Source organism: Aedes albopictus, chromosome 3 (assembly GCF_035046485.1).
Source record: "Aedes albopictus strain Foshan chromosome 3, AalbF5, whole genome shotgun sequence".
Lineage (NCBI taxonomy): Eukaryota > Metazoa > Arthropoda > Insecta > Diptera > Culicidae > Aedes > Aedes albopictus.
This window is the reverse complement of record NC_085138.1, coordinates 341,676,425-341,748,513: the sequence shown is the minus strand read 5'-3', so window position 1 is coordinate 341,748,513 and position 72,089 is coordinate 341,676,425. Positions and strand designations below refer to the sequence as shown.

The window sequence follows — 72,089 nt, the reverse complement described above, 5'->3', positions numbered from 1 at the left end:
CAGTGACAGAAAGTGTCATAACAGATCGTTTTGAGCCTATTGCCAAGGGGGAATGACGTCATTCTAAGTCGCTTTGGGAATGGATTTAATGCTAAGAATTCGGGAATATATTCTGTTCATTGTTTCCTCAACTGTTCAGCTCCATTTTATGTCATTCTGTGCTGTTATCTGTCATTTTATTCTATTCCTTTTTATTCTATGTCGCTTTATGTCGCTTCGTGCAATTATTTCCTGGAGTTTCTGTTCTATGTCATTCTAAGGATTTCTTTGTTGTTAGTTTTTTTTTTCTTTCACCGAGCAAATGGGAAGCCTTTTTGCATTTCAATTATAATTCATGCTATTTTGTTTATGGGAGTGAAGAATAACGACTCTTCGTGGCACACTTACACTGCAGCCCTCCAACAAACAAACATGCAAAATTACAATATGTACAAATACTCCATGTACATCCAAACATAAACACAACGCTCCTTATAGATACAACCTGTCGGTACAACCAATTGGGCCCAATTTGCATTTGCAACCTATATTACAACGAGCGACGACGCATGTTCGTCGACCCAGTTCTCCAGTTGTAGAACCGCCACTTACACACCTCGCTTTCCATCCATTAAGCCAGCGAAGTATCGTTGTTTCGTTTTAATTATGTTAATTTATCGATGAATTTTATCGCAGTTTGGGCAGCTGGCCAATCTGCCCTGCTCCTCGGTAACGATGACTCCGCAACGCCCTACATTCTGAACGGATAAAGCATAAATTTCATACAAACTTCTGCTGGTGGGCTGCATAGGTACCAACTTGCGCAAATTGTATACCACCGACTGTATATTTGCGTACCTCCATTGGCCGATTGCGACACACGAAACAGTCAGTAGTAAAACACAACATTACTAACATTACACGTTTCCAGTCCAGTACAGTGGGTCAGATGGTGCTAGCGGTGTGGCGGTGGTAACATCTGGTTACACGATGTTCGATGACGATGGGTTACAACAACAGCAGTTTTGCTAAGTTCGAGAGAATGTGACCGTCTGTATAAAGAACAGTAGTCCGGTAGATTTTTAGAGGGAAGATTAATTTAGTTTAGTGTTGTTCTTCACATTCTCTCTGTTTTTTTTTCTGTATTCAGAAATCTTCATGTCGTATTTTTTGTCGAGGTTGTCTATGCTGTTCGTTTTCTTCTTGTTTTGAATGTTTTATCTTTTTGTTCTGTTCTACTTATTCTCCATGTTACCCATCTTGTCCTTGCTTTTTACATTATTTTTGTCCCTACTGGTCTCATTGTTTTATTTTATTTTTATGCCCTCATTTTTTTCACTTTGTCTGATCTATATGATTTCTTTGTTCTTTTTGTTTTGCATGCTCTTCTGCTTCCTTCATTTGTTATTTTCTTTTCGTTATCGTGGCTCTTTGTTCTTTATACTTTCTGTTCTTCCTATTCTGATGTTTATGTTCTTATTATCATCCCTGCTCTTGCACTTCTTTCTCTTCTACATGCTATGTTTATTCGTATTATTCTACTGACTTGTGAACTGCAGAATTCTCACTGTTGTCCATATGCCCGTGTTGTTCTTATTCACTTTGTTCTGGTATTTCATTTATTTTTCTCAATTATTTCTATTCACCATGTTGGTTTCCACGTTCTTCATGTTGTTCCTGTTTTTTTCTGTTCCTTTTGTTGTGTCTGTTCTCTCTGTTTAACATGTTTTCCGTGTCCTCATTGCCAAGCTATTCTACCTGTTCTCCTTGTTTCCAATGCTTCCAGCTTTACCTGACCGCTTTTCCTTGTAATATCCGCCACTTTTTTCTCCTTGTTATTCATGTTCTCTCTGTTCTTAATGTTACACTGCTCTACCAATTCCTTCGCTTTATTTTATTTTCTTTTTATGTTTTTGTTTTTTACTTATGTATTCTCCCGACTCTCTGTTCTTCCTGTTCTCCGTGTTCTCATTGTTTTCATGTTTTCTTTGTTCATCATATTCTTCAGTTCCGTCTGTTCCTTATATTGTTTGCGTTATCTTTTTTCTACCTATTATCCATGTTTTATCTGCTCTTCCGTTCTCTCAGCTCTCTATGTATTTCATGTTCTAATGGTTCTTTTCTCTTTGTTCTCTCAGTTCATTCTGTTCGCCGCGTTTTTCGTGTACTCTACATTCTCCTTGTTCTTATGTTCTCCATACCTTGATTAATCTTTTTTGCTAATAGGATTCTTTATGAAGCTTTTTGACGGGAATTCAAGAGAATGTTTGAAGGAAATGCTGACAGAGTTTTTAGAGAAGCCTCTACTACAATCATTGATAGAATATATTATAAGATGACTCGAGATTAAATGAGGTTGGCGTTTAAGGCGAAAGCCCCACAGAAGGTTGTCACGGATATCGTTTTAAAAAACAATTCTGATACATTTACTGAGTATATCTTTGCTAGAGTTTAGAGTTCAAATCTCAAAATCCGGGAACAATTTTTTGGAAGAAACAAATTAAACAAACTTACTCTAGGTTACTCTGTAAATGTTTGCTCTGGAAATCCCTGGAAGAGTGTCTTGCTGAATTTTTGGAATTCCGAAGGTAGTTAAAAAACCTGTAAATGAATACAAGCTAAACTATCTTAGAGAATATCTGGCAGAGCATGTGTAGAGCACCCTGATGGAAAAAGTATTGAATATGGATTAAATATTTATAGAACAGTATTTGGTAAAAATATGCCCAATATTAATTAGGATACTGTACACGACTTCTTGGAGAACAAATTCCAAAGGAATTGCTAGATTAATTCCAGGTTTGTCAGAACAAACTTAATTTCTCCATGAATTTTCTACCACATATTTCCAACGGGTTCCTTCCAAACATTTCACAAAGAAGTCTGTAGAAGTCCTCATGAATTCTTAAAAATTTCTTGTGTAAGAACTGAGAAAAATCTGATGGCATTCTAAATTGTTCTAGAAATTCATTCATATTTTTCCTAAGTATTCAGTTCAGTAAGTATTCGGTTCAGATTCCTTTGGAAGTTTATTTTTGTGCAAGATCAACCAGATTTTTTTCAACACGAATGTTGTTGTTTTTTGGATAACCAACCGAAATGGTATATTAGACATACGTAATGCCTGAAGTTCATAGGCACAATATGTGTTGAAAAATGGACAAATTGAGTGGAAAAATTGCGAAAGAATCCAAAAACATTTTTTTTTATTTTTTTGATTAATTTATGTTTAAACCTGGAAAAGTCAAGGAATTTCATTTTTTTTAACGAGTAGACAGTAGTTCTTATACTCCCTCTATTCGCCATGTGTTCCTCGTCTGAATCGCACACTTTGCTCCTTATTTTCTCAGTTGTAGGGTAGCGAACCACTTGGGCAGCGGCCGGTATTTTGGGAGCTATAACTGAGTCAATTCCAAACCAACTTACTTGAAATTTTGTACGCGGCTAGATACTATACGTATCTCATCGCGTTCCAAAAATTGTGTCAATTGTTTCAGAATTGGCTGAGTTATAGCAGAAAAGTGCCCAAAAAAGGACCCCTGCCGAGATGGTTCCACTTCCCTATCTGTTTGCCATGTACTCTGTGTCATTCACAGTCTCTCGCTGTACCTTTGTTCTCCGTGTTATTCAAGTAATTCTATTCTCTCTGATATCCGCTTTCTTCATGTTCTTTTCTGTTCTCTCTGTTCTCTTTGCTAAGTATGTCCTCCTTGTCCTTATTGTCCTTATTCTCCTTCTGTTTGCTGTTTTCTTTATATTCTCTGTTATACCTGCTCTTCATATTACACTAGTTTACAGCATTTTTGAACTCGGTAAGCTGATGATCATTTTTCGTCGAGTTCGAAAACGCGAAGGAAAAAAATTACAGTAGAGCGGAATTTTTTTCGACTTTCCATACAAGGTTGATGATTTGAAATCGATTTTTGTTCTATTTTTAAGCAACGTCGCTCACTTCATACATCTCATTGTCCGTAATCAATGCTACGATTGAACTGAATTTTTTACTGTAACTCGCCTACATATGATATGTCAAATAAACGCTGAGAAAGAATTTTTAGATTGTTTTTTTCTTATTGAAAAAAATGCATTTCTTCATATATTTTTGGAAATTTGGCTAAAATTTAAGGAGATCGTCCCTAAAACTCGCCAATATCTTGAATTTCATCAATCTGACGCAAAACCTGCATTCAGATGATCGAATGGTATTGCATTCAGCTTTTAATTTATGGAAAAAGATTTGAAATTGGTTGAACAAAACGCAAGATATTTGAATTTTAGTAAATTCCATATTTTTAAAAGTTGTAAAGCTCGGTATTGAGCTAAAACTAAAAAAGTGCTCTACTTCAAAATTTTTGAAGCACGGTTTCGAAATCAGTACTAATTTATGCTTCAAAAATTTTGGTCGTTGACAGAAGTTTACGACTTTCGTTTTATTTTGTAAACTAGTGTTATCAGTGCTTTCCTTGTTCTACCTGCTCTTTCTGTTCTGTTCTGTTCTGTTCTCCATATTCTTCCTACCTTTTTCTGCTTGCAGTGTTCTCCAGGCTCTCTCAGACCTTATATTATCCCTGTAATTCATGGTTTTGCTGCCCTTAATGATATTCTGCATATTCTGCCCTTTTCTTTTATGTTTTTTTGTCTCCTTTCATGTTGCTCTTGAGCTTTCTGTTCTATCTGCGCTTATGTTCTCATAATTCTCCACGTTATTTCTTTTCTACCTACTTGTTCTCTCTGTTACTCTACACTATCTATCCTTCAGTTCTCTCCGCTCTTCATGTTCTTTACGTTCATTTTACTTCTCTTATTCGCCTTATGTTTTCTGTTCTCTCTGTCTTTTATATGTTCCATGTTTAAATTTTTGTTTTTTTTTTCTTCTGTCGGTTCTCTCTATTCCTTCTGTTTTTTTTTCTGTTCTACATGCGTTTATGTTCTCTTTATTCTCTATATTATCTCTGTTTCACATATTGATCAATTCTCTGTTCTGTATGTTCTTTACGTTCATTTTATTCTTCTTTTTCACCTTATGTTCTCTGTTCTCTCTGTCTTCCATATGCTCCGGGTTTCAATTGTTATTTTTATGCCTGTTCTTTCAATTTCTCCTGTTTTGTCCGTTTTCCGTAATTCTTCACATTCTCGTTTTGTCTCATTTTCAGTCATTTTTCACATTCTTATTTTCCTGCTGTTCTAACTGTCTTGCCTAACCATCCTGTTTTTATTTTTAATTTTTCTATGGTTATTGTGTTCGCATTATTCTCTCTGGCTCTGCATGTGATCCCTGCTCTCAATGTAATTTCAGTTTTCTCTTTCTTCTCTGCCTATTCTGCTGAAACATAAAAGAAGTTTCTCTTGGCTGTCAAGCAACGAAAACATTATTCTTTGTTCAATGTGTTGTCTTTCTCTGTTCTATCTGCGCATCTGTTATCTGCATTTACCCTGTTCCCACCTTAGTTCCCACCAACTCCCGGTTGTACCTGTTCTTGATATTCTCCATGTTTTCTCTTCCTTTTCTTTCTCTCTGTTCAGTGATTCTCTTTGTTCTCATTGTCATCTCTGTTCTATTCTTTCTCTCTGTTGTCTAGCATTCAACATGTTCTGTATGTTTTCCTCGTATTGCTGTTCTCCCTGTTCCTAGTGTTTTCTCTGCTCTTCATATTCTCATTATTCATATTCATATCTCTCTACTTTTTTTCTGTTATTATTATACTTCACATGTTCCACGTTCTTATCAAGTACCAACATTTTGAAGGGCATTTGAAACTTCATTTCATTCGAAAGCTACTGATCCCTTCCTAAAAATCTACCGACGCTATGAATAAGTGGATAAGCTGTTCTGTCCGGTAGTGTTTGTAGATTGCGTGGGGAGGTTTAAATACGGTTCAGCGCTGTTGTTTTCAAACGTTTTTGAAATGGTAATGCTCAATCGTTCTTTTTATCTGTTCTTTTTGTTTGCCACGATCTCCACATCGTCATTGTATATCCGTTTTTCTTATCATCTTTGCCGCCATGTTCTTCCAGTTTTCCATGTTTATGTTCTTTGTCTTTTTTTTGTATTTTTCGTGTTGTTTTTGCTCTTTTTGTTCTTCATGTTCACCATATAAATCACTATTTTTTCTCAGTTTTTCCTATTGTTCATGTTCACTCTACTCATTATGTTGCTTCTGTTCTCTCTGGTATTGTTTTTCTTCGATTTTTTTTCCATCCCCTTCTTGTTGTTTTCTCTGTTCATCATTTTGTCCTTTGATCTCTCTATTCTATATGCTTCGGTCTCTTCGCACTCTTCATGTTCTCCATGTTTCCTAATTTCTCATATTTCTTCTGATTCTCTCTAAGTTTCTGTTCTTTCCACGCTTCATGTTCACTTTGTTTTCAGTACCTTCTCTGTTCTTCTTGTTAGTCCTAGTTCTCCATTTTCTCTGTATTCTCATTGTTCTCCCTGTTCTCCATACACGATCTAATCATTTTTTTCTCTGGTTTCTGTTTACTCAGTTTCTCATGTTCACATTGTTATTCTTATTCTCCAAGTTCTCCCTCTTCTTCTTGTTCTCTATGTGATGTTTTTTTTCGTTATTTCTGGTGTTAATCTTTTTTGTTTACCTGTTCTCCAGGATTTTCATGTCTTACTTATTCTCCCTTTTTAGCTTGTACCTCATGCTCTTCCAGTTCTCTGTGTTCTATCTGTTTGCTATGCTTGTCTCCTGAGCACCATGCTCTTCCCGTATTTCATGTTGTCTATGTTCTGCATGTTTTTAAGGCCAAACTGGAGATAATGAGATGCAGAAACATAACAACAGGAACATTGATTGATAGTTTTTTGTTTATTATAGAGACTTTCATGTTTGGCTGGAACAGAAAAATAGCGTCAAATGATAGAGCAGAAAGTAAACAGATTAGCAAAGAGAACTGGAGAGAAAAAAAGAAACAGAAGAACAAAGAAGGCAAACAGAACGCAGAGAACATGAAACACATAGAAAACCGGGAGAGCAAAAAAAAACAAATAAAACGTGGAATATAGAGAATTTCGTAAAGGTGAGACTGCATGCATTTCTTATTTTTTTTGCTTTTTGATATTTTTCAATTAATTGCGGTGCAATATTTTAAAAATCGGTTTCCATACGCAGTTGATGAAGGGTCATTTTTTTCTAAATTTCATTAAAAATTCAAAAACCAAAACATGTGGAACTGCATCTAGTTTCGCCTTATTGTTATTTTCTGTTCTTTATATTTCTGTGTCTGTACTTCACTTTTTTAGCTCTTTTTGTTATTCCTGTTTTCTATGTTTTTCGTATATTCTGTGTTTTCTCTACGCTCTTCGTTCTTTTGTTTTTTTTTCTTCCACTTCTTTTTGTTCGGGCTTTCTTGTTAATCTATCTGTTTTTAAGTTCTTTCTTTTGTCACTGTTCTTCTGTTTTTTTTTTAAATCTTGCAACATTTTTTTTTAATTTTCATCTTTTGCTGATACCACTGTGTGCAACTTCAGTCCATCGCTCGCCCTGGCCCTAGATTCCCTTTGATGTTGATCCGGCCGCATTAGCACGGCGCGGTGCACATGTGTTTGCTTTGCTACTTGGCCACATTGATGATCGATCCATCTTCCTAGGCGGGCGGCTGTTTTTCTTTTTTTCCAGTTTGACCTAGTGGTACAATTTCGGGCCAGCCAAGCCATCTAGGCCACACAAGTCCCTTCCTCCCTTTGGTAGTGCTGAATTATTCCGTGTAATACAGGGGGGAAAGCGAGATGCAACTGTGTTTTGATTTTTCCGATTTTTTTATTCAAACATTCCCGGATTGTTTCCTGTTTACGCGGGAAATGCTTTGAAATTTGATTGCGTTTTTTTTTCTATGCGGTCATTGCGACATTTTGGATAACGGAAAATCGATGACTTCATCGTTTGAGCTGAACATAAATTGCTGTACTAAATTTCCTAAGAATGAAACTACTATTAAACCGGAGTGATTATGAGATTCACTATGCAGTATCGAACGAACGTGACTCGTGACGACGACAACGTCGACTTCCATCGCATCATCATCCTCCTCATCATCGGGGGTAATAAATAATGTAAATCAAAGCAAATATGAGCGGAGCGGTGGACCCGGCACCGAAGTTTGTTTATGAATTTTTCATTCGAAATTTTGGGTTTGGTAAATTTTGAACTCGAAGCTGCGATGAAACAGAGCAGATCCGGGGGACGTTTTTGACGTTGGAACTACTGCAATGTGACTCCTCCAGTACAACAGTGTATTCATACGAAAACTCAGAAGGGTCACATGTGCCTTCTCATGAATGACTTTTGAGAATTATTTGATTTCATGTTCCAGCAAGCTGTGATCCGGTGGCAAGAGCTTTAAGCCGGAACGTTATTTATTTACTGGAAAAGTGGTCGGTGAACTCAAGCGGAGAGGCTCACGAATAGAAAATGTTTCTGCTTGAAACGATTAATTCAAAATAAAACATTTCAATTCTCATAATGACAAAATTGTTTATTTTTTTGTAAAATTCGTTTCAATTGAAGCCAATGTTAGAGGGCGTATGAATTGGTGATACCATATTAGTATTTTTGAAATTTATGGCATATTTTCTTCTTCTTTGTGTAACGCTTCTACTGGAAGCTTGAAAAGGCTTCCCCTGGGAGCTTGGAAAGGCTGACCCCGGGAAGCTTGAAACGTTTTCTGCCAAAAAAAATGGAAAACTTTTACCAGAAGCTGCTTATTCTCTGTAGCATGGAAAGCTTTCACTAAGTTTGTGTGGCTTCTCCTAGAAGATTGGAACGGTTGTTGGAAATGGAATGACTTGGAGGCTTGAAAAGCTTATCTTTAAAGCAAGAGAATGATTTTTCCAGGAATCAGGTTATCTTCAAAATTGTAAAGCATCCTCTTGGAAGTCTAAAAGCGTGAAAGGACTTGACAGTTTGAAAAAGCTGCTCCTAGAAGCTTACAATTCACAGTTTTCAAGAATCCACAAATTAAAAACATTCCCTTCGTTATGTTTATTTTTGTGCTGTCTCAAACTAATTCAGAATATTAGCTGTATAGCACCTTTTTGAATATTTAGCCCTGTCCAATACCCAAATTTTAAATTTTCACCTTAATATCATTTTTCGTCATCTGAAACCAATTAAAACATGTTATAGATTCTCTTTAAATCGTGATTTTGTGAATTTTGGTTTTTGATTTTTCTAATTTTAATTTTCAACATACCTACACTTTTATGTTTTTCCTGAAAGCCTTTGAAACGATTGAGGTAACATTTTAAATATGTTAATTGTTGCGATTCAATACAAAAAAAAATCAAATCTGAAAAGTGACCAAACCATCAATTTTTTAATGATTTAATGAAATGTAAACACGCTTCAACCCTCCTAAGATGTAAGGCTAAGCGCACCACGATGGCTTAATATACGTTCAGCGAGATTGTTTGGGTCATATTGACCCTAACATCGAAGACGACTAATAACAAGACAGACATCTACCCTCTTGCTCCATATACTTTGGGAGATACAAGCACACTAGCGCCGCGAACGACTTCAGGGAACAACATCATGAATAAGTGTGCGTGCGATGCTACCAGTTCCGTGTACGTATTAGCATGTACACGCACACAATCATGTTCTAATGTTCCTGTGAATCGTTGAGGGCGTTTCAACCATGTCGCCAGGGTGGGAGCTGTCTGTCTTGTTATTAGCCGTCTTCGCTATCATCCTACTAGTGTTAAAAGACATCAAATAGCTATCATTTTTTATCTTTATTTAAGAGGTTTTCAGCTTGAGAGCCGAATAGCTATCATTTTAAGATTTGGAAACCGGGGTCATATTGATCTCCTGGTTGAAATTGATAAGTCGTTTTCCAAGTAAATAAAGCATTTTTTGATAGTTATGACCAATTTTGTTGAAAAATGTTCAAATGTGCCATATAAGCCTTTTTTCGAAAAATCATAACTCAAGAACGAAGCATCGTAGAAATAAAGTTTTTTAATGAAAATGAAAGCAAATTTTCTGAGAAATCCAAAAAAAAAAATAGGAAGTGAAAAAAGTTTTCCACAAATTTTTCCATCGTTGAGAGAATTCATAGAAAAAATCAGGAAAAAAAACTATGTCTGAACTCGCGGAAAATTATCGAAAAAATATTTTTGAAAAGATACTTTCATAAGCTATGATTTCTGAAATTTTTGGAATGCACTTTTTTTCGTTCCTGAGTTATGGCCAATTTTGTGAAAAGTTACACTATAATATAGGCTTACATGGTCATTTTTTACAAAATTGATCATAACTCAGGAAAGAAAAAAAGCGCAATCCAAAAGTGTCAGCGATCAAATTAATTTTAAACGAATTCGGGTATAGTCTTTCCGGCTTTTCTTTATGGAATTTCTCAACGGTGGAAAATTTTGTTGAGAACTTATTTCACTTCTTATTTTTTTTGGATTCCTGAGAAAATTTGCTTTCATTTTCATTAAAAAACTTTGTTTCTACGGTGCTTCGTTCTTGAGTAATGATTTTTCAAAAAAAGGCTTTTATGGCACATTTGGACATTTTTCAACAAAATTGGCCATAACTCAAAAACGAAAAAAAGTGCGTTCCAAAAATGTCAGCAATCAAAGCTTATGAAATAACCTTCTAAAAAATATATTTTTTTAAATCTTCCACGAGTTTGAGCATAGTTTTTCCGGCTTTCTTCTGAGTTTTCCGGGAACATCGGCGATCCTGAATTCTTCTAATTTTTTTTTGTTCATATATCTATGAGCCCTGCCCGTGCAAAAAGTTCCATGAAAATCTGAGACCCTTCGGGCAAAGTTTTTCCGGCTTTTCTTTACGAAGTTTCTCAACTGTAGAAAATTTTGTGGAAAATTTTGTCCGTTTCATTTTTTTTTATTTCTGTGAAAATTTGCTTTTATTTTCTAAAAAAACTTTGTTTCTAGGATGCTTCGTTCTTGCTAGAAAAACTTGTAATTAGAAGGCACGAAATGTTGCTAATTGACAAATTGAGAGATGAAATTTGTGAAAAAATCGCGTTCTGGTGGGATACGAACCCACGACTCCGTATTCGCTAGACATAGGCTTCGTTCTTGAGTTATGATTTTTCAAAGTAAGTAGTGTCAGGGGAAAACAAGAAATTTCCACCTGAGTTTTCCGGGAAAAAAAAGTTTTGTTGTTAAGAGTATTTTTTAGTTTTTTGTGTAAAGGCTTAGAATTAGGATTTCTATATGCAGGCTTGTTGGTATTTTTTTGTTTGCAAAATATCTAAATTTTTTGAAAATCGTCAACTTTTTTTTATATTTTGTTTGTAGTGAATATTTGAGCCCAAATAAGGTTGCACATTAAAACTTCAAATAAGCCTCCGTATAAATGGAAATATGTATTTCAAAAAAATAGAATTTTTTGATAAACTGTTTTGAAAATTTGTTCAAATAACTGCTAATTTATACAATTTTGATAAAAGCATCAACTTTTGTAATCTCGCTCATCATTTCACTAGTGTACATCTAGTATATAGTTTAAAACTAATTAAAAGTTTTGCGCATTTGATATTAAAAAAAATATATTGCAAAGAAGGTTCGAAGGCCAAAAGGTGGAAACGTAAAATTGTTAGAGGCCAAAGGATGGAAATACTTATATTCAAAGAAGCGTGAATTTCCCTCTATCTTTCGTCGTTTTGTCTCTAAACCAGTTGAATCAGTGCATATTTCGAGTTATCCACATGGTTTAACTGTAAAGTTTCTAGAAATTGTGTGAAGAACTAGCTATTATGGCAAAACCATAAAAAATTCTGTTTTTTCTTATTTTATTCTTTTTTTTTATTTTTATTTTTTCATTAAATAACTGAGCAATGCATTTAAAATCAGTTTCAATTCACATTTAGGGGAAGAATCGAGGTGTGTGGTGAATGTTTTCTTCCAAATGTGTATGGAAACCGATTTTGTAAATATGGTTTCGATATTTAACAAAAAAATTAAAAACCACAAAATGAGGAAATTCAGTATTGCCTAAAGTTTAAATCCACATTAAAAAAAATAAAAAAAATCCTCGAAGTTAAAAAAGTAACTTCTATATCTTTTTTTATTTTTTCCATATTATTAAAATATTGTTATTTGCAAATTATTATGGATAGCCGAAAGTACATATGTTCGGTTTTACACTGTTTCATCTTTCATTTTCTTTTAACTAATACATTAAGTAAATTTCTATTGTATGTTTTAGTTGTTTTATTAAATTTTCATTTTATTTCTGTTTTATATCACCATTGTTAAATAAAAAAAAGTGATCACTAGTTTTTTTTGTATTTTTGTAATTTATGATCGAGTTTAGTCTTACACCTTTCAGCGTTCAGTTTGTTTTGATTGATATTTTAGTAATATTTTATTAATTTTTTTCATATATATTTTTATATTTTTGATAATTATTTTATTTATATATTTTTTTTAATATTTTGGATTTACTTATGAAAAATGCTCACTTTCTCTATATGTTATTTGTATGGCTGCATGTAACACTACTTTAACTAAAGTTAAAGTTTACAACGATCGATTCTTTTTATGCAATTTTTTGAAAATTTACAAATAAACATAATTTGATCTTTCGAAAAAAAGGAAAAAAATGCACTTTTGGAAAAAATGTGTTATTTGTTATTCACTATTCTAGATAGTACTGAAGCAAGAACAATTTTCAAATCTTTCAACAAAGAATAGCTTTCAACAATATTTTGTCAAGTGATATTAGATAGGAAGTTGAGGAAATTAGCTCTACTTATCAGTAAAATTTAAAAGTTTACAACCATTACATCATAATTAAATTAATTAATTATCGATTTTTGCGGCTTAACCAGCCGAATGGAAGTTTTACTTTATTCCAAAAGCTAGACTTTACATATACTGGCGTGAGTGAGAAATGGACAAATTGAGGTGAAATTTGCGAAAAAGTTACTCGTCCTCTCGGTGAGACTCGAACTCACGACTCCTACTAACTAGACAGGCGCGTTGCCGCTACGCCACGAGAAGACTCGAAGACGTAGCTGCTAACCTGAATTCAAGTTCAACACAAAATTCCGAGGTTATCTTTTCCACAGATTGCACCCCTTTCGGATGGAATGAGATGTACATCCACACTACGCATATATTGTATATGTAAAGCCTAGGCGAGAGCGCATTGTTTTTGTGTGTTGGAAGTCCACACACCTCTCATCGACGACTGTGTCGAAGAGATCGCGCGGTGAGCGGAAAGCTTCCAATGGGTCGCGACGTTCTCAAACGACCGGTTACGGAACATGAGTCCGTTGCTCGATGACATAATTAAAAGTAGGAGTCGTGAGTTCGAGTCTCACCGAGAGGACGAGTAACTTTTTCGCAAATTTCACCTCAATTTGTCCATTTCTCACTCACGCCAGCATATGTAAAGTCTAGCTTTTGGCATTACATCATGTTCAACAACCCATCTGGATTCAGTGTTTACCAATGCAGCTGTCATTAGATAAATATTGCCATTATACGATTTTGAGGTTATGTAAATGATGGAAGATATGTTTTCAAAATCGACACACAAAGAAGACGTTCGATTTTTGAACGATTCAATAAACATACTGTCCTCCACCGTCATGGGGAACGAGCCAGAATGTACCAGTCGTCAGTGTACCGTTGAATGGTGTGAAGTTGAAAATCAGTTTTTTAGTTAACTGTGAACTTTTTGCCTGACATTTTGGGCAGTCGACTGGGAAGAAATGCTATATATTATATAAGGATCAAAAGTATATAAATCTAAAAAAGTGAAAAATTTAAAAATTAAAAAAAATAGTCAACTTTTTTAATTTATATATTTACTGCAATTATTTGAATGTTTATAATATTTGATTCTTCCACAAGAATGCCTACTAGATGTATTAAGAAGAAACTAGAAAGTCGAGAAACAGTCTGACATTTTTAGATTTAGTTTAGTGAGTTTTCATGATTCTTTGCCACATGTTTTTTTTTTCTTTTTTTTAATTTTGGTATTTTTTATATAAGAATTTATCCTTTGATCTTAAGAAGTAAAGGAGTTAACTTTTGTTGCTCTTTTGATGTTGTTTCAACTTACTGTTTAGTCATAAAATTTGGTTTGCTTTATTTTAATTGGTTCAGTTGAATCTCGATCAATTTACCTTTTTTTATTTTTTTACCATTTCTTTAAAAAAACAATAAGCTAACTTGTTTTAGTAATTTTTCCTCAGTTCACTCTCACCCAATCGCACGGTTATGTATATTTGCAGATTGACAGTATGACTTCATCCGTCGTCATCTTTTTGCAAAGTCAACAGTGCAGCTGTGCTCTGTGAACTAGCTGGGTGTGTGTGTGGCTAATGTTACTCTAGAGGAAATTTCCCGATTTCGACAGTTCAAGAAATGATGCAATCCGTCAGCAAGCAGCCGAGAACTTTTTTTTTTGTTTTTATTTATGTGTATTTTAACTAGTTGCTAATTCTACACTCAGCCGAGAACTGTGCTTATCCAGCAATTCACACGTCCAAATGATACTAGTCGAGTGTTTGACTGACGACGGAATGAATCACACACCGGCACTCGACTCGACTCCGAGCCTCGTCGAAAAGGCACATTTCACTTATGCAAATTTGCCGGTTCAGCAAACTCATTGGTTTGGTGCTACCAGCTACCACTGCCACTGCACCACGTCCGACACGCTGCTGGCTGTTGACAATTAACGCCCGCGTCTGTTTCGGGGTTTTGTTTATTTTTACATTCTACCGTCTGATCGTCGACCCAAAAAACGTGACGGTTGGAGGCAGGGGCGTAGCCACGGATCGAATTCGCTGAAATGGATGTGTGAGTGTGATTTTAATTGATATTTAATGATAATCATCGTGATTGTCATGGAAATCATTATCGTGATAATCATTGTAATTGTGATTGCGATCGTGATTACGATTGTGATTATCAATGCGATTATCATTGTGATTGAGATTTCATGTGATATTGTAGTGACGATCGTGAATGAGATTACGATTGTCATCATGATTGTGATTGTGACTATAATTGAGATTATAATTTTGATTGCGATCGTGATTACGATTGTGATTATCAATGCGATTATCATTGCGACTGAAATTTCTTGTGATATTGTAGTGACGATCGTGAAGGAAGTTACGATTGTCATCATGATTGTGATTGTGACTGTAATTGAGATTGTAATTTTGATTGCGATTGTGATTATCAAATTATCAAATTATCAAATTTCATGTGATATTGTAGTGACGATCGTGAATGAGATTACGATTGTCATCATGATTGTGATTGTGACTATAATTGAGATTGTAATTTTGATTGCGATCGTGATTGTGATTATCATTGCGACTGAAATTTCATAAATAAAAAGAAAATCGGGTTAAGTACGGTTCCTTTGAATTCCACTAAGAATTTGCATCCTTTGACAGATACGTATTTCGACCTCAACTGTAAGGTCGTCTTCAGTGTCTTGTACTTGACTCGACTGTGATTATCAAAGCGATTATCATTGTGATTGAGATTTCATGTGATATTGTAGTGACGATCGTGAATGAGATTACGATTGTCATCATGATTGTGATTGTAACTATAATTGAGATTATAATTTTGATTGCGATCGTGATTACGATTGTGATTATCAATGCGATTATCATTGCGACTGAAATTTCATGTGATATTGTAGTGACGATCGTGAATGAAATTACGATTGTCACCATGATTGTGATTATGACTATAATTGAGATTGTAATTTTGATTGTGATCGTGATTGTGATTATCAATGCGATTATCATTGCGACTGAAATTTCATGTGATATTGTAGTGACGATCGTGAATGAGATTACGATTGTCAGCATGATTGTGATTATGACTATAATTGAGATTATTATTTTGATCACAATTGTGATTGTCAATGTAGTGACAATTGCGATTGTCTTTGTGATTATCATTGTGACAAGAATTGTGATTATCATTGCAATTGCGGTTTTGATAGTGATAGCAACCGTGTTTGTCGTTAACCAAAGTGATTCGGTCGTAGTGATCTGACTACGCCACCGTTTCCGAAGCGTGACACTTCAGACCCGGAGTGTGTCATTTAGCGGTCAACTGATGTCACGCACGCAAAACGACGACCAACGAAACTGTTTTAGAGAGACCAAGAGAGATTCGTGCGACGTCAATGCCCATACTTACGTGTGGGATGTCAATCACCCTCTCGAGTCCCAAACGAAAATTGACAAGTGGTGCTAAAGAAGAGAGCAGTGCATGACGAATTATGTGTGCGAGATAAATGTTCGATTGGTTTGCAGTTTGTTACTTTGTTGGTTGATTTCCGTCATGGAGCAATGAATTTAGATAGGCAAGATTGGAGTGATACCATTGAGGAAAGACTTGGTTGGGCGCCAGAAATCCGACAACGTGCTAATCGCATTCTGATTGATCTATCCGATCCGGTGGCAGAATTACAGCTGCTGGTCTGCAGAATCCATCATCATTACAAAGTAAAACATAATGAAACCGCCATCAGCGCCAGTCTGTCAGCTATGCTTCGGCTAGTTGCCTTCCTGCCTAGTCCGGTACCGAGTGACGTTGACGGTTTTAACCTAGAATAGAGATCCCATTGTACTCGAGTTCGGTTTTTACAGCAGTCGTCATAAATAGAATTACTCAGTGTGTTTCGCTCTGCAATCACTATCTTTTAAGGTAAAGTTTCCTATTATGGACACAATTATTTCATGATAAAAAATCTGTACTCTTATAACTAATATCATAGAAATATATCACTAATATTACGAATATCATTAATATCACTAATATCACTTGTAAAGCTTACATCACTTATATCACGAATATCACGAGTATCACTAATATCATGAATATCACTAATTTTAGTGACATAAGTGATATTCGTGATATTAGTGATAATAGTGGTATTAGTGATATTATTGATATAAGTGATATTAGTGGAGTTAGTGATATCAGTGATAGTATTGTTATTAGTGATATGCATGAGATTCGTCATACTCGTGATATTCGAGATGTTCATGATACATTTCACAGATATCAATAACAAGAAAAATAAACTCAAATTATGTTCGAAAGCAAAACAAGGTCCAAAACTGCTACGACTACTCTAATTGCAATTGCAACCGTTTCAGAAGCTCATCTCCACATCAGCAATCACACATATGGTTTTCACCGGGATTACACCAGCAAGCGCAAGTCTGTTGTTAATTAACTCATTTCACCGAGCCATAGCGCCGACAAATCAGCGCCAGGCGCCTTTGAAGAAATCCCGTTCCGATCCCTGATGACTGGTGACTGGTGATGGTCCGATGACCAGATAAGAGTCTCTAAGCTAAGAGAGTTGGCGCCCCACAGTGGGATCCTTCTGAAAAAAGACGATCAAAACCTCTAAGAGCCGTTAGATGACATTTTAGCATATAGGGGTCTTTGGAAGATGTGTTCAGAAACATCATCTCTATTTTTATGCATATTCACTGTATGGTAAAACTGTAGGGTGAACCCGAGCAAAAAAATATTTTTTCAAAATATTTTTTTAGAGGGTAGATGTCTTCAGCAAAGTTGCAGAACAAGTAATTTCAAGTATCTTTGCTGAAGACACCATATAGTTTGGACTTCGTTTTTTGGGAGAAAATATGAAAGTTTAAAAAACAACCTCAAAATCAGTTTTTTGAACTTTTCTATGATTATATCGTAAAATTTCAACGTGATATATTCTACAAAGTTGTATATACTACTGGAATACACTATCTTGCTGAAGACACCAACTCTGTAAAATTGAAAATTGCTCCAGTAAACCAATTTTTTTGAAATTTTTTCACTATTTTCACTATTGAATATTTTTTGAATAGGCACTTTTTGGCAGCCGTGCTATCAAAATTTCAATGCTTTATCATGTCCAGAATAGACCAAAAGTGACTTAACAATCGGGTCTGATAAGGCACTTTGATTTCTGATGCTATTTTAATAGTCATTTTTCAAAGAAAATATTCACAAATTTCATACAAATCAATTAATACAAACTGAAAACTCACGAAAACTTTTCGACATTAATATTTGTTAATCCAAATAGTATTCTTGTTGAAATAGTCTACATTTCTAACACCGTGGTTGACTTTACATTGAATATACGATAAAAATTATCGCTTTTTAAATTTTTAGATGAGTTTTTAATACCAATTGAAAACTGTGTTTTTTATCTTATTTTTTATTGTAATTCCCAATGCATTTGTTTATGTTAAAATACATACTTTAATCAATCAACTAAAACAATGATAACATTTTTTTTCATTTGCTATGTTAACATTATAACTTCGGTTAAAAAACTAAAAAGGCGAAAATATAATGAATGCCTCTACAAGTTTTGTGTTGAAAATAAAAAAATAAAATAAAACGAGTGAAACATTGTTACATCACATTAAAATAGCCAGTATCTGTTAGAGATATTCTAGGTCAAAGTCCAAATTAAGTCGTCCAACTCCCATACATTGATGTGAAATTTCGGGATTCATGAAGTACTAGATCAACGAACTATCATACCTTCGTATAATGTTACTTTGCACTCTAATGAATGTTGCTATGAGTAACAAACTACTGTTTATAAAAATATAAACAAGAAAATTCAGACTGCGCTGGGTTACAAAGAGATGATCATTTTGGGCATGCGGAGTTTCCTGATCCTTCCATTCTGCTTGCGCTTGCGAGTAAGTTTATTAATTTATTCCTGAAGCTAGAAGTTTTCACCAGATATTTTTACCTTACTTTTTACAAGGTACTTACGGTTGAACAGATTATTGGTACATCTGTGTGAATGGAATTCCTAAACCGGAACGTGGGTGCGTGGTCAGCAGAAAACGATAAGACAATAACGGCAGCGACTGGCAAGGTTGGCGTCACTAGCCACCGAGGAAAGGCCGAAGTTTCCGACCCACGGTGTGATCAAAATAATCCTTGTAACCAACCGAAAGATGCCTTGTCGGGGCACGTGGAGCCAGTCCGGGGTTGGACAGATACCAAAGACCTGTAAATGCGGGTGTTTCCGACCCAAGAGGACCCTCGACTCAGAAAACCGGCTCTTGTTGGTCGGACGCTTGACTACTCGGCCGCTCGAATTGTACAGGGCCAGAACGATCTCTGTGGATAGTGACCGGCAGGCCTTAGATTGACGGATCACGCGGAGACATCAGAGACTGAAATTAAAATAAGGCAGCATCCATTTATTACGTAACGCTAAAATTGACATTTTTCGACCCCCCCTCCCCCCTCCGTAACGCTTTTTTGTATGGAAACTCGAAATTTTTTGTATGGGCCGTAACGCTCGGCCATACTCCCCCCCTCCCCCTAGAGCGTTACGTAATTTGTGGACGGCGCCTAACTCCTTGTGGTCGAACGACAACCATTGGTCAGAATACACCGTTGAAGGTTTACATTTTCTAAATAAATATTTATTTATTTTCTCGCACTCCCATATTGGATTTTAATGACAAATGTTACCCTCCGGAAACGATTTATTCTAATAGATAGAAAGCTATCATCTTTTCCACTAACAAACTGCCATAAGAAAGACACATTTGAAGCATCAGCGATATTAGCAGATACCATGTCGTTGCCTTTAAAAATGAGACACACTACTGCATTCTTCAAAGTACATCATTGGATAAATGAAAATTACTGGTTCTATTTTTAACCAAATTAATAAAAATAATGAATATTTTGCTCGAGTTCGTCGACTTTTCACAATTTCATGCTGGAGCTAGGCTTGTTGTCATAATGTCATAAACTCCTAGATCACAAAGTAAGTTGAAAACAAGGTAGTCAGCCAAACGTCAAACTTGGGTACCGGGGACCAAATGTAGTACTAGAAGTGGTACCTGGTTCGAGCACGAGTGCTACGACTTTATTTGGACTTTGTTCTAGGTTGTAAATCTTACGTCATGATGAAAATTCTTCACAAATATTTTATTGAAATTGGTTATGCTGTTTGATGCTCTTTAAAATTTATTTTTTGCAGTTTTCAAGAACTGCGTCCGTTAGGTCGATTCCTGTCCATGATTTTCAAAATTCCTTCGTCGTAGACATATTACCTTGGTTCATCCCTTGACAAATCCACATCAAGATCACGGCTCGATTATGGATACTTTTTCGGAGGAGCCTTTAGTTTTAAGTTTATATTATAACGATTTTTTGAAAAGATAAAAAGGTTTTGTGCCTTTTTGAGAAAGATTTCGTAGATGAGGAAATCACCCTTTCAAAATTTGTAGTTCAAAATAAATGACACTAACAGTTGAAATAGTCTACAATTATTTAACTTGTTTTTTTTTTTTTATTCAGAATTACTACTTGGCTGAGCTAAAAATAATATCGAAAGGTTGTATGAGACTTGTGAATATTTTCTTTGAAAATTACTATTAAAAAAGCTTCAGATATCAAAGTGCCTTATCAGACCCGATTTGTCAGTCAATTTTGGTCTATTCTGGACATAATGAACCATATAAATTTTGACAGCACGGCTGCCAAAAAGTGCCTACTTAAAAAATATTCAATAGTGAGTTTTCAACTCATCTAAAAATTTAAAAAGCGATATTTTTTGCCGGGTATTCAATGTAAAGTCAACCACGGTGTTAGAAATGTAGACTATTTCAACAAGAATACTATTTTGATTAACAAATATTAATGTCGAAAAGTTTTCGTGAGTTTTCAGTTTGTATTAAATGGTTTGTATGAAATTTGTGAATATTTTCTTTGAAAAATGACTATTAAAATAGCATCAGAAATCAAAGTGCCTTATCAGACCCGATTGTTAAGTCACTTTTGGTCTATTCTGGACATGATAAAGCATTGAAATTTTGATAGCACGGCTGCCAAAAAGTGCCTATTCATAAAATATTCAATAGTGAAAATAGTGAAAAAATTTCAAAAAAATTGGTTTACTGGAGCAATTTTCAATTTTACAGAGTTGGTGTCTTCGGCAAGATAGTGTATTCCAGTAGCACCTACAAACTTGTAGAACATATCACGTTGAAATTTTACGATATAATCATGGAAAAGTTCAAAAAACTGATTTTGAGGTTGTTTTTTAAACTTTCATATTTTCTCCCTAAAACTGAAGTCCAAGCTATATGGTGTCTTCAGCAAAGTTACTTGAAATTACTTGTTCTACAACTTTGCTGAAGACATCTACCCTCTAAAAAAATATTTTGAAAAAATATTTTTTTGCTCGGGTTCACCCTACAGTTTTACCATACAGTGAATATGCATAAAAATAGAGAAGATTTTTCTGAACATATCTTCCAAAGACACCTATATGCTAAAATGTCATCTAACGGCTCTTAGAGGTTTTGATCGTCTTTTTTCAGAATGATCCCACTGTGCGCCCGCGCCAGAACTGTGTACCGTATTGTGTGGATGAGTGGAAGGGAGATGCCTCGAAGGAGATTTCGTTACATCGTCGTCGCCCCTAATGGCGGCAACAACAACGGTCCGTCGACGACTTACTGATCCGGTGAACTACTTTCCAGTTCGGCGGCAGTGAAAGATGGGGCGCGAGTGGTTCGTAAGGTTAATGTACCGGAACTTGGGGAGCCGAAAGACTCAAAAGACTGACGTGATGTGGATCATAGTAAAAAAAATGAAAATCATCAAAATTGCAAACGTGTTTGCAATTATCATAATCATCTCAGTGATAATCATTTGAATTTCAAATTACAATCATGATTGCGATAACAGTTCCGATCACAAACACAATGACAAACACTATCACAATCATATTAATGAGAGCAATCGCCATCGCTATCACAATCATAATGACAATCATGATAATTATCTCAACCACAATCAATGGTCCAATCGAAATCGGATTGAACGAGTATCACTAATATCATGAATATCACTAATTTTAGTAACAATAGTGATATTGGTGATATTAATGATATTAGTGGTATTATCGAAATCGAATCGAAATCGAATCGAAATCGAATCGAAATCGAATCGAAATCGAATCGAAATCGAATCGAAATCGAATCGAAATCGAATCGAAATCGAATCGAAATCGAATCGAAATCGAATCGAAATCGAATCGAAATCGAATCGAAATCGAATCGAAGTCGAATCGAAATCGAATCGAAATCGAATCGAAATCGAATCGAAATCGAATCGAAATCGAATCGAAATCGAATCGAAATCGAATCGAAATCGAATCGAAATCGCATCGAAATCGAATCGAAATCGAATCGAAATCGAAATCGAATCGAAATCGAATCTAAATCGAATCGAAATCGAATCGAAATCGAATCGAAATCGAATCGAAATCGAATCGAAATCGAATCGAAATCGAATCGAAATCGAATCGAAATCGAATCGAAATCGAATCGAAATCGAATCGAAATCGAATCGAAATCGAATCGAAATCGAATCGAAATCGAATCGAAATCGAATCGAAATCGAATCGAAATCGAATCGAAATCGAATCGAAATCGAATCGAAATCGAATCGAAATCGAATCGAAATCGAATCGAAATCGAATCGAAATCGAATCGAAATCGAATCGAAATCGAATCGAAATCGAAATCGAATCGAAATCGAATCGAAATCGAATCGAAATCGAAATCGAATCGAAATCGAATCGAAATCGAATCGAAATCGAATCGAAATCGAATCGAAATCGAATCGAAATCGAATCGAAATCGAATCGAAATCGAATCGAAATCGAATCGAAATCGAATCGAAATCGAATCGAAATCGAATCGCAATCGAATCGCAATCGGATCGAAATCGAATCGAAATCGAATCGAAATCGAATCGAAATCGAATCGAAATCGAATCGAAATCGAATCGAAATTGAATCGAAATCGAATCGAAATCGAATCGAAATCGAATCGAAATCGAATCGAAATCGGATCGAAATCGAATCGAAATCGAATCGAAATAGAATAGAAATCGAATCGAAATCGAATCGAAATCGAATCGAAATCAAAATCGAATCGAAATCGAATCGAAATCGAATCGAAATCGAATCGAAATCGAATCGAAATCGAATCGAAATCGAATCGAAATCGAATCGAAATCGAATCGAAATCGAATCGAAATCGAATCGAAATCGAATCGAAATCGAATCGAAATCGAATCGAAATCGAATCGAAATCGAATCGAAATCGAATCGAAATCGAATCGAAATCGAATCGAAATCGAATCGAAATCGAATCGAAATCGAATCGAAATCGAATCGAAATCGAATCGAAATCGAATCGAAATCGAATCGAAATCGAATCGAAATCGAATCGAAATCGAATCGAAATCGAATCGAAATCGAATCGAAATCGAATCGAAATCGAATCGAAATCGAATCGAAATCGAATCGAAATCGAATCGAAATCGAATCGAAATCGAATCGAAATCGAATCGAAATCGAATCGAAATCGAATCGAAATTGAATCGAAATCGAATCGAAATCGAATCGAAATCGAATCGAAATCGAATCGAAATCGAATCGAAATCGAATCGAAATCGAATCGAAATCGAATCGAAATCGAATCGAAATCGAATCGAAATCGAATCGAAATCGAATCGAAATCGAATCGAAATCGAATCGAAATCGAATCGAAATCGAATCGAAATCGAATCGAAATCGAATCGAAATCGAATCGAAATCGAATCGAAATCGAATCGAAATCGAATCGAAATCGAATCGAAATCGAATCGAAATCGAATCGAAATCGAATCGAAATCGAATCGAAATCGAATCGAAATCGAATCGAAATCGAATCGAAATCGAATCGAAATCGAATCGAAATCGAATCGAAATCGAATCGAAATCGAATCGAAATCGAATCGAAATCGAATCGAAATCGAATCGAAATCGAATCGAAATCGAATCGAAATCGAATCGAAATCAAATCGAAATCGAATCGAAATCGAATCGAAATCGAATCGAAATCGAATCGAAATCGAATCGAAATCGAATCGAAATCGAATCGAAATCGAATCGAAATCGAATCGAAATCGAATCGAAATCGAATCGAAATCGAATCGAAATCGAATCGAAATCGAATCGAAATCGAATCGAAATCGAATCGAAATCGAATCGAAATCGAAATCGAAATCGAATCGAAATCGAATCGAAATCGAATCGAAATCGAATCGAAATCGAATCGAAATCGAATCGAAATCGAATCGAAATCGAAATCGAAATCAAATCGAAATCGAATCGAAATCGAATCGAAATCGAATCGAAATCGAATCGAAATCGAATCGAAATCGAATCGAAATCGAATCGAAATCGAATCGAAATCGAATCGAAATCGAATCGAAATCGAATCGAAATCGAATCGAAATCGAATCGAAATCGAATCGAAATCGAATCGAAATCGAATCGAAATCGAATCGAAATCGAATCGAAATCGAATCGAAATCGAATCGAAATCGAATCGAAATCGAATCGAAATCGAATCGAAATCGAATCGAAATCGAATCGAAATCGAATCGAAATCGAATCGAAATCGAATCGAAATCGAATCGAAATCGAATCGAAATAGAACAGAAATCGAATCGAAATCGAATCGAAATCGAATCTAAATCGAATCGAAATCGAATCGAAATCGAATCGAAATCGAATCGAAATCGAATCGAAATCGAATCGAAATCGAATCGAAATCGAATCGAAATCGAATCGAAATCGAATCGAAATCGAATCGAAATCGAATCGAAATCGAATCGAAATCGAATCGAAATCGAATCGAAATCGAATCGAAATCGAATCGAAATCGAATCGAAATCGAATCGAAATCGAATCGAAATCGAATCGAAATCGAATCGAAATCGAATCGAAATCGAATCGAAATCGAATCGAAATCGAATCGAAATCGAATCGAAATCGAATCGAAATCGAATCGAAATCGAATCGAAATCGAATCGAAATCGAATCGAAATCGAATCGAAATCGAAATCGAATCGAAATCGAATCGAAATCGAATCGAAATCGAATCGAAATCGAATCGAAATCGAATCGAAATCGAATCGAAATCGAATCGAAATCGAATCGAAATCGAATCGAAATCGAATCGAAATCGAATCGAAATCGAATCGAAATCGAATCGAAATCGAATCGAAATCGAATCGAAATCGAATCGAAATCGAATCGAAATCGAATCGAAATCGAATCGAAATCGAATCGAAATCGAATCGAAATCGAATCGAAATCGAATCGAAATCGAATCGAAAACGAATCGAAATTGAATCGAAATCGAATCGAAATCGAGTAGAAACTAAGCTGTCGTGTGGCAATTATTCGTGAATGGATGCCAAATCCGGAATTGAATCAAAATCAACAGACGGATCTGAAATCATTTTCATTAACGTCTGCTGTTGATAAGATTTTGCTAATTAATCATCGAACGCCAGTCGTGTGACACATCAATTAGCAGGAGATTCTGATAATTTGGTTCAATGGTGATTTTGATTATCGAAACGAATCAACACACGTTGGAATGTAGTTATAAAACATAATATTTATCCTGAGCTGCTTCCTTGTTTGAATTACTGTGGGATGTTTTGGACAAATTTGAAAGTCAGCTTAAGTTTTTTGGCGTATTTGGACATTGCGGGACACATCATTGTGGATGTCACCTAAAATGGACTAGCAAGTTGTGAAATCAAAAACAAATGTGATCGTGTGACACGTCAATTCTCATCAATTTGCGACCGTCTCGAGGCCGGAGATGTAATTAATCCGTCGTCTGTCGTGTGACACACCTATTAGCATTGAATTTTTGATTGTTTGGGAAGTTAGAACTTTGACAACAGCAAACAATGGCCATTTTAGCCACATATGAAAACATTGCGAACACGTTCCTGATTAGTTTTGAAACTACACGAGATGTGATCTGTTGTACCGTTTAGCCACTGCCGACTGCTTGAAGTCTATGCCAAGAAAAACCGAAATTTAATTTTCTTTTTATAAATTTTGACCCATTGTTATATATTTCGCCATGGTTGATACACTTTTTGTTTTGATTCGAACTCAATTACCCGTAAGGGCAATTTCTTGGGTATTGAGCCTTCAAGTACCGACAAGTTTGGGTATAAATACTGATCTTACTGTATTTTGGACACATTTGGCCACATTGTGGCTTAGGTGCGACCCATCAAATTACAAAGTTTTAACTAACTGTTAAGACATGTTTGTGTTCCTCCAATTGGCATTCTCACATTTTGACATGGTTTTCTAAACGTTTCGGGCATATGGCTGATATGGCCGATCAAGTGGCAATCGGATATGTGTCTGACATTAGTTTTCAGTTTTTGGTTTTCATTTGACAAACCTGAAATAGTATCGACAGTATTAAATACTAACTGAGCACATTTTAAAAGCACTTTGTTCAAATGTTGGCTTATTTTTGTAAGACTTTGCGTGAGTGGCCATTTGTGGCAATTGAGTGCCATCCTTGATTGACCACGTTTGAACTTTAAGACACATCGAACCGCGAAAGTTGTCCTGAACTTGAAGAACTCTCTATTTTACTGACCACAATATAATAGAAAATGAAAAAATCAGTTGAATTACATAACATGTCAACTCATTGGAAGTTGCTTTGCCCATCCATTGAAAATCGATCTTTGCTCGTTGAAATTCACTTTGGCCATCTTTGGACAAAACAGTTCGAAGTGCTTGGTCATGATCAGAGATCGGACCTTTCGAGTGGTCAAATGTGGCAAAGTCGAAACCAATTAGCTGTCATTTTAAAAAATCATTGTTTCACAGTTATTACAACGAAAAAATTAAAATAGCCCAATGCATGCATGTGGATAAATATGTTATATATAGACACATGTTATACATTGATAGTTGCTTTGGTTACCTTTGGACAAACTGAAATCATGTGCTTCTCTAGTCAAAGTCACTTAATTTATCGACATTTGGACATTATCTGCACTCGAAGCAAATGACCTAAGGAAGGTGGCTAAATGTAGCAATTACCATTGATGGGCTGCAAAAAGTTCAATTATTTGAATAACTTTGGCCAACTTTCACTCAAGAGCTTGTAAATAGGTCCAAAATTAATCCGCAACCATTCCAGCATCTTTGCTCACTTTTGTTCATTATGTGGACTCGAAGCGAACGATCTTGTTTGAGTGGCCAAATGTGGCCAAACCGAAGCCAACCTAGTGAAAATCCAGCAGACATAACTTTCCTGGCTATAGTTTTAAAATTTTTTTGCAAGTCGTTGCAAAGATGCTCTGGGCATTTCATCTGGATGAAGTGGCCAAATATGACCACATTTCAAAATATATCACTTCACCGTCGATACATTCGATACATTGCCACATTTGGGCACGAATTTATATTTAGAATTCAGTCTAGTAAAAGTGGCCATATGTGGCCAAACTGCAACCAATTTAGTGATATTGCATTCCATTGTCAACACTCCATTGGTACATTTTTGACGAAGTGGCCAAATGTGGCAGTCGCAATTGCCACACACAAATACATCGAACCGATTCTTTCAGAACATATTTTGCATAGTGTGAAACGTATTTGTATCTTCTCGCCAACCTGGGGCGATTGATCCAATGGAAGTGGCCAAATGTAGCCATAGTAAAATCAATCGAGTGACAGTTTAGAAACATCAGTTTAGTATCATTCGCCATTCACTGAGAATGGTGTGATCCGTTTTGTGTTTTTGATTCTCAATGTTACACTATTTTTGTATCAATTTTGAATGTCTCTTAAACAGTGGCCAATTTCGGCCAAAAGTGGCAATCATCTGCTTGTTATCTTTTGCCAATACGTAATCACTCCCCGAAAACAATTTTTGAACTGTTTATTGTTGACTCAGACAAGCTTCTCGTGACATTTGGACATTATCTGCACTCGAAGCAAATAACCTAAGAAAGGTGGCTAGATGTGGCAATTACCATTGATGAACTGCTAAAAGTTCAATTATTTGAATAACTTTGGACAACTTTTGCTCAAGAGCTTGTTGATAGGTCCAAAATTAATCCGCACCCATTTCAGCATCTTTGCTTACTTTTGTTCATTATGTGGACTCGAAGCGAACGATCTTGTTTGAGTGGCCAAATGTGGCCAAACCGAAGCCAACCTAGTGAAAATCCAGCAGACATAACTTCCCTGGTGATAGTTTTAGAATTCTTTGCAAGTAGTTGCAAAGATACTCTGGGCATTTCATCTGGTTGAAGTGGCAAAATATGACCACATTTCAAAATATATTACTTCACCGTCGATACATTGGATACATTGCCACATTTGGGCACGAATTTATTTTTAGAATTCAATCTAGTAAAAGTGGCCATATGTGACCAAACTACAACCAATTTAGTGATATTGCATTCCATTGTCAACACTCTATTGGTACATTTTTGACGAAGTGGCCAAATGTGACAGTTACAATTGCCACACACAAATACATCGAACCGATTCTTTCAGAACATATTCTGCATAGTGTGAAAGGTTTTTGTATCTTCTTGCCAACCTGGGGCGATCGATTCAATGGAATTGGCCAAATGTGGCCATAGTAAAATCAATCGAGTGACAGTTTAGAAACATCAGTTTAGTATCATTCGCCATTCACTGAGAATGGTGTGATCCGTTTTATGTTTTTGGTTCTCAATGTTAAACTATTTTTGTATCAATTTTGAATGTGTCTCAAACAGTGGCCAAGTTTCGGCCAAAGTGGCAATGATCTGCTTGTTACCTTTTGCCAATACGTAATCACTCCCCAAAAAACAATTTTTGGACTGTTCATTGTTGACTCAGACAAGCTTCTCGAACTGCAAAAAGTTCAATTATTTGAATAACTTTGACCAACTTTCGCTCAAGGCATTCTGGGCGCTCTGGGCGTTTCATTTGGTTGAAGTGGCCAAATATGGCCGCATTTCAAGATATATCACTTCACCGTCGATACATTGGATACATTGCCACATTTAGGCACGAATTTCTTTTCAGAATTCGATCTAGTAAAAGTGGCCATATGTGGCCAAACTACAACCAATTTAGTGATATTCCATTCCATTGTCAACACTCTATTGTTACATTTTTGACGAAGTGGCCAAATGTGGTAGTCGCAATTGCCACACACAAATACATCGAACCGATTCTTTCAGAACATATTCTGCATAGTGTGTGCATAGGTATTTGTATCTTCTTGCCAACCTGGGGCGATTGATCCAACGGAAGTGGCCAAATGTGGCCATAGTAAAATTAATCGAGTGACAATTACAGAAACATCAGTTTAGTATCATTCACCATCTACTGAGAATGGTGTAATCCGTTTTGTGTTTTTTGATTCTTAATTTTAAACTATTTTTGTATCAATTTTGAATGTGTCTTAAACAGTGGCCAAGTTTGGCCAAAGCGGCAATGATCTGCTTGTTACCTTTGGCCAATACGTAATCACTCCCCAAAAACAATTTTTGGACTGTTCATTGTTGACCCAATCAAGCTTCTCGTGACCCACATGCATCGAAATCTGCGTCCAACAATGTCCAGATAACATTATTTTTCATCACAGGAGAATAAATGATTCATCGATATTTATGACTTTCCCTATTATTGCAAGTCATCCATCCATCATGTCACAAGCATCATTGCAGTCCAGCCGCAACCACAGTCGCCGAGATAAACTCGAGATGATAAGCTGGACATCTCCTGCTCCTTTCAGATGTGCCATTTCGGAATTTACGAAGTCCGGTTGCGTAGGCGAGTACCAAACCAAAAACAATGCCTTCTGCAGCTCTATCGGAGCAACTAGATCTGGGTCCCCTTCGCCTCAGACACCTTTCATCATAATTTAATTAAAAACAAAAAGAGAAACGATGATTGTTCGTACGGAGGCTCGGACGGCACCACTACCGCAGTGACAAAAATAAACGATTACCTACGATGCGGCGTGGCGGCGTCGTGACGTGATGCATGCTGATTGGGAATTGTTTGTTGTTCGGTGATTTTTCTGGGTGCTGGGCTGATACAGCAAAATATGTATATGTTAAAAATGATTGGCAATCGATTGTAACAGTTTGCGTAAAAAAGGCAATCATAATTAATCTTGTTGAAATAGTCTAGTTGGATCGGTCGCGGGAGTAACAGCCTGGGGACCTGCGTTCGAATCCTGATCATTTTTTTTTTATTTCTTTTAGACAGCTTTTTTACACCTTTGACGTTAATGATTGGTTCCTGAAGTAAAAGTTGTTTAAATTTTTCACTGTGCACTCTCTTCTGTATGGAATCGACAGTACTAAGCCGGACACAAAGAGCCGGCGCCGTCACCGTCCGCAAGTGGACGGACAAGTGCTTAAGCTTGCTTAATGCTTATGTACGACGCGTATAATGTGACTCATTATCATCCGATGTTATCGCAAGTGCAAAAGTAACAAAAAAAAAGTTAAAATGGATTTGCCAATAGGGTCACCACAGCGCGACTGTGGTGTGAACAAGTGCGGGAAAATAGAACACCCCAGAGAAGCGTGCCCCAGAAAGTATCCCATCATTTGCATAATGTTGGACTTGTTCGTTTGTTCGTACGCGGCACGTACCTTCGAAGTTAGTTTCTCGGGCAATAAGGTAGAGCACCACGTGAAAAAAGGTGTATAAATTGTAAAATAACACTGAAAAACTGAAAGTATTAAAAATTCCACCTGAGTTGAATTTGTGTAAAATCGCATGACGCATTATGTTAAATTACATTTAAATCATAACATGGTATTCTACATATTGAATATAGTTGAAGAATTCGTCGTAATAATATAAGTCATATTCAACATAATTACTGTTAAAAGTTTTGTAAAATTACATGTTTATTTAATGTAATAGAAAATTACATGTTTACCTATTTGTACCTATGTATTTTTTGTGTCTGTATTTGAGAGGCTTTCAGCCTGGTCGCTGGTTATGTTTATTTTTGTTTTCCTAGATTGTTCAAACATACATAAGTATAAATTTACATGTTGCTCGAGTAACTTTACAAGATTCTTAAATCAGCGGTTTAAGCGCTTTCGAAATCTTTAATTCTCACGTTGACATGTAGTTCTGCAATGAGTTGCAGCATAAATGTTCTATTAACGTAATATTACATGAAAGTGTTTGTTTTTTACTCTTCTTTTTGATTTTCATTTGAATTTAATTGGACTTTTTCTCTGTGTGCACTTCCAACATGGCAAACAATGTGTGCACCAAGTCCATTGAATCGCTGCTGGGTTAATTCGTGGACGTCAAATGTGTGGCCACGTTAAATTAAAAATGCAAATTTCACTGTTTTTTTCTTTTTCTTTTTCCTCTTCAACACATCGTTGGTAGTTAGAAGAGATTGCGCTTTGCAGCTCAGTAGTGCCACACGTGATTATCGCGCTGAAGCGCTCTAGTGCTCCCTCTACACTAGTCTGATTGTTGTGGAAAGAGGTGATCCATCTCGATGTGATTGGAGCACACGGTGGAAAAGTTTGTTTACACGCGGTTGCATTTGTATCCCCCCAATTGGGTGGTCGGCGATCAATCTTCATTGCGTTGTTGCACGATTAAATAGGTGACGGCCTAATGGGATGTGCCTACCGAATTAGTGTAGCGGAATTATGCGTAGCGTTTTTGAAATGATTTAACTTGATTGATTGTACGCGTTTGGTGCAACATTGTTAAGCCCTGCATGGTGACTTTTTCCATCCTACTTTGCAGGCTTAGAGCACGTCAGTGCGATGCACATGAAACTTGAAGCACAGAATCTGTAAGATATTCGAAACCTGAACAGGCTTCTCTCCGAATCACTAGTAGGATTATCTCCGAATCATGAGCAGGCTTCCTTCCAAATTCTGAGCAGAATTCTATCCGAATTCTAGGCAGGATTCTCTTCCAAACATTGGCAGGATTCTCGTCGAATCCTGGGCAACATTTTCTTCGAATCCTGGGCAGGATTGTCTTCGAATCCTTAGCAGGATTCTCTTCGTATCTTGAGCAGAATTCTTTCCGAATCATGAGCAGGATTCCTTCCGAATGCTGAGCAGGATTCTCTCCGAATTCTGGACAGGATTCTCTCCGAATTCTGGACAGGATTCTCTTCGAATCATGGGCAACATTCTCTTCAAATCATGGGCAACATTCTCTTTGAATCCTGGGCAACATTCTCTTCGAATCCTGGGTAGGATTCTGTTCGATTCCTGGGTAGGATTCTGTTCGATTCCTGGGTAGGATTCTGTTAGAATCCTGGGCAAGATTCTTGGCAAGAATCTTGAGCAGGATTCTGTTCGAATTCTGGCAGGATTCTGTTCGAATCCTGGGCAGGATTCTGTTCGAATCCTGAGCAGGATTCTGTTCGAATCCTGAGCAGGATTCTGTTCGAATCCTGAGCAGGATTGTGTTCAAATCCTGAGCAAGATTATGTTCGAATCCTGAGCAGGATTGTGTTCGAATCCTGAGCAGGATTGTGTTCGAATCCTGAGCAGGATTGTGTTCGAATCCTGAGCAGGATTGTGTTCGAATCCTGAGCAGGATTGTGTTCGAATCCTGAGCAGGATTGTGTTCGAATCCTGAGCAGCATTGTGTTCAAATCCTGACCAGGATTATGTTCGAATCCTGACCAGGATTGTGTTCGAATCCTGACCAGGATTGTGTTCGAATCCTGACCAGGATTGTGTTCGAATCCTGAGCAGGATTGTGTTCGAATCCTGAGCAGGATTGTGTTCGAATCCTGAGCAGGATTGTGTTCGAATCCTGAGCAGAATTGTGTTCGAGTCCTGAGCAGGATTCTGTTCGAATCCTGAGCAGGATTCTGTTCGAATCCTGAGCAGGATTCTGTTCGAATCCTGAGCAGGATTCTGTTCGAATCCTGAGCAGGATTCTGTTCGAATCCTGAGCAGGATTCTGTTCGAATCCTGAGCAGGATTCTGTTCGAATCCTGAGCAGGATTCTGTTCGAATCCTGAGCAGGATTCTGTTCGAATCCTGAGCAGGATTCTGCTCGAATCCTGAGCAGGATTCTGTTCGAATCCTGAGCAGGAAGCAGGATTCTGTGCGAATCCTGAGCAGGATTCTGTGCGAATCGTGAGCAGGATTCTGTGCGAATCGTGAGCAGGATTCTGCCCGAATCCTGAGCAGGATTCTGTCGGAATCCTAAGCAGCATTCTGTCCGAATCCTAAGCAGGATTCTGTCCAAATCCTCAGCAGGAATCTGTCCGAATCCTGAGCAGGATTCTATGCGAATCCTGAGCAGGATTCTGTTCGAATCCTGTGCACGATTCTGTTCGAATCCTGTGCACGATTCTGTTCGAATCCTGGGCAAGACTCTGTTCGAATCCTGAGCAGGATTCTGTTCGAATCCTGGGAAAGATTCTGTTCGAATCCTGGGCAGGATTCTGTTCGAGTCCTGGGCAGGATTCTGTTCGAATCCTGGGCAGGATTCTGTTCGAATCCTGGGCAGGATTCTGTTCGAATCCTGGGCAGGATTCTGTTCGAATCCTGGGCAGGATTCTGTTCGAATCCTGGGCAGGATTCTGTTCGAATCCTGGGCAGGATTCTGTTCGAATCCTGGGCAGGATTCTGTTCGAATCCTGGGCAGGATTCTGTTCGAATCCTGGGCAGGATTCTGTTCGAATCCTGGGCAGGATTCTGTTCGAATCCTGGACAGGATTCTGTTCGAATCCTGGACAGGATTCTGTTCGAATCCTGGACAGGATTCTGTTCGAATCCTGGACAGGATTCTGTTCGAATCCTGGACAGGATTCTGTTCGAATCCTGGACAGGATTCTGTTCGAATCCTGGACAGGATTCTGTTCGAATCCTGGACAGGATTCTGTTCGAATCCTGGACAGGATTCTGTTCGAATCCTGGACAGGATTCTGTTCGAATCCTGGACAGGATTCTGTTCGAATCCTGGACAGGATTCTGTTCGAATCCTGGACAGGATTCTGTTCGAATCCTGGACAGGATTCTGTTCGAATCCTGGACAGGATTCTGTTCGAATCCTGGACAGGATTCTGTTCGAATCCTGGACAGGATTCTGTTCGAATCCTGGACAGGATTCTGTTCGAATCCTGGACAGGATTCTGTTCGAATCCTGGACAGGATTCTGTTCGAATCCTGGACAGGATTCTGTTCGAATCCTGGACAGGATTCTGTTCGAATCCTGGACAGGATTCTGTTCGAATCCTGGACAGGATTCTGTTCGAATCCTGGACAGGATTCTGTTCGAATCCTGGACAGGATTCTGTTCGAATCCTGGACAGGATTCTGTTCGAATCCTGGACAGGATTCTGTTCGAATCCTGGACAGGATTCTGTTCGAATCCTGGACAGGATTCTGTTCGAATCCTGGACAGGATTCTGTTCGAATCCTGGACAGGATTCTGTTCGAATCCTGGACAGGATTCTGTTCGAATCCTGGACAGGATTCTGTTCGAATCCTGGACAGGATTCTGTTCGAATCCTGGACAGGATTCTGTTCGAATCCTGGACAGGATTCTGTTCGAATCCTGGACAGGATTCTGTTCGAATCCTGGACAGGATTCTGTTCGAATCCTGGACAGGATTCTGTTCGAATCCTGGACAGGATTCTGTTCGAATCCTGGACAGGATTCTGTTCGAATCCTGGACAGGATTCTGTTCGAATCCTGGACAGGATTCTGTTCGAATCCTGGACAGGATTCTGTTCGAATCCTGGACAGGATTCTGTTCGAATCCTGGACAGGATTCTGTTCGAATCCTGGACAGGATTCTGTTCGAATCCTGGACAGGATTCTGTTCGAATCCTGGACAGGATTCTGTTCGAATCCTGGACAGGATTCTGTTCGAATCCTGGACAGGATTCTGTTCGAATCCTGGACAGGATTCTGTTCGAATCCTGGACAGGATTCTGTTCGAATCCTGGACAGGATTCTGTTCGAATCCTGGACAGGATTCTGTTCGAATCCTGGACAGGATTCTGTTCGAATCCTGGACAGGATTCTGTTCGAATCCTGGACAGGATTCTGTTCGAATCCTGGACAGGATTCTGTTCGAATCCTGGACAGGATTCTGTTCGAATCCTGGACAGGATTCTGTTCGAATCCTGGACAGGATTCTGTTTGAATCCTGGACAGGATTCTGTTTGAATCCTGGACAGGATTCTGTTTGAATCCTGGACAGGATTCTGTTTGAATCCTGGACAGGATTCTGTTCGAATCCTGGACAGGATTCTGTTCGAATCCTGGACAGGATTCTGTTCGAATCCTGGACAGGATTCTGTTCGAATCCTGGACAGGATTCTGTTCGAATCCTGGACAGGATTCTGTTCGAATCCTGGACAGGATTCTGTTCGAATCCTGGACAGGATTCTGTTCGAATCCTGGACAGGATTCTGTTCGAATCCTGGACAGGATTCTGTTCGAATCCTGGACAGGATTCTGTTCGAATCCTGGACAGGATTCTGTTCGAATCCTGGACAGGATTCTGTTCGAATCCTGGACAGGATTCTGTTCGAATCCTGGACAGGATTCTGTTCGAATCCTGGACAGGATTCTGTTCGAATCCTGGACAGGATTCTGTTCGAATCCTGGACAGGATTCTGTTCGAATCCTGGACAGGATTCTGTTCGAATCCTGGACAGGATTCTGTTCGAATCCTGGACAGGATTCTGTTCGAATCCTGGACAGGATTCTGTTCGAATCCTGGACAGGATTCTGTTCGAATCCTGGACAGGATTCTGTTCGAATCCTGGACAGGATTCTGTTCGAATCCTGGACAGGATTCTGTTTGAATCCTGGACAGGATTCTGTTTGAATCCTGGACAGGATTCTGTTTGAATCCTGGACAGGATTCTGTTTGAATCCTGGACAGGATTCTGTTTGAATCCTGGACAGGATTCTGTTTGAATCCTGGACAGGATTCTGTTTGAATCCTGGACAGGATTCTGTTGGAATCCTGGACAGGATTCTGTTGGAATCTTGGACAGGATTCTGTTGGAATCCTGGACAGGATTCTGTTGGAATCCTGGACAGGATTCTGTTGGAATCCTGGACAGGATTCTGTTGGAATCCTGGACAGGATTCTGTTGGAATCCTGGACAGGATTCTGTTGGAATCCTGGACAGGATTCTGTTGGAATCCTGGACAGGATTCTGTTGGAATCCTGGACAGGATTCTGTTGGAATCCTGGACAGGATTCTGTTGGAATCCTGGACAGGATTCTGTTGGAATCCTGGACAGGATTCTGTTGGAATCCTGGACAGGATTCTGTTGGAATCCTGGACAGGATTCTGTTGGAATCCTGGACAGGATTCTGTTGGAATCCTGGACAGGATTCTGTTGGAATCCTGGACAGGATTCTGTTGGAATCCTGGACAGGATTCTGTTGGAATCCTGGACAGGATTCTGTTGGAATCCTGGACAGGATTCTGTTCGAATCCTGGACAGGATTCTGTTCGAATCCTGGACAGGATTCTGTTCGAATCCTGGACAGGATTCTGTTCGAATCCTGGACAGGATTCTGTTCGAATCCTGGACAGGATTCTGTTCGAATCCTGGACAGGATTCTGTTCGAATCCTGGACAGGATTCTGTTCGAATCCTGGACAGGATTCTGTTCGAATCCTGGACAGGATTCTGTTCGAATCCTGGACAGGATTCTGTTCGAATCCTGGACAGGATTCTGTTCGAATCCTGAGCAGGATTCTGTTCGAATCCTGGACAGGATTCTGTTCGAATCCTGAGCAGGATTCTGTTCGAATCCTGAGAAGGATTCTGTTCGAATCCTGAGCAGGATTCTGTTCGAATCCTGAACAGGATTCTGTTCGAATCCTGAGAAGGATTCTGTTCGAATCCTGAGAAGGATTCTGTTCGAATCCTGAGCAGGATTCTGTCCGAATCCTGAGCAGGATTCTGTCCGAATCCTGAGCAGGATTCTGTCCGAATCCTGAGCAGGATTCTATCCGAATCCTGAGCAGGATTCTGTCCGAATCCTGAGCAGGATTCTGTTCGAATCCTGAACAGGATTCTGTTCGAATCCTGAGCAGGATTCTGTCCGAATCCTGAGCAGGATTCTGTCCGAATCCTGAGCAGGATTCTGTCCGAATCCTGAGCAGGATTCTATCCGAATCCTGAGCCGGATTCTGTCCGAATCCTGAGCCGGATTCTGTCCGAATCCTGAGCCGGATTCTGTCCGAATCCTGAGCCGGATTCTGTCCGAATCCTGAGCCGGATTCTTTCCGAATCCTGAGCCGGATTCTTTCCGAATCCTGAGCCGGATTCTGTCCGAATCCTGAGCCGGATTCTGTCCGAATCCTGAGCCGGATTCTGTTCGAATCCTGAGCCGGATCCTGTCCGAATCCTGAGCCGGATTCTGTCCGAATCCTGAGCCGGATTCTGTCCGAATCCTGAGCCGGATTCTGTCCGAATCCTGAGCCGGATTCTGTCCAAATCCTGAGCCGGATTCTGTCCGAATCCTGAGCAGGATTCTGTCCGAATCCTGAGCCGGATTCTGTCCGAATCCTGAGCCGGATTCTGTCCGAATCCTGAGCCGGATTCTGTCCGAATCCTGAGCCGGATTCTGTCCGAATCCTGAGCCGGATTCTGTCCGAATCCTGAGCCGGATTCTGTCCGAATCCTGAGCCGGAATCTGTCCGAATCCTGAGCCGGATTCTGTCCGAATCCTGAGCCGGATTCTGTCCGAATCCTGAGCCGGATTCTGTCCGAATCCTGAGCCGGATTCTGTCCGAATCCTGAGCCGGATTATGTCCGAATCCTGAGCCGGATTCTGTCCGAATCCTGAGCAAGATTCTGTCCGAATCCTGAGCCTAATTTTCTCCCTGAATGCTGAGTAGGATTCTCTCCGAATCCTTAGCAGAATTCTCTCTGAATCATGAGTAGGATTCTCACTTCGATCCTGAGAAAAAATCTCTTCTTATTATGAGCAGAATTCTCTTTAAATTATGGGCAAGATTCTCTCTGGGCAGAGTACTCTGTAGCACAACTTCTTCAAGAATTTTGAGAATTTCAAAAAAAAAAAATATAATTTAATAAATTATCTTTTTTTTTTCTTTCATTACAGGTAAGTGTCTCAATGGTATATACCACCATCCAAAACAACTCGTGAGTATATATCATCCCAGTAAGACTCGCCAATCGTTATCCATAACATTCCGAAAAAGCACAACCAATTAGCTCACAACCTGCCCAAACACAGCAATCAGTCAGTGTGTAAGCTTTCTCCGCAACTAAAACTCTTCCTTCCCACAATTAGCACGACCGTGTCAGCCAATACAGCAATGATGTCATCCAATTTCTAAACATCTATCGACACGGCATGGTATGGCATTGTTATCGTGCGTCGTAGAGACGCTGCGATGGCGAGATCCACAATATAAACAAGACGTGACAATCGGGAAACACCCAACCGATGACGATGGTCTGAAACAAGCGTCTTTCTCTGGTCAATTGTATTGTTTGTTTTGCATGTTGAGCCCCCTGTCTTAAAAGATGCTTCAACTAACTATATACTGGAAATCAAATTAGTTGAAATGCACTTAATTTTCGAATAAAACGTGTAGTTTTTTCTTTGGTTGTGAATTCCAAAAGGTGCACAACATATTAGGAAACAGCTTTAATTATTTCAAAGTAAATTGGTGAGCTCGTTCCATAATATTTTTTATTCATCATATTTTTTTGTACAAATTTTGAAAAGTTCAGATAGCATAAGTCTAACAGTTTCACCAACTGTGATTGTCAAAACTTATTTGTTTAAAAAACTTAACACAATCTTCCCTCACAATGAGCTGTGTGACAAAGAATCATCCGTATACCAAAATGTCATCGAGAAACATAAAAACTAGGAAAAAGCAAACAATCAATCAAAACATACACACCAAACTCGATTCAAACGCCCGGATCGCCGAGTATTAGTTTCCATTTTATGCTTGATTTTATGCGAATGGCGACAATAAAAACAGCACTAAAACGTGACACCATGTACAAATATTACCACCATACCACGGCGTCGCACCGTGCGCCGTGCTCGTGTTAGAAACTTGATACCACAGTAGGTAGAGGTATCAGCTCGCCGTTCGTCCATCAGACCGAGACTTTGTCTCCGGTTGGAGCCCGCGAGGGTATCGTGTTTTTTTTTACGCTTCTAATCATTGGCGTTTGTTTAATTCTGAGAGGCGCACCGACAGGCACCGACTTCCACTGAGAGAGGGCGAGAGTTTGCAAATTTGTTTGTCCATCACGGACACGGAAGAGGTTGGTCTGCTCCTCTCTGGGGGTGGGATCGTGTCCATCACGACGGATTCGGTTGTGCTGGTCGGGTTTTGCTGTAGGCTTTTTAGCTTGAGTCAGGGTTGTAGCGAACTGGGGTTCAATATGATGTCTCATTGTTTTATTTGAAGCTGGTTGTTCCGGCAAACGTCGTACTGCCTGCGTATTGTATCTTTGGACATACAGTTTTGTAGAGAAGTGCTCCGTAAATAATAAGGAAACTATTTTTTTTGACACTTTTTCATCTGCTTTGGATCTCTTTGGGGGTGGAAGCTCAGGTAAAATATTATCTCCTGGGCGCCCATTAAAAACACCACCCCCGGCGAAGACTGGCGCTCGGGCCTAGCTATTTAGCACTGTAGTTGGAGGAAATGCCAATGCAGAACCCGTAGCTTCCGGGAAGGTAAGCCCAGCTCCCTGGGTTAGTGGGTTGGTGTCAGGCCCTGCGAGCCAGCCGTAGAAAAGACTAGCACCGGAAAATCAACAAGAGAAGAATGCGAACCGATACCAATGGCGACGACCACAGCGACGAAAAGGGACTTGCGATTGGAAGCTCGGTACGTGGAACTGCAGATCTCTCAACTTCATCGGGAGCACCCGCATACTCGCCGATATACTGAAGGACCGCGGGTTCGGAATCGTAGCGCTGCAGGAGGTGTGTTGGACAGGATCTATGGTGCGAACGTTTAGAGGTAATCATACCATCTACCAGAGTTGCGGCAACACACGTGAGCTGGGAACAGCTTTTATAGTGATGGGCGACATGCAGAGGCGCGTGATCGGTTGGTGGCCGATCGACGAAAGAATGTGCAGGTTGAGGATCAAGGGCAGATTCTTCAACTTCAGCATAATAAACGTGCACAGCCCACACTCCGGAGTACTGATGATGACAAGGACGCATTTTACGCGCAGCTCGAACGCGAGTACGATCGCTGCCCAAGCCACGACGTCAAGATCATCATAGGTGATTTGAACGCTCAGGTAGGCCAGGAGGAGGAATTCAGACCGACGATTGGTAAGTTCAGCGCCCACCAGCAGACGAACGAAAACGGCCTACGACTCATTGATTTCGCCGCCTCCAAAAATATGGCCATACGTAGCACCTTTTTCCAACACAGCCTCCATTATCGTTACACCTGGAGATCACCACAGCAGACGGAATCTCAAATCGACCACGTTCTGATTGACGGACGGCACTTCTCCGACATTATCGACGTCAGGACCTATCGTGGCGCCAACATCGACTCCGACCACTATCTGGTGATGGTCAAACTGCGCCCAAAACTCTCCGTCATCAACAATGTACGGTTCCGGCGACCGCCACGGTACAACCTAGAGCGACTGAAGCAATCGGATGTCGCCTCAGCATACGCGCAGAATCTCGAGGCCGCGTTGCCAGACGAGGGCGAGCTCGATGAGGCCCCTCTAGAGGACTGCTGGAGTACAGTGAAAGCAGCCATCAACGACGCAGCCGAGAGCACCATCGGGTACGTGGAACGGACTCGACGGAACGAATGGTTCGACGAAGAGTGCAGAACGGTTTTGGAGGAGAAGAATGCAGCGAGGGCGGTAATGCTGCAGCAAGGGAGTCGACAGAACGTGGAACGTTATAAACAGAAGCGGAAACAGCAGACCCGCCTCTTTCGGGAGAAAAAGCGCCGCCTGGTAGAAGCGGAGTGTGAAGAAATGGAACTACTGTGCCGTTCCCAAGAAACACGGAAGTTCTACCAGAAGCTCAACGCATCCCGCAACGGCATCGTGCCGCGAACCGAAATATGCAGGGATATAGACGGAGGCCTCTTGACGGACGGACGTGAGGTGATCGAAAGGTGGAAGCAGCACTTCGAGCACCTGAACGGCGTGGAGAATGTAGGCACGGGAGCCCACGGCAACGGATGAAACGACGACACGACGCCAGTGCAGCGGAGGACGGAAATAAACTCCCACGGAAGTTAAGGATGCCAATCACCAGCTAAGGATGGTATCGCAGCTGAACTCATCAAAATGGGCCCAGAAAAGTTGGCCACCTGTCTGCATCGGCTGATAGTCAGGATCTGGGAAACCGACCAGCTACCGGAGGAGTGGTAGGAAGGGGTAATCTGCCCCATTAACAAGAAAGGCGACCATTTGGAATGTGAGAACTTCAGGGCGATCACTATTTTGAATGCTGCCTACAAAGTGCTATCCCAGATCATCTTCCGTCGTCTGTCACCTAAAACAAATGAGTTCGTGGGAAGTTATCAAGCCGGCTTCATCGACGGCCGGTCGACAACGGACCAGATCTTTACCGTACGGCAAATCCTCCAGAAATGCCGTGAATACCAGGTCCCAACGCATCACCTGTTCATCGACTTCAAAGCGGCATACGACAGTATCGACCGCGCAGAGCTATGGAGAATCATGAACGAAAACGGCTTTCCTGGGAAGCTGACTAGACTGATTAAAACAACGATGGACGGTGTGCAAAGCTGCGTAAGGGTTTCGGGTGAACTATCTAGTTCATTCGAATCTCGCCGGGGACTGCGACAAGGTGATGGACTCTCATGCCTACTCTTCAACATTGCTCTGGAAGGTGTGATGCGACGAGCCGGGCTCAACAGCCGGGGAACGATTTTCACAAAATCCGGACAATTTGTGTGCTTTGCGGACGACATGGACATTATCGCTAGAACATTTGGAACGGTGGCAGAGCTGTACACCTGCCTGAAACGCGAAGCAGCAAAGGTCGGACTGGTGGTGAATGCCTCAAAAATAAAGTACATGCTGGTAGGCGGAACCGAACACGACCGGATCCGTCTGGGTAGTAATGTTACGATAGACGGGGATACTTTCGAGGTGGTGGAGGAATTCGTCTACCTCGGATCCTTACTGACGGCTGACAACAACGTGAGCCGTGAAATTCGGAGGCGCATTATCAGCGGAAGTCGGGTCTACTACGGGCTCCAGAAGAAACTGCGGTCGAAAAAGATTCACCCACGCCCCAAATGCACCATGTACAAAACGCTCATAAGACCGGTGGTCCTCTACGGACACGAGACATGGACCATGCTCGAGGAGGACCTGCAAGCACTCGGAGTTTTCGAGCGACGCGTGCTAAGGACGATCTTCGGCGGTGTGCAGGAGAACGGTGTGTGGCGGAGAAGGATGAACCACGAGCTCGCTGCACTGTACGGCGAACCCAGCATCCAGAAGGTGGCCAAAGCCGGAAGGGTACGGTGGGCAGGGCATGTTGCAAGAATGCCGGACAACAACCCTGCAAAGCTGGTGTTTGCAACTGATCCGGTTGGCACAAGAAGGCATGGAGCGCAGAGAGCACGATGGACGGACCAGGTGGAGCGTGACTTGGCGAGCATTGGGCGCAACCGAGGTTGGAGAACGGCAGCAACGAACCGTGTATTATGGAGAAATATTGTTGATTCAGTTTTATTTTGAATTTGATGTAATACTAAATAAATGAATGAATAGGCATATATAGCATATGAAAAATACGAAAAATATTCGCAAATACTTACCCACATCAGCAGTGATAGCTTTCCAAACAGTTGATTAAAATTGATGAAATTTTGCAAGAAAGAGTATGAATGTATATCATAACTGCTCACGAAATTTCATCATTATCCTAACTGTGCTTTGGACTGCAGTGGAAAAGAACCATCAGTCATGCAGATGAAAATTGGTCATGATTGTACAAAATGCTTGAATGTACCTATTTTTGTTTTTGAGCTACAATTAAAAGTATCGCACCGATCTTTATCAGATTTTGCTCAAATAATAAACATACACCAAAGAGTTTCCAGTGAAAATTTTGGCCAATTTTATCGATCCATTGCAGAGTTACAGCCGTGTTTCTGTGTCCGGATTATTGCGGATACAGATCATAATAAGGGAACCAATACCCTACAAAGTAACATAATTTTTAAAGAAAAACTTTAGCAGAGATTTTGAAAACAACATGTATTGAAAGGATAAAGAGATTTTGAAATACCCATGAAGTTTGCATGTCTCTAGATGACCGATTACACAAAGCCATGAAAATCTCAGCATGGAACGTATAGGGTAGAAGCTTCAGTTTTGGCCAGTCCGGAGTTTTGGCCATAGTGCGGTATTGAGCCTGTTGCGATCTAAATCGGCGTAAATTTATTTTTTACTAGTAGATCCTAATACAATATGATGCTTACAGCTGTGAAAACCACACATTTTGATTAAAATTTGGTAGAAAAAAATATATTTCCTTAAAAAATCTACTCCCATATATCTATTTTGGCCAGGGTGCTTCTAATTTGGCCACTCCCATAAGAAATACACGTGACTGGCCAAAATAGAAACCAAACTTAAGAATATGGCCAAAACTGCGGCAGAGCTTCTGTTTTGGCCAGGGCCACTTTTAATACAAAAATCAAATATTGGCATGATTTCTGCATTTTTCCTTCAAAATATAGATTGAAACCTTTCTTTTGACGCATTGGTTGTTTTCATAGAATTATTGGTTATTTTTATAAAAATGATTTCCCTTAGACTGGCCAAAACCGATGCCCGCACCCTATAGGACTATTTCAAAAGATAGTGTTAGTGTCTTCGGAAATATTTTTCTGTCGTACAGAATGTCGTCATTCTCTACAACTTTTCCCAAATCATCATTTTGTTTTTCCGTCTAATATGGAAGGTAGATTTTGTGGTTGAACTGATTTAAGCACATTAAAAGTTGCTTCCTTGAATATGTAAGGCATGGTACACTAATTACATAACCCTCAAATCGACAATTTCAGAACCGCCCCCCTCGCCCTTGTAAAGCTTTTTGTATGAAAATCAAACATATGTTGTTTGAATCGTATCACTAAGCTGGACTCCCTCCTTCTCCTACAGCGTTACGTAATTTGTGTGCGATGCAATTTTGCAGAGCATAATATATCATTATTTTCGTTTCTTCTCAGATTTTTGTTGAGACTTGTATTCTTTCAGAAATCTTCCACGAATTTCTCCTGGGTTTCCTCTAAAAATCCTTCCAGAAATTTCTCGTATGATTTTTCCTGGAAATTCTCTTGGGATTTCTCCATGAATTACTGCTGCGGTTCCTCTGTAATTTGTCTTGCCACAAAACCAGAACTCCACTTGAGATTCCTCTAAGATATCATCTTGAGAATCCTCCACAGATTTCTTCAAGAATTCCGCTAAAGATTTCTCCAAAAATCCTTTCTTGAATTGCTTCTGAAATATCTTCGAGCACCTCACCGGGAATGTCTGCAGGGATTCTTCAAAGAATTTGTACTAGAATTCCTTCAAGAATTTTTCCTTGAATTCGTCCAGAAGTACCGCTGGTTCCTTTTGAAAATATTCTAGTGGTTAAAAACTGCTTAACAAATTCCTTCTGAAATTCTTTCATGAATTTCTTCATATATTATTCCACAGATTTGTACCGTAATGCACCCATAAATTTCCTGCAAAACATCCCTCAAGAGTTTATTTAGCTGTATTTCCAGATAATTCTCCACGAGTCTTAACAAGGATTACGTCAGCAGTTCCAGCTGGGGTTCCTTTTGAACTTCTTACTAAAACTCTTCCAGGAATTTCGGCCAGAATTCCTCTAAGAGTTTCTGTGGGGATTCCTCCAGCGAAATTCTTTTGAGATTCCTCAGAATTCCTCTTGCAATTTCACTAGGAATTCTTCCACGAATTCCTTTTGGGATTCCTACACAAATTGTTTCAGGAAATCCTCCAGAAATTTCTACATGGATTCCTCCTGAAATTCTTTTGGGAGTTTTTTTTTCTGAGATTCCTTTAGTATTTTTTGTGGACTGCTTCCAGCAATTCCTCTTGGAAATCTTTCAGAAATTTCCTTGTTTTTTTTTCAGAATTTCCACTGAAAATTCTCCATGTCCACCGAAAATGGCGATTCTTGCTTTAAATTTTTGTTTTGTCTTTTTTTTATGCATCTCAAATTTCGCATAAGAATTTTTCATGACTAAATTGGACAATTTGCATAATCAGTTGGCCATTTTGATTCTATTCTGTAGTGTTTTAGTCACCGTCGAATGTTATATTTGTGTGACTCTAAGCCTAACTTTTAAGAAGGGCCTAAGTAATAATCAATGAAAATTATAAATTCTTATCTAAGAAATGGTTTGTCCGATTGTTGAGCTGTCTTTGGCAATACTTTTGACAATTTATGTGACTATATGGAGAACGAATAAACTGTAAAAAAAGTTGTATTTTTATTTTTATATTTAATTTGATTTTATGAAAGTACGCATAATTTGCAATAAAAAGGGTATACGGCAAATTGTTGCTTAATGCTACCGTTTCCGAGATACAGCGATTTTTGTTAAATATTTATTTAAAATATCCAACTTTCGGTCGTTTGTCATGAAGGATTTTTTCCGGGGTGATCCAATATTACATATTGTGTTTTGGGTAATTACGTTTGTCCACACAAAGTTTACTGTAACTTGTAAATGACAGAAACACAAAATAAAAGCGATTAAAAAAATTAAATAAGATTAATTTGTTAAATAATATGAGAAACTTGCAACTTTTTTAACAGTGTATACGTTTTTCATGTAGTCCCATGAGTTGTCTACAATATAGCTGCAGACAGCTCATCAATCGGACAATCCATTACTAGGATATATTTTTTGAACATTTCCATTGATTGTTTTGCATAGGCCCTTCTCAAAAGAGAGACTAGAGTCATAATGGCCAAGTGATTGAGCAAATAGCCCTTTTTGGTCATGAAAAATGCTTATGCAAAATTTGAGAAAAATTAAAAAATACTAAAAAAAAATCGATCTTCTTATTCGAATAGATATGCTCTCCAGGAAAATTCTCCTGGAATTTCTTCAACAAATTCTAATGCAATTTATCCAGAAATCCCTCGTGTGAATCCTCCAAGTATTTCTCCTGGGATCCCACTGAAATTACTCTAGGTATTCTTCCAGGAATTTGCCTTAGGACTTTTTCAAGAATTCCTCCACAAATTCAGTTGAAATTCCCCCAAGAAATCCTGCTGGGATTGCTCTAGGATCTCCACCCGTTACAGGTGGTCCTCCAGGATTCCTCAATAATTCATCTTCTTACCTACAGAAATTCGCCTTGGTCTTCCAGGAATTTGGATTTCCTTTAAATTTCCACTTAACTTTATTCTGAAAATAACTTCAGAATATCCTTCTGGGGTTTCTTCAAGAATTTCCCTTGAGATTCACCAAGGAATTTTTCGTCGGATACCTCTATGTTTCCTGCTGGGATTCCTCCAGATTTTTTTTCAAAGATTCCCGTTTACACTTGAGATTCCGTCAGGAAATCCTGGATTTCTCCAGGAATTACTTTCTGAATTGCATAATTTCTCCAGGAATTTCTCAAGAAATTTATCCAAGGATTCTTCCAGAAATTTATGTTGGAATTTCTCCAGGAACTCCTGCAGGAATTCCTATTTCTCTCTCTTCTTGGCGTAACGTCCTCATTGGGACAAAGCCTGCTTCTCAGCTTAGTGTTCTATGAGCACTTCCACAGTTATTAACTGAGAGCTTCCTCTGCCAATGACCATTTTGCATGCGTATATCGTGTGGCAGGCACGAAGATACTCTATGCCCAAGGTAGTCAAGGAAATTTCCTTTACGAAAAGATCCTGGACCGACCGGGAATCGAACTCGTCACCCTCAGCATGGTCATGCTGAATACCCGTGCGTTTACCGCCTCGGCTATTTGGGCAGGAATTCCTATATATCCGTTATTTCTCCAGATATTTTCTCTGGGAATCTTCCAAGAATTTCTCCAAGTAATCTTCCAGAAATTTTACAGATTCCTTATAAAAAATTTCTTAAGTTTTTTTCCGATTTTTTTTAACGATTCCTTTTCAAATTCTTTCACGAATTTCTGTACGGATTTGTGTAGGGTTCCTATTGAAATCGCTCTTGGATTTCTTGGAAAGTTGGTCCTGGTTTTGTCTCTGGGATTTCTCCAGAAATTCCTCTTGCGATGTCTTCAGAAATAATTCCTGGGATTCCTTGAAGAATTCCTCCTGGAATTCCTTCAAAATTTTTTTTCAGCAATTTTTCTCGGAGCTCTTCCTGAAAATAATCCGTAATTTATGGAAATTCCTGGGATTCCTTAGGGATTGCTTTTGGATTTCTTGTAGAATTTCTCTTGCAATTCCTCCAGGAATCTTTCAAAGATTCCTTTAGGAATTTCTTCTGTAATTCCTCCCGAAACTTTTGCTGAGGTTCCTCTCGTGATTCCTCTAGGAATGCCTCTCGTTATTCCTCCATGAATGCTTCTCGGGAATGCTTCAGGTATTGTTTTTTGAGATTCCCACAGGAAACCCTCAAAAAGTTCCACAGACTCTCTATGGAAATCTTTAAGAGTTTTTTTTAATACTTTGAAAGATTCCTTCAGAAATTCTTTCGTGAAAATCTACGTCGTTTTATGCAGGATTTCTTCAATGGATTTTCTACAAAAAATAGTTGAATATATCCCAGAAATTCTTCAATAAATTTAATCGAAATCGTTTCCATTGGACAAATATTTTTGAATTCAAAAATATCAGCAAATGAATGAAAATATTACGACGTACTTGCTAATCATCGCACATGGAAAACATGTGATCTGCGGTGCGTAGGATCTAAAAGGCTAATTGTTTTGTTTACACATTGTCGAATGGCAAGCGAATAAATAGTATGCGTTGGTTGTGCTTTTTCCGGGGGTGGCAAAACAGTCAAAGAATCGTATACTGCGCTACTGCGTTGGTTGATGGCGATTGTTTCATTTAAATGGCTTCGAGGCAAAAACTTTGTTGTGCGTGACACTCGTGCGGTTTTTGCACGTTACTCCCACTCTGTTGAAAGGTGTATTGAAATTTGTGGTGTTGTGACTGTACTGTGTAGATTACATCGATGAACTATAGTCAATAGTTTAATAAAAAGAAAATACGACCTGGTATGATATAAACCATAAGTCATATCATATTCTAATTCTATGTGTATTCTATTTTTTGTTATAGAAATTATTACAATTGTGTAACTATACAGTGTATTGTATTGTTTATAGGAATCCCTGTAATCATATATATAAAATAATATTCATTTACCATATATTTTATGGTGCACTACCATAAGTGTTATAGTAAAAAATTGAAATGCGGCAAATCAAATTGCTGTGTAATATTTTTCATAGTAAAACTAGTTTTTCTGTCTTCAAAACTTAATTCTAGAAGGTTCCAAAGAATCAAAGGACCGTCACACTTGTCTGACTTCACTTCTTCCGAGCGAACAATTATAATAAACGGTTTGCTGACGTACGCGCACAAATATAAAAACCGCAAAACCCCACAGACTTCGAGAACACAGCAGCAAACTTGTTACTGGATTTCCTCACGTGGAACATAATCGCACGGGTCGAGCCGACGAAGAACTTTGCAGGTATCGCAAAACATCAAAAACACTCGGGCAGGGAAAATATTCCATAATCGTTTCGCCCCCTTTTGGATCATTGCAATCGTTGCTGCTGCTGTTGTTGCTGGTGCAATCTCCTAGTTCTGCTGGTTTGCTGGAAATCTTATCCGACTGAATAATGATGACGACGACGAGCGAAGGCATGCAACTGGAACCCTTTTCTTCTCGAAAAGCTGGAAGCTTCACGCACCGGCAAGGCTGAGTTAGCACGTGCTGGATTTGCCACAAAAGATGTGGATCGCACACGAACATATGTCGCAGATCTGCCAAACTAAACTTGATTAACTCACTTTAGAGGGGCTGCTATTTTTCTTAACAGCAGTTGGGAAAGCAGATTTCCAACATTGACATTGAAGTTTTCCAACAAAGTTCAATTAAATACAATAAGTTACACACCATGTCACACATGTACATACGCACGCACATACATACGCACATACAGACAGACATTTACAAAGATCAACTAATTGCGTCAAAAGGTTATGTTAGACTTATTCCAAAAAGGCCTTCTATCAATAATGTGTGAACATAAAACTTAAATATCCCTGAATATTCTTCGGAGAAACATCCTAACTGGAATGAATACCGGTGCACCTGGTGGAGCTTTTGTTCGTGGGTGTAACGAAGGTGACCGTACGATGACGGTTTCAAATGTCACTGTCTCTCGTCCTCGCAATTATATTTCAGGAGAAAAAAGGCCCAGATTGGGATTTCTTCGTTTGTCACCCACATGCTACTAGCGATCGGTAACCGCAATTGGCGAATGGTAAAAAACATAAAACGGAAGTGGTTCGTCTTCCGGGAAGGGTTTCGGTAAACAGTAAACTGTGAGGAAGCATGTTTTTTGTTCAATTTGCTTTCCACCGAAAGTGGGAAATGTGTCCCGCAAATAAGATTTGCGACTCAGCAAATGGTTCACGGTGAAACTGAGGATTTTGATTCGATTTCGATTTTGATTTCGACTCGATTTCGATTCTATTTCGATTCGATTTCGGTTTGATTTCGATTCGATTTCGATTCGATTTCGATTCGATTTCGATTCGATTTCGATTCGATTTCGATTCGATTTCGATTCGATTTCGATTCGATTTCGATTCGATTTCGATTCGATTTCGATTCGATTTCGATTCGATTTCGATTCGATTTCGATTCGATTTCGATTCGATTTCGATTCGATTTCGATTCGATTTCGATTCGATTTCGATTCGATTTCGATTCGATTTCGATTCGATTTCGATTCGATTTCGATTCGATTTCGATTCGATTTCGATTCGATTTCGATTCGATTTCGATTCGATTTCGATTCGATTTCGATTCGATTTCGATTCGATTTCGATTCGATTTCGATTCGATTTCGATTCGATTTCGATTCGATTTCGATTCGATTTCGATTCGATTTCGATTCGATTTCGATTCGATTTCGATTCGATTTCGATTCGATTTCGATTCGATTTCGATTCGATTTCGATTCGATTTCGATTCGATTTCGATTCGATTTAGATTCGATTTCGATTCGATTTCGATTCGATTTCGATTCGATTTCGATTCGATTTCGATTCGATTTCGATTCGATTTCGATTCGATTTCGATTCGATTTCGATTCGATTTCGATTCGATTTCGATTCGATTTCGATTCGATTTCGATTCGTTTTCGATTTCGATTCGATTTCGATTCGATTTCGATTCGATTTCGATTCGATTTCGATTCGATTTCGATTCGATTTCGATTCGATTTCGATTCGATTTCGATTCGATTTCGATTCGATTTCGATTCGATTTCGATTCGATTTCGATTCGATTTCGATTCGATTTCGATTCGATTTCGATTCGATTTCGATTCGATTTCGATTCGATTTCGATTCGATTTCGATTCGATTTCGATTCGATTTCGATTCGATTTCGATTCGATTTCGATTCGATTTCGATTCGATTCGATTCGATTTCGATTCGATTTCGATTCGATTTCGATTCGATTTCGATTCGATTTCGATTCGATTTCGATTCGATTTCGATTCGATTTCGATTCGATTTCGATTCGATTTCGATTCGATTTCGATTCGATTTCGATTCGATTTCGATTCGATTTCGATTCGATTTCGATTCGATTTCGATTCGATTTCGATTCGATTTCGATTCGATTTCGATTCGATTTCGATTCGATTTCGATTCGATTTCGATTCGATTTCGATTCGATTTCGATTCGATTTCGATTCGATTTCGATTCGATTTCGATTCGATTTCGATTCGATTTTGATTCGATTTTGATTCGATTTTAATTCGATTTCAATTCGATTCGATTTCGATTCGATTTTGATTCGATTTCGATTTGATTTTGATTCCGTTATTTTCTTTCGAATTTTGTCCTTTCTCGGGCAACATTTGACCACAGTTTCAAAGGGCTTCAATACCCACGATTACGCCAGATGAATCGCGGTACCATAGTTGTGATTTGATCTCGACTGTCGCATTTTTAACGCACATGCATGCCTACCTACCTGCCGCTCGAATCGTTCAGCGCCACTTAAAACGGGCGGAGTCATTCTATCATCATGAGCTCAAAAGGTTGAGTGCCAACGCAATATTTATAACTTAACGGTGCGGCGTTGGCGGCGTCGACGTCCGTTGTTCATCCATCCATACGCAATAGCGTGTGTGTGCCCGCGCATAAATTACACGGGGAACGGTATGGGGGCTCGTTCTTCGTTTGAAATTTAAATTGGATGAACATTGAAAAACACGCTAATGATGGCGATGTGCAGGCAGGCAGATGCTCGTCCAGCTCGATTGAAGCTGAGAGAAATGATGGTACTTACTATTATGACGGATCGGGGTTGTTTACAATCGAATGTGATGGTGCGCGGAAAAAAAATACGCATTGGTAATTTAACGCTTTTTTCGCAGTCTTTCTGCTGGAAATTTGCAAAAAGGTTAAACCTTGGTGAAATAAACAGTATTAATGGCTCCGTCATGCTTAATTGCCACTGAGCCCTTGAAGTGCTTAAGAATCGAACAACCTTCATCAATAATTAACATTTCATTGTTTTCTGTTTTGTTTTCAATATTATATTGTATATGAATAATTCTTTTTACAAAATAAATTCCTAAAAATAAGAACTGAGAGTTTTAAAATGACTTTATCAAGGTTTTAATAAAGTAATTTCATTGAAATGCAGTCAAAATTTCATTGCGAAATGTTCGAAAATGTTGATAAACTTTATACAATCTGATTATTCAGGAATTACTACAATTTCCATCATAAATTGCTCTCATTACTTTAGGTAGTCTTTATGAGGCTCTCAAATAGTTTTATAAAGGTTTTTGGCCCATAAAACCATTGAAAATCGCTTGTATCACCTTGAAACTCAATCAATCCGCTATCACAACAATGTGCACAACTCAATCAGTCCATTAGTCATTTTCTCAACCGGACCGCGAAAGGTTTCCAGCCAGCCACTTGCAAACCTGTCGTCCTTCACCGAATGAAAACTCTCGCGTGGAGACTGCAGTTCCCACTACAGCTACGGTAGTGTGATCACCGCTAGAGCAGTCGCGATACCTCCGTTAGCACCGCGACCAAACAGCTGATCGCCATCAACTGCCATGATTCAACCGTGCACTTAAGATGAAGCAAGATTTGTACCTGTCGTCGAAGCTACAATATAAACACCCCTACATTACAGCTAGTTGGGCAGGAGGTGTGAAGGTCCGGTTCCTGACGGTTCGGTCCGCTTCAGTCCATTTGACTATAAATAACTGGATGGTGAGTTGTCGTTGTTGGTGTCGACGCCATCGCCGTCGCCACTGTCGTTGATTTCGCCACAGACGTGAAGCGAAGCGAAACCGAAAGGGCGAATCCAATTGCCAAGGTTCTATTGGCAATTAATCTTCGCAGATAGGTACCTACAAATGGTAAATAGAAATAAAATAGAAATAGATACACGAAAAAAGCGCACGGTTGTAAACAAGTCGTCTGTCGGTATGTCAGAAGTCGTGCCATGCGGAATGACAAATGTGTTGTTACATTCACCAGAAGGCGGGTGACAGTGTGTGATAAAAAGGTTGAAGGATCCCCGGCTGAAGCAGTAGTTCCCAAATAGGGAATTTTAAAATTTGGTTTAAGAAATATTTTTCAGATTTTTATTTTTGTTCTGTTTATAAGAATTGGAATTCCAAAGTTTTTTTAAATGTAAATTTCCAAACAAACTGTCGGATGGTTTGAAATTTCTTTGTTGATTTCTATGGCTATCTCTTTGAAAATGCCTTCGGTAATTCCTATCAAATTTAGTTTGAAAATCTCTTAGAAAGATTCCTTGGGTCATTAATTTGAAAATTCATAAGGCAATTTCTTTAACGTACGCTACGAGAATTCCTTCGGCTATTCTTTTGGAATTTTTCAACCTGTCTCTTTAAAAATTCGCTATCGTGATTACTGAAGGAATTTGCAATGATTGCGTGAGAAATTCCCTAAGACAAATTTTCAACGAAATTGCCGAAGAAGTGTTATAAGAATTGAAAAAGCAATTACTACAAAAAATACGAAAGGATTTCCAAAGGAACTGAGCCAACAATTCCCAATGAAGTTTTCTTAGGAGTTTCCAAATAAGTTTTAATAGTCATTTTCCAAAGAAATTTCAAAACAAATTTTTGAATGATCGGTAATTTTTTTTTTCGAACATCTCTTTGGAAACTTTTTCAGTGATTCTAATGGAAATTCTTTGAGCAATGGATTCTCCCGCAATATTTGTTACAGATCCCTTAGCAATGATCACATTTTTTGTCGGATGCATGCAAACTGCCAATTCGCCAGCCTTTTTCTCAAAACTTTCTAACAAACTTAATTCAGGATTTCTTGTCACTTCCTCACCAAGTATTATAATATATTTCTGATATTTTTGGTAGTGCTTTACATTATTTTGGCGTAAACGCAGCTGATTGAATTTCAAAATTTGTAGCAAATTCCATAAAAAGATCATTGTAATGCTTCGGCAGATTACTGACATGATGTGTGATAAATTATTTCCAGTGCTGTCATGGTAAAATCAGAGCTAGTTATTTAAGGTTCCCCGATTTCAGCGTCCCTTCACTTGTATGTTCTCTAGATGAATTTCTGGAGAAATCTTTGAAGGAACTGATGGAACAACTTCTGAAAGAAATCGTGGAACAACTTGTGAATCCCTGCTGAAATCTCTTAAGTAATTGTAAGAATATTAAAGAAGTCTCTAAAGATATTTTCACTGAAGAAATTATTGAAGGAATACAAAAAAAATCTGAAAAAAATCTAAATGAATTCCTGGAAAAGATTCTGAAAAAAAAACAGGAATATTTTACACTGTTGAATATTTTAAGAATCCATAGATGCATTTTCTGAAGAAATTCCAGGAGGAATGCCTGAAGAAGCACCTGTTTACCCCTTGGTGCAATATCTTACAAAACCTCTTTAGAAAAATCCAGGGAAATCCCCTCATAAAAGTCTTAAACATTTTTTTAAATGAATTGCTTAAGGAATCCATAGAGAAATTCGGAGAGGTACGCTTGGAGGAAATCCTGGTGAAATTTCTGAGTAAATACCTGGCGGAAAATCTGATGAAATCTCTGTGTGAATTTCTGCAGGAATCTGCAAAAATGTCTTCCAGCCTTTCCGTGAGAATCCTTATAATGAGATTCTTATAAGGAATCTGTAGAAACATTTCTGAAGGAATCCTTGGAGGGTGTTCTATGACTTTCTCAGCAAATTCTTGGAGCAATTTCTGAAAGAAAAATGTCTTGAAGGATTATCTAAGGGAATGGAAGAAATCTTAGAAATTTCCCTAATAATCTCGTAGAATTTTTAAAGCAATCATTGGACAAAATTCTTTGGAAAACTTCTAAGAAAATTTTTAATTTTTTCTGAATTTCTGATTCTTAATGTATCCGTATCATCTTTTAAAAAAACCCTAGAGTGAAATTTCTGGAGGAACATCTATAAAAAAATCTGAAGAAATTCGAAGAATCTGGAACAATCTGTGCAAGAGTTTTTGAAAGGAATTCTTGAAGTATTTTCTGAAGAAATCCATGCAACATTTTTGTGAGCTATCCGTTCAAGACTTTCTCAATGAGTTCTTGGAGAAATTTCTGGAGGGCATTCTACAGTCAAAGGAGTGCCTAGAAAGTTTTCCCTAGAATTCCTGGCTGATATTTTTTTAGGATTTCATGGAGGATGATTTTATAAAGTAATTCTACGAGGAGTTTCTAAAGGAGTCCCTGAAAGTTTTTTTTTAAGAATCCCTGGGAAATTTTTTCAGGAACTCGTGAAAATTTTTGAAATGAATTCTAAGATAAATTTCAGCAAGGGTCCATAAAAATATCGAAAAATCTGTGGAAGTTTTTTGAAAAAAAAATCCTTAGAAAAATTTGTAAAGAAATCTCTGGAGGAAAATCTGGAGATATTTCCGAAGAAATTATAGGTCGCAATGTCAGATTTTCTGGAGAAATCATGAAAAAATTGTGAAGGAACCCCTAGGGCAGTTTCTGTAGGAATTCTTGCAGAAATTCCCGAATGGATCTCACAATTTTATTAAGGACAAACGTCTTGACATCCCGTTTCAACACTGCATCAAAATTTCAAACGCACAAATCTCAAGAAGCAAGCGTTACACAACAAAGCAGTTTATTATTCTGTTCTTGCTCACTTGTAATAAGCTTAAAATAAAAAGATCAGGTGCGCTGGTTTTGTTTACGAAGAGATTTGTGCCCTCGAAATCGTGAGTAGGTGCCAAAGTCGGCCATTGTGGCGGCCATGTTGGGATTCTAACAAGTCTGTCCTTAAGAAGATTTTTTTTAAAGTCCCTGGAGGAATTTCGAAAGAAATCCTAGGAAGATTTTCGGACAGCAATTTAGATTTTCAAAAAAAAATCGCTGGAGTCATACCGAAAGCAAACCCCGGAGAATGTTTTGGAATAAATTCTTGGATGATCGTTTAAGAGAATGTTTAAAGGAAGTTCCGAAGGATTTTTTGGAAAAAAATCTAGAAATGCTTCGAAAAAAAAAGGTTAATCTCTGAAGGATTTTTTTAAAGAAATCCCTGGAGCAATCTCTAGTAGAGTTTCTAGGGAAACTATCGCTGAAAGCATCTCTGGAGAAATTTCTGAAACAACGTCTACAGATTTTTCTGAAGAGATCTCTGAACGAATTTTTGAAAGAATCCCTGGAGGAATTTCTGCTTAAATTCATGTATAATTTGTTGAAAAAAAAATCGAAGAATTTCAGAAGTAAATCATGCAAGATGCTTTGAAAGAATGCTTCGTGGTATTTGTAGAACATGAAGATTTTCGGTCTTGCAGTCTTCAGTGTGCAAAAATTTTGCACCATTGAAACGTCGGACAAAGAAAACATATGTCTCTGAAATAACCCCCAGATTCAAGAATCAACAGTCGATAGCATCCACAAGGTATTTGTAGAATAGTATTTTTTGTTAAACAGATCCCTGATGAAAATTCCAAATGAATCCATGGTAGATTTTTTGAATTTGGGAGGGATTTTTTGGCCGAATAATCGGAAAAATTTTCGAAAGATTTTTTTAGAGAGATTTTTTAGTAGAATTTTTGAAGGATTTTCGGAAGATTTTTTAAAGGAATCTTCAATAGATTCTCCAAACAAATGCCTAGAGAAATGGCTGAATAAATATCGAGAGGAATTTCTAAAATAATCCCTGGGTGAATTTCTCAAACAATCCCTAAAATGATGTGTGAACAATCTTGGAGAAATTGGTGGAGCAATTCATGCCAGATTTCGTTAAAGAACTCTTCGTGACACTTCTGGAAGTACACATGGTAGATTTTCTGAAATAATATGTAACAGGATGATTTCGTTCGAGATGTTTTCTTCGGAGACCGTTGTAATAAAGTTAAAAATTCTGGGTTCATTTACTTACATTTACCACCGCAGAATTGAAACAAAAGGCGACCGAGTAGATAGCGGCACAAACCTGCACTACTCGTACAGAAAGATCGTTTGGCAAATACAGCAATCTCTAAATTTCCGAAGGAACTTCTAGAGGAATTTCAGAAGGGATCCCTGGAGAAGCAATTTGTAAAGGCATATGTTTGAAGCAATTCGTAAAGGAATTCCAGGGTAAATCCTCGGAGATATTTTCAAAGGAATTCCTAAATAAATTTCTGAAGCTTTTGAACTGGTTGGGTCATTTTTGCAAATAATATTATTGTGTATGTCCATTGCTCAAAATATTGGCTTTTGAATCAACCATACATATTGTTGGAGACAAAAGATTTCGATCGTCAGAAGCTAGCGAGATAATGATTTATAAGTTACTAGCTGTACCCGGCAAACTTTGTCTTGCCTACTGCGTTTTTTGACGTTTCGAGTCCCTAGCCAAGCGCCCAAGTCCCCGTTCAAAATGTATGAAAACCCTATTTTCAAAAACTCTCAATTTTCCCATGTTTTAGGCATCATAAACCTTCCTTGGGTGAAAACTAACAGAACAAAACTTAGACGACCCAAATCGGACCACCCGTTCGCAACTTATGCGCGGTCCCACGTATGCCACTGCATTTTTATACATATATATAGATTTAGCGAGATCTACTAATACATGCCAAAAACTCCGAACCTTTTTTCGATAACACAGTTTTCATGCTGTTTTGGCAGCACTGCCATGCATCGGTTTGCTTCTGTGCTTAGTCTGATAAATTCGCTTTACTTTTCGTGTATTATGTGCTAATTAATTATCTATTCAAGCCCAAAGAGTTGCTTTACAAGCGAGTTAGTGAATAAATGTGGAAAATACTCGATATGACTGTTTGGTTCTATAAAAAAAAGTGATTTCCATTTGGTGCTTGCGGATATTATGTTTGGCTGTACCAGCCATTTTTTCCAGAACGACGATTTGAAGAAGAAAATTATACATGTGTTCGTGCTAAGCAACGCGTTGTGTTCGAGTGTTGCATCAGAGAGTAGGAGCATGTTACACGTATGCTGGCATGCTGGTATTGATGATGAAGGTGGTGTTAGTGCGTGAACTGCGATGTGTGATATAAAAGCGATGACGTCGACTCGGCGTGGAAGCCGCTTGATTTCGTAGTGGTGCATAACGGTGATTCATATGTGGCTATGACTATATGTTGGTCGTTGCTTATGTGATGCGACTGGTGAGTGCGGTGCGGTGCGTGTGGTGCTTTGTGCGGTGACGTGAAGAGCCAACATATGTCGAGCGCTCGTGCATTTGATGATTCTTTGTTTTTTTTTTTTTTTGCTATTCGGCGACGAGAGATCCAGAGGCTACAGCTGTGAACAGAGTTCGATATGGTAGTGGTGTGATCGAATGAACATTCGATTTGGGGGGGTTTCGTTTTGGCTATGCTAGGCTGCTGCCCTTGATAGTGCATGAAGACGGTGAAAAGCTCGAATTTGGAGGTGCGGAGGTAGGCGAGGTGTGAGAATGACAGAATCTATCGGTTCGGTCGATTCATGCTATTTTGTGGTGCGATTGTGTGGGTCGTGGGTGTGCGTCGATTATCAGTGATGATGATGTGCTGTGCGGTATGGCAGGTCAAGTGATGACCTAACGGCGACGACATACTAAGGAGGGGAGGGAAGAGTGAGCATCAGAGTGAGCGTGGGAGTGCGAGTCGTTTTGGTAAGCGTTGGTATGAAATGCATGGAAAGACGCTTACACCTGTCAAAGTGAGTGCGTGGAAGAGCGTTCTTTCGAGAGTCAAACCATTCTGTCAAGTGTTTTCACGCGCGTGTACCCGCTTTTGCTACCGAGTTTTATTTTTATTCGAAATGGCTATCGATGTTGAAACATTAATTTCACTCGTATTTGAGCGTACACCACTTTGGAACCAGACATTGAAGGTGTATCGGAACAAAGTTATTACGGAGAAGCTCTGGCGGCAAATTGCGACGAACTTGGGAGAAGACGTGACAAGTAATTTAGTCCGCAGTGATTTCTTTTTGTTTCAATCTAATCTTTCGCTTTTTCGATTTTAGCGGACGACATCAAGAAAAAATGGAAGACGGTGCGGAATCAGTTCGGTAAGGAGCTACGAAAAGTACCGGAAGGACGATCAGGTGATGAAGCGCCCCTTAATTATGAAACTTACACCACCTGGCCGCATTTTGAGTCGCTGCTGTTCCTCAAGGACCACATGAAACCGCGAAAGTCGGGCGGAAATTTACAACCTGATGGCGCAGAGACTTCCAGGAATGCCAATACGCAAGAGACTGGATCAGATGATACAAGTGATCGAAATGAGATTGTTGAAATCCCCGAACCGGCAGAAATCGACCACACCGATGAAGGTGACACACGACCACAACGCCGGGCCCCCAAAAGAAGCGCTCAGCATCGTCTAATCGATATCGAGGCGAAAAAGTTACAGCTTTTGGAGCAAAAAGTCCGCAAAGGAACCACTGCAGACGATGAAGATGAGGCTTTTTTCAAAAGCTTGCTACCCCATGTCCGGAAGTTGCCTGCGGAGGAAAAGCTACTGTTCCGTACCGAAGTGCAAGAAGTAGTGCATAAATTTGTGTACCGAAAGAACCGGTTGCTAAACGATCGGAGGACGGAACACGATGTGTTCAGAGCATCGGCTTCAGCTGGTGATGCTTCTTACCAGCACTCTACACCAATACGCCGTTCAAATCAAATTTTTGACACTGGGCTGCGAACCCCGCTTCGTTCTGGTGGCACGCGGTACACTGAGTCGCCAAATATTCCGAGTCGAATTGAGATTGTGGAGAACCAATACCGAAACGAATCCACTGGGCTGCGAACCCCGCTTCGTTCTGGTGGCTCACGGTACATTGAGTCACCGAATATTCCGAGCCGGGTAGAGATAGTGGAGAACCAATATCGAGAGGAATCTACTGGCTCAGCAGGTCAACGCTCCTCAATCATTGTGACAGGAAGACAATACTACACGGTCATCACGTCGCCGATTTCGAGTGCAGCAACGCAGGAGTAAAGATCTTTCATCGGGAGTGAAAATCAAATACAATATTCTCTTGGTAGACCTCATTTCATTTGATGACTTCTTTAATAAAACGCATTGGTTGAATTCATAGTAAAAAGGCTTACATTATTTACAGCTTGTTTTTGTTGAAATATTTCATGAAGTGAGTTCTTACAAAGGCACCTGTTTTAGTTGAAATGTTATTGAAATAGTTCTGATTTCTTTGAACCCCCATATTCAGCTCTGCGGCTTCTTGTAGCTGCAAGTCAAGTCCCTCCTGATCAATGATGACATTATGTAGAATACATATCGCCTTCACGATGATATCAGCAAATTCCGGAGTAGTTTCAATCGGCTTCATCAAAATTCTCCATTTGGCATTCATAATACCAAAAGCGCATTCAACACAGTTTCTCGCCCTGGTATATCCGTTGGTTGAAATATTCGCATTCTGCACACATGTTTGATTTAGGGTATGGTCGTAGTAAATTTCTAAGCAAAGGATATGCCTCATCCCCCACAAAAAGATGCGGCATTTTGGTTGTGAGCTCAGGATCAGGTAGTTGAGCATCAGGAGGTATGTTTAGTTTTCCTTCATTCATCATTTGAAACATGTCCGATGCATTAAATGTCCCTCCGTCACTTTGTTTCCCATATCCACCAACCTCCACCATTAGGGGGCATCCATTAAGTACGTCACGCTTAGAGGGGGGAGGGGGGGTTTATGAAAGTGTGACAAGCAATGTATTAGGTATAGGAAAAACCCGTACGAAGGGGGGAGGGGGGGTTGAAAATTTCCAATTTTAGCGTGACGTACTTAATGGATGCTCCCTTATAAACCTGCAGTTCGCATCGGACACGGCTTGCAGTACAATTGAATGATACTGCTTGTAATTATAATACATCGATCCAGCACCTGCAGGGCATATAATCCTTATATGCTTGCCGTCAATCGCCCCGATACAATTCGGGAAGTTCCATCTCGTCCAGAATCCATCGGCTACCGTGCGGAACATTTGTTCCGTGGGGGGTGGCATGTAAATTGGTTGCAGAACTTCCCACAGCACTTGGCATGTTTCCCTTACAATTGCAGCAACGGTCGATCGACCCATGCGGAGAGAACCCAAGCGAAGTAAATGTATTAGAATAAGCAATCGAAGTAGTCGGTGATAATCCGTGCCGCTACTGTCAGAAATAAAATTTTCATTCTTGTGTAACCTTTAACTAAACCACACGCGTTTCACTCTGCAATAGGTTATGGAGCCCAGAATTAACCTGCAGATTTCAAGATTTTTTTAACAGAAGAAAAGGAAGATGTTCACGAGTAGGAGTTCCGGTCAGCAAGAAGATGGAGTGGCCGCCGGCGGACGAGGCGTGACTGAAGCAGGAAGCGTTCGAGTCAGCAGGAGTTCCGTGGCGCTGCCAGCCATTGAGAAGCTACGAGGACGGGAAAATTATACCACGTGGGCGTTTGCGATGCGGATGATCCTGATCCGCGAGGGAAGCTGGTGTGCCGTGGACGGAAACGGTGAAGGCGTTCCTGAGGAAGTGAAGCTACAGGCCCTGGCGACGATCTGCTTAAGTCTGGAGAGCTACAATTACAGCCTGGTACAAGATGCGGCCACGGCGAAAGAAGCGTGGGAGAAGTTACAGTCCGCATTCCAGGACAGCGGATTGACACGGAAAATTGGACTGCTACGTAAGTTCACATCTGTGCGGCTGGTTGATTGCCCCAGCGTCGAGGCGTACGTGGACGAATTAATGAGCACGAGTCACAAACTCGCATCCGTGGGTTTCAAGGTGGACGATTCGTGGCTCGCGGCGATTCTGCTGATGGGTCTTCCGGAGCAGTACGAACCCATGATCATGGGACTAGAAGCTTCCGGGACAGCATTGACGGCGGACGCGGTTAAGGCGAAAATTTTACAGGATGTAAAACTTGATCGCGGTCCGGTCAGCAGCAGCACGGGCGGTGCGCTGTACAGCCAAACAAGCCGGAAAAAGTGCAACGAGCATCGAGAGGGTAGCAAACACGAGAAGCTCTGCTACAACTGCGAGAAGCCGGGACATTTTGCGGCCAAGTGTCCGCATGCCAAGAAGTCGTCGAAGGTAAGCAAGCAGAAGGGACTATGCAGCGTTTTCGGCATTGGCGATGTAAAGACCGACGAATGGTATTTCGATTCCGGTGCCACGTGTCACATGGCACGTGCGGATCAACCATTTGTTAGTGCGGTTGCCATGGACCACGACATCGGTACGGCGAACAACAGCAACATGAAGGCGGTTGCTAAGGGAACGGTTGCGATGGATACCAAACACGGACGAGTGGATGTTTTCAACGTTCTGAAAGTTCCTGACATAGCCACTAACCTGCTATCGGTGAGTACCATTTGCAAGCGAGGGCATAAGGTGGTGTTCACGGCGAAGAAATGCGAAGTCTGGGATGAAAGTGGTGAGCTCGTCGTCGCCGGCGTGGAAGAAGGTGGATTATACCGTGTCAACCGACCGGCGAAAGTTTTCCTCGCGAATGACATCGGCTTATGGCACAAGCGCATGGGCCATTTGAATGAAGCAAGCTTGAAGAGGCTGAAGCAAGTGGCCAACGGGATCGATTTCAAGAACGAAGCACTCGCCGATTGCGTATCGTGTCTTGAAGGCAAGCAGGCGCGTTTGCCATTCCCGACCAGCGATTCAAGAACAACAGACTTGTTGGAGCTGGTGCACTCCGATCTGTGTGGTCCCGTAGAAGTACCATCGTTCGGAGGAAGTCGATACTTCGTCACATTCGTGGATGATGCCAGCAAGAAGGTCGTGGTGTTCTTTCTCGAGCGCAAAAGCCAGGTACTCGAAGCGTTCCAGAGATTCAAGGCAAGTGCGGAAAGGCAATCCGGACAGAAACTGAAGATTCTGCGCACGGACAACGGGACGGAATACGTCAACAAGGGCTTCCGTCAAGTTCTGGAACGAGAAGGCATCCGGCATCAAACTTCGTGCCCCTATACACCGGAGCAGAATGGTGTTGCAGAGCGCATGAACCGCACACTGGTGGAGAAAGCGCGGTGCATGCTCAATGATGCGAAGCTTGGTAAGGAGTTTTGGGCGGAAGCTGTCTCCACGGCGGCCTACCTGGTCAATCGATGTCCAACACGGTCGTTGGAATACAAGACGCCGGAAGAGGCGTGGACAGGAAAGAAGCCAAACCTGCGACATCTGAAGATTTTCGGATCCAACGTGATGACACACGTTCCAAAGGTGAAGCGGAAGAAGTTTGACCCTAAGTCGAAGAAGGGTATTTTCGTTGGATACTGCGAGGACACCAAAGGATACCGAGTCTTCGAACCGACTAGTGGTGAGTTTCGTGTGAGCAGAGATGTTGTCGTTCTTGCGGAAGGTGCGACCAGTGCTAGCGTTGCGTGTGACCATGACGTCAAGCCGGTGGAGTTCATCGAGCTGCATTTCGAGGAAATGGTGGTGCCGGCTAGTCCAGCTGGTGAAGGTGATACTGGCGAAACAGGGTGGCAAGATGAAGCCGCCGCTCTTCCTTCCGATGATGACGATATACGCAGTAACGAAGACGAAAATTTCGAGGACGCTATCGACTCAGCTGAAGCTGCGCTCCCGCCACAAATCAATAGACCAGCTGATCCGCAGCAAGGGTTAAGGCGCAGTGGCCGGGAGCGCTCTCGCCCAGGCAAGTATAATGATTATATTAGCTATGGCACATTTTCTGGTGAAAACGTTTCCCCTCAGTTACCTCCCGACACAACCGTGTGCGAGCTTGACGACCCGGCGACCTATGAAGAGGTTTTGCGCCGGCCGGACCGAGACCATTGGATTCGAGCGATGAACGATGAGCTGCGGTCCCAGAGCGAGAACGAAACGTGGGTCCTTGCCGATCTGCCCGCGGGGCGGAAAGCGATCCGTAACAAATGGGTGTTCAAGTCGAAGCGTGGTCCTGACGGCGCCATCGAACGGTACAAGGCCCGTCTCGTCGTTAAGGGATGCTCACAACGGCCTGGACTGGATTACGATGAGGTATATTCTCCCGTGGTACGGTATGCCACAATTCGGTACCTCATGGCGCTTGCGGTGAAGCACGACCTGGATATCGACCAGATGGATGTCGTCACTGCGTTTCTGCAAGGGGATCTCGGCGATGAAGAAATCTACATGCTGCAGCCGCAGGGAGTAGATCAGCGAAACGGCAAGGTCTGCCGATTGAAGAAAGCGCTTTACGGCTTGAAGCAGTCGAGCCGTGTGTGGAATGCCAAACTGGACGGCGTTCTTCGAAAATTTGGACTCATCCGGTCCACAGTCGATCCCTGTTTGTACTGGATGATGAATGGTGATACGATGATGTTCGTCACGATTTACGTTGACGATTTCCTCATCTTTACCAACGATCGGAACCTGAAACGAAAACTGAAAGCGTATTTGAGCAAGCATTTCAAGATGAAAGATCTCGGCGAGGCTAAATACTGTTTGGGTATCCGGATCACGCGAAGACGAGCGGAAGGAAAACTCTGGCTCGATCAGCAAGCATACGTAGAAGAAGTCATTCAGCGTTTCGGCATGGCAGATTCGAACCCGGTTGCGACACCAGCCGATCCGAGCATTAGGCTGAGTAAAACGATGGGACCGAAGAACGAGGAGGAAGCCAACGAGATGAAGAGGATACCATTCAAGGAAGCGGTTGGATGCCTAGCGTTCGCAGCTCAAGTGACCCGTCCGGACATTGCCTATGCGGTGAATGCAGTGAGCCAATTCAGTGCGAATCCGGGACGACAGCATTGGGAGGCGGCCAAGAGGATCATCCGTTATCTCAAAGGGACCTCGACGAAGAAGTTGGAGTACTCCAGACAGGAGTCTTCCGAGCTTGTTGGATTTAGCGATGCCGATTGGGGAGGAGATCCCGACAACCGAAAGTCGACGACGGGTTACGTGTTCACGCTACAAGGTGGAGCCATATCATGGAACGTGAAGAAGCAGCCAACCGTCGCCCTGTCATCCTGTGAGGCGGAGTACATGGCTCTGTCTAGAACCATTCAGGAGGCGATGTGGTGGAACAACCTACGTTCGCAGATGTTTGAGAATCGTTCGGTGCCGATAAACTGCGACAACCAGTCGGCAATCAGCATCGCAAATAACGGTTCCTACAACCCTCGTACGAAGCACGTAAGCATCCGCTACCACTTTGTGCACGATAGCCTACAACAAGGAGTAGCGCAGCTACGGTACATTCCGACGGCGGAACAACCAGCCGATGGATTCACGAAGCCAATAGCGGTTCAAAAACAACGAAGATTTTGTGAACTTCTAGGCGTCTCGGATTAGGGAGGAGTATTAGAATAAGCAATCGAAGTAGTCGGTGATAATCCGTGCCGCTACTGTCAGAAATAAAATTTTCATTCTTGTGTAACCTTTAACTAAACCACACGCGTTTCACTCTGCAATAAAATGAGGATCCGGCTGCGAGATGTCTGTTAGAAATCATGATGATATTATTGTAAAATATTATTTTCAAGTGGCCAATTTACCTCAGCGTTACAATCAATCGTTCACATGGGAATATTGGTTCTTTATTAAAATTGGTCCAATCCTTCATCAGCTTGTGTTTGACCATATCCAAAATCAAGTCGAACGTTGAAATATTCATCCGGGTGTACGAACGAAATTTATCCGGAAATTCCCGAAGATCCGAATAGAGCCGGTAAAACTCACCATCTTCTCGTCTATTCTGATTGATGGGATGAACGGAGAAATCTCTTTGCCTATTCATTATGGCATTGATTGTGCAGGAAGATGCCAAAAACTCCTCGTCGGACGAATCCATGTTGTTTACTGTAGACGCCACACAACTCTAACTGAATTTGACAGAAATATTTCGTCTAACATTTGAGAACAGCATAACAGCAAATGAGTATAAGGTTATATAAATAGTATGGTATGTTCAACCGTAGTATTATTTTACATCTATCATTATCCATACTGTAGGATTCGAATTTTTAATGAGGGGCCATGCACAAATTACGTCACGCTTGAAGAGGGGATGGGGGTTTTGGAGAACGTGACGACCCATACAAAAATATTGAGGTCCCATACAAAAAGTGTGACATAGGGGGAAGGGGGGGGGGGGGGGTTGAAAAAGGTCGATTTTTACGTGACATAATTTGTGTATCATCCCTGATAGTGCTTGGATTTTGGGGGAATAGAAAAAAATGAACAAAGATAATTTCGGATAACGATCGGGTGCTCTAACCGGCTAATAAGGTGTTGTATGAGCAAAATGTGATCACTATGAGACTAACAATGCTAAAGCGCTCCCGGTGCAGTAATGATAACGATTCAACGTATATTTTCACCAAATTTGCGTTTGAACAAAAACTAAACGGGAATCTTCAAACGCGATTTTTTCAAATGTTTGGTTTGATTCACGGTTTGATTTGATCGTAAAAATACATTCGGGTCAGTGTAGATAATTACGTTAATGACAGAAATCAAATTCCATTGTCTTTTCATGGCTATACGGATTCTTTTTGAAAGTTAAGTAAGAAATCTTGACGCTTATAAAAACGCTTATCACTATATCATAGCACGCGTCATTTGACGCTTCCACGAACTTCACTTCAAGCAGCCAACACGCTATACTTGACGCCCCTCCTTACTATATCATCGCCCTAAGAGTGAAGGCTAGGGGAAATAAGAGACTAATATTGGCTTGAATTGGTATGGTGTGCTGGAAGTGATGACAGTGTAGGCGTGTAGACGAACTGCAGCATGATTGAAATGATGTAAAGAGGCGTGCAGGGCTGGTTTACAGGTTATGTTCGTCGCTACTAAATGAAACATCGTGCATGCACCAATGACAAAGTACAATAGCGGCAGCGGACTGATGTATTGAGCATTGAAACTTGGCTGGTTTTTTTTATGCACCAGGAGGCGTTTCCGTCGGTTCCAGCTAATTTGGTGAGATCTTTTCATTTTATAACTGTAATTTATGTTTCCATGATTATATGCACATATTTGGGAGGGTGGGACCACCAGGGCACCCGATTGAAGCGATTTGGACAGGGAGCCTGGAACTGCCTCCTCCTTGTTGTTAACATTTCGTGGATTGAGGGCGGGCTCTTCGACCCCATCTATTGGGAATATTCGGCTAATCGAGGGCTCGATTTTACTGTTGTTTGTGAAAACTTTCTTCTGGAAGGAGATTCTTTTTCCCTGCCGCGGGTTTCGTGCAAGTGTTTCTGCTTGTGGGTCCGCACATTCGTTTTTGGCCCTTCATACAGGAGATTGCCTGATCACTTACAACTGTACAATCTTGATCAAATCGCTTTTCAGATTATTCCAGTGCTATAGGCAGCTGCCTTGCTACAATAGATGGTAGAACAAATCATCATCATCATCATCAACACAGTTTTCATGCTGTTTTTAGGATCCATCCACAAATTACGTAACGCTCTAGAGGGTGGGGGAGAGTATGACTGAGCGTTACGGCCCATACAAAAAAAAATCGGGTTTTTATACAAAATAGCGTTACGAAGGGGAGGGAAGGTTCGAAAAATGTCAGATTTTAGCGTTGCGTAATAAATGGATGCTGCCTTATGTGTTTTTGTCGGTACATTGTAGTATACAATTAAAATAAAAAATGTTTCGATTTTATGTAAAATTATTTTTATAGACATATCAAAAATTGAAATGTCTACGAAATCGAGGTACACCTGTAGTTGGTAATTTAAGAATCTGGAAAAAATAGCTACCGGGAAAACTGGGAAAACTCCGCAATTTATTGATTTATTATATTTTGGTGAAAGGTTGCTGAATATTTCAGATGTCATCCCGAGCAAGTGAATTTGTTTTAACAGACAGTTTGACCTAATAAACTATTTATCATGAACATTTCTGAGGATCATTTTTTTTTTGAGGATCATTATAATTAGAAGACATTGACGGTTTTAATAATTTTCTTATACTTCTAAAGTGATTGCGCTGAGTGGATGATTCCAACTGCGAATCAACTGGAACGTATACTTCGGATTCTTGTCACGGTCGCCATGTACAATACTGAATCAACCTCTACTAGATGTTTAAACCATACTAAGCAGAACAGAATATTTGATTATCATGATCTATTAGATTTAGGGCCCATATAGCCGAGGCGGTAAACGCACGGGTATTCAGCATGACCATGCTGAGGGTGACGGGTTCGATTCCCGGTCGGTCCAGGATCTTTTCGTAAAGGAAATTTCCTTGACTTCCTTGGGCATAGAGTATCTTCGTGCCTGCCACACGATATACGCATGCAAAAGGGTCATTGGCAGAGGAAGCTCTCAGTTAATAACTGTGGAAGTGCTCATAGAACACTAAACTGAGAAGCAGGCTTTGTCCCAATGAGGACGTTACGCCAAGAAGAGAGAGAGAGATCTATTAGATTTGAAACTTTGTCGATTTTTGTGGCTTAAACTGAGCACAAGCTGAAATAGTTTCAACAGATTTAGAAATTCGACTTCACGGTCGCCATGTGGTTTCATAGTTGCTCGTGTGTTATTTTTGTTACTAAGAAATCACCTTGAGTATTTTTTCTTGTGAAGCTGTAGAAGGTGTTCGTCATGTCACACTGATTGTTTACCTTACTAAAAAAAAGTTATAGTAAAATATCATAAAGCACTGTAATTTTGTGGAGACGCATTATTCAGTTTTCAAGCCTTAAAAAAATAATAAGCAAAATAATATTTTTAGGGATCATCAGAAACTGAAGAAATCGAAAGGAGATTTTTTTATACTTCCAAAGCTAAACTTCATGAGTCTTACTGAACATGATTTCTTCTTCTTGGTGCAAAGACCCAACTGGGACAATGCGTGCCACTCAGCAGTGTTTTATGAGCACTTCTACAGTTTTTAACTGAGTGCTTCCTCTGTCAATGAGCATTTTGCGTGTGTATATCGTGTGACAGGCACGGAATACTGTATGCCCCAGAAAGTCTTGGAAATTTACTTTGCGCAAAGTTCCTGGATCGACCAGGCATCAAACCCGTCACCCCGAGCATGGTCATGCTGGATATCCGCGCCTTTGTAGCTGTGACCATATGGTCCCTGTGTTGCTATGCTATTGGTGGTTCAACATTTATGTCGAAACCTAATTTAAAATAAAATGTACGTACAGTTCCAAAGCGATTACACAATATGATGAACACGTCATTCGTGTTCATTAGGCTGCGGCTTATTTTTCAAAAGTTGTTGAAACCTGGAATTCGTAAGCTCTTCTGGATTCAAATGACACAAAAAGAGGTCGCGCAATCGCCTCAATTTTCGAGTAATAAAAAGGTGTTTTCACTTCAAGTGCTATAAGTTTCTCAATTTTCAATCGATTATCAAAATTTTTTTATGAATTTTTTACAAATTAAATTTCGAATAAACTCGTAAAACATTATTTTTTCCAAAGTCACGCAAAATATGAGTTTTTAAAGATGTAATTTACTTTTTTCTTCTTTTTACAAAAAAAAAAACTTTTGAGTCCGAAAACTTTTTAACCGGTTGACCAATTTCAATTTTATTAGCTTGCTTTTGTAGATATTTCTGTTGCCTATCTTTGTTCCAAACAAACTATTCATCAAAGTAGTCATTTTTATGATATTTTTCATCAAAAACTGCCTAAACATGCCCTAAAACCTGATTTTTCATGCAAAATTGGAGATTTTGATGATTATTTGCAATTTTTTACTCCAAACCAGATACTTAGCATCATATTTAGAGATGTGGAACACATTGGATGATTTGTTTTTCAATTTTTTTCCTCGCATTTCGAACATGAAAATATTTTTTTGATTCCGAACACTTCAAAAATTGAGGCTTTCATATGATTATTCTGAATGAATTTTTCACTTTTAGCTCAAAACTAAGCATGAAAACAATGAAAATTTTTCCAAAATTCTGATTTTTCTAGTAAAATACGTGTTTTTGAACTGTTTTTGGTATTTATCCATTTTGAAACGATTGTTTAAAGGTACAGTTTATTCACAGCATTTTTAGGCAACAAAAATATCTACGAAAGCATGCTAAAAAATTTGAAATTGGTCAAACGGTTAAAAAGTTATAGAGCTCCATAGTATTTTTTTTTGTAAAAAGAAGAAAAAAATTAATTAAATCTTTCGAAATTCATATTTTGCGTGAATTTGAAAAAAAAATGTTGTACGAGTTTATTTAAAATTTAATTTGTGAGAAATTCATAAAAAAAGATTGAAAATCGGTTGAAAATTGAGAAAGTTATGGCACTTGAAGTGAAAACACCTTTTTATTACTCGAACATTCCTTTTTGAGGCGATTGCGCGACCTCTAAATCTCAATATTTTTGGCTTAAACTCTTTTTGTGTCATTTGAATCCAGAAGAGCTTTGAATTCCAGGTTTCAACAAATTTTAAAAAATAAGCCGCAGCCTAGTAGTGTTCATTTGTCAGCTTATTTGTATTTGGCCCGGTTATAGTTAGTTTTGAGATTTAGTAATTGGTAAGTCAAAGAAAATAAATATTTTTTCATACTTTACTACGTCTAGAACGAAAATGCTAAATACTGTTATTTTTCGAAAATTTGTTTAAAGCAAAATAAAAATATGGAACGCTGGTAATGGAATCCCTCTTCTTATTTAAATCATCGGATTTAATTTTACTCTCACACATTACCTTTTGTATCACGGTCGCCATGTAGCGCTGTTATCTCAGCTCATATTTGGTTGTTGTCTATTACGCTTGAGGTAATTTTTTTTATCAGTATTCTTCGCATTTGAAGGTACTCTTATGGCGTTCAAAATAAACAAATTAATCGAGGTAGCATCGATACCGTTTGTCGATTAGGATAACACTAGTTTTGTCACGGTCGCCATGTAACGCTAAGATTTCCGCTCATTTTTGAGTTAGTTCTATGTAGTGAAGTCGGTTGGATTCCACTTTGCAAGTCATTCTCTTGTCATTATAAAACAAATTTCATTTCATATATTGAATTTGTCAACTTTCTACTCCATAACTTTTAACATGAAGCGCATAAAAAAATCTGCAAGGATGTATTTGAAGAGATGCTGTTTTGCATAGTTGTCCAAATTTGGAAACCACTGCTCCAACATCACCGGTCGTCATCTGCCTTCTCACCGTTCACACCCGCGATGCCTGCTGCCTATAAATAATCCGCGAATTCCTGCAAAAGGACACCCACTGACTGACTGGCTGGTTGGCTGGCTGACTGGTGGCCTTTTGCCACCTTCACCGGGATACGAGTTGACAAGATTCCCGGTATGGGAATTTTCCTAAGGTCGTCTTTCATGCTGCTGCTGTTTGAATCCGTTCCGTTGGCGAGATGCGAAAAGGGCGTGGGTGAGAGAGTGAGTTGCCGAGAGCGGCGATTGCATTAATTATTCAAAGCAAACAGGATTAATCAATCAAGAGGTTAAGTGGCGCTGGGCTGCGAATGGGTGCGAATAAGGTCATGGCGGCAAGCTGGTTCGTGGGATGGAAAATGTAATGTCTTTAATCGCGGTTTCACGAGTTAAATTGCTTTACGATTATTAAATAGCATTATGGTGTATCACTGGTTGGAACTGTCTAGTTTTCTCTATTGAATTGTCAGAGAAACTTCGTACAAAATGGTATTGGTATCGATTCAGTTTGTTTAGTTCAGTTTAAAGGAAAGAGTACAATCGGTACTCATGTAGCGATTGGCTTGTTTCAGGTCAAAATGAAGGTCTTTGTTACACTCAGAAAAAAAGTTGAATTTATGTGTAAATTGTTCAAGAAATTTCGATGAGCTTAACAACATGGAACGGGCTCACCGTTTTAGAAGTTTTGAGTTCTCTAAGCATGTTAAAGAAGCCTTTAAGGACAAACGTCTTGAAATCCCGCTTCAAGAGTACATGAGAACTTAAAACGCACAAATCTCAAGAAGCAAGTTTCAAACAACAGTGTATTTTATTATTCTGTTCTTGCTCACTTGTAATGAGCTTAAAATGAGAAGATCAAATGCGCTGGTTTTGTTTACGAAGAGATTTGTGCCCTCGAAATCGTGAGTAGGTGCCAAAGTCGGCCATTGTGGCGGCCATCTTGGGATTCTAACAAGTCTGTCCTTAAGTCTCAGTGGCATGTCTTATGTTTACTTTGTATTCTATTTCCTTTGTTTATGTTACGGTCGTCATATATACTACATGGCGACCGTAACATGACATTACGTGGTAACTACAGTTCACGGAATTGTGGTATGATCATATGCCGTTCAATTTCAATCGCTCTCAGTTTAACTCAATTTCAATTTCCAGAAAATAAATTAACACCGTTTATGGCTCGCTTCCGCAGTTGAGTCGTTCAACTTGGAATGACGCCCCAAGGGCACGCGATGTCTTCAAGTGATTTGTATAATTGCTTTGTGCGAATATAACGTCTGCTACTTTGCTTTCTCTGGAGAGTAGCGGGACGACCCCTTCGCGTAAGAAATTAGCACGCTAATTGGACGGTTTCGTTTGCT

At 39.6% G+C, this 72,089-nt stretch overlaps 1 protein-coding gene across 1 annotated transcript; it reads left to right on the top strand.

Annotated features, from left to right (window-relative positions):
* The first annotated feature begins 50,749 nt into the window (after positions 1-50,749).
* On the top strand, positions 50,750-60,245 carry LOC134284307 (uncharacterized). The gene is made up of 2 exons (XM_062843112.1): positions 50,750-58,561; positions 58,624-60,245. The coding sequence occupies exons 1-2, from the start codon at positions 58,285-58,287 to the stop codon at positions 59,598-59,600; spliced, it is 1,254 nt and encodes a 417-aa protein (XP_062699096.1). The 5' UTR covers positions 50,750-58,284; the 3' UTR covers positions 59,601-60,245.
* The last annotated feature ends 11,844 nt before the right edge of the window (positions 60,246-72,089 follow it).

What these genes read in the sequence shown, in the direction of transcription:
- LOC134284307 (XM_062843112.1), top strand. Translation starts at nt 58,285, where the DNA reads ATGCATGGAAAGACGCTTACACCTGTCAAAGTGAGTGCGTGGAAGAGC. An exon ending in CTTGGGAGAAGACGTGACAA is followed by an intron (nt 58,562 to 58,623) that starts GTAATTTAGTCC and finishes TTTCGATTTTAG; the next exon opens with CGGACGACATCAAGAAAAAA.